This window comes from Blennius ocellaris, assembly GCF_963422515.1.
Source record: "Blennius ocellaris genome assembly, chromosome: 12".
NCBI classification, from domain to species: Eukaryota; Metazoa; Chordata; class Actinopteri; order Blenniiformes; family Blenniidae; genus Blennius; species Blennius ocellaris.
The window spans coordinates 6,636,474-6,708,562 of NC_137661.1; the positions used below are offsets into that span (position 1 = coordinate 6,636,474).

Consider the following 72,089-nt stretch of genomic DNA (forward strand, 5'->3'; position numbering starts at 1 on the left):
AACGCAAAGCCAACCGAACCTTCGGGTGGTCGAAATGTGGCTGATTTGTTTTATTTTTTTGTAATTATGAAAATACATTTTCTTCTCTTATTAGATAAAATTGTCTTTCTGTCAAAACTGAACATACATTCAGCACTTTTATGAATCTTTAGTTGACCAGTGGTTACGCTTCTACACCGACTGCTTTTGTATTGGTTGTATGACACAATAATGGAAATCAGATTCAGATTGGAAACATTTTTTTATTAATTCAACCTTTTGTAATTGGACATCGGGATCAATTGTTTATTTTTGATCATATTAATAATCCATCAAACTTGTGTCGCGCGTTTTTGTAAACTCAAAGGCGCTTCGCACAGGAGAAACACAAAGAAATGAATGAAGAAGGTAACAGTAAGCATTGAAATTAGGTTTTCTTATTACAACCAATGTTCATTGAGCTCATTTTGCTTGTCTTTTGTTGTTTTTGTTGCGTGAATCACTTCGTCGCTCTACAAGTATTCGCTCTCCGTTGATTGGAGGCATTTCTTTCACACTCTTTTCCTGCATCAGGCAAGAACATAATGACACATACAATTGTGATGTAAACACTATATTAACCAAAAGGAAGAAATACCACATGAGAAATTTGGATTAAGTCCATTTCACAAATTCGACACAAATAATGGTCATAAAGTTGTTTTTACCATAACACATCAGAACTTTTCTCAAAGCCTTGTTGTAGTTAATCATCAGATGACTTTAAAACAGTTATGGTGAACTTACTAGAATTGCACTCTCACTGTTGCCTCCTGCTTAAAGCACAGTAATGTAATATTTTGTAAAATGTGATTGATGTTAATTGAATTGTTGTACTGTTTTTGTACCTGTTTTTTTTTTTTTTTTTCCAAAGTAGAAAAGAAAATGTGTTTTATAGTCATAGGTGTCTGAACACAGTAATGATGTAAAAAAATAAAGTTGATTCGGTGCCAAATCAAGGTTGGTAAATTAATCTCTGATGTTTGAATCTTTATGATCACATCTATCATTTGGTGTCGTGCTCTTTTCAATTTTGTCAAGTTGTCAAAGAAAACAGATAAATGAATTTGTCCATTGATGACGCAGGCAGAGAAGAGCAATCATCATCATCATCTCCTCAGGGTATTAAGCTGCCACAAAATAAGCATTAATATGAGCATTGGCCTTTTTGAATCTACATTATAGAGATGTTCTGTGTTTGTAGAGGTGTTTTGAACCCTCAGGTATAAGAATCCACAACATAGCCATGTATAAATGTATAACTCATATTAACCATTGTTATTGCTATTAGTTTGGTGAAAATAAATATGTTGGGTTAACACTGGCAGCATTTCAAATTTCCATCTCTTTGTTTATTCTGATAAGCTCATCACTGATTTTTAAAGTGTATCATGTTTGATATACATTGATTAAAGTGTTCTTTCAAGTTCTCCGTATACGAACTACAATCTGAATGTTTCCTTTTCTAATTTTTTTTCTGTGTTTCTATGTACCTACAAGGGGGAAAATACAAAAGGTGAAACCCTGAACCCATTTTCTGTCCTACTCTTTGGTCTCCCTCTGGTGGACAAATGAAGCCATAGTTTAAAAATCAGAATCTCCTGATTTGTCTGAAATTAATATTTGGTGTTTGACTGTCACACAATTATTTGACGTGAGCTTGCACATTCTGATTCGATTGAATTAAATGCATTTACTATGTTCAGAGAAAAAAAACAACCAGATATGCATTTGTCCAGATTTTGTGCATCAATACATCTGTGACTCCTAATATGTGTGTTATTTTGTTGTTTATTTCAATAAATTTGTAAAGGTCATCAAAGACAGTGTTCCTATAAATATTGTAATGTTGGTATTATGGCAGGAGTTAAATAGGTTTCTCTCCAGTTGATAATTTCTTTGATATGACCCTATGGAACATACACGACTACTGTCTTCTAGTCACAGCCTGTATAAACTTCAAGCTTAGTGACCCTAAAAGTTTTATCGTCTGACAGAATGTTCAAAGTGAGTGCTTATTCATGCACATTTTACAGTCTAAGACTCCAAATAATGGCCTCATAATGAATGCACGCAGCAGAAACAAAAGGCTTGAATAATGTTGTGCTGTCAAACTGCAGTTTTTATTCTTTAAATCCAAAACACGAAGAAAGTACACACACCATATAAAATAGAGCTTCAGTCCAAACACATTCTGAAAGCCAGCAGGCTTTAAGTAAAGATTCCAAGTAGTGACATTACATGCTTATGTAAGCTGATCTATATGTGAATTCAGGCATGCGAGAGACTAAAAACAATTGTGTGATGCTTATTTGAGCTGACTTGTCATGACAGCTAGTGGGGGGTTGCATTTGTTTTTCCGGCTGCATTTGATAAATATAGTCAGCTACTCAGCCAGTGATGAATGAAACAAGAATAATTCTCTGAAGAATACGTGACTTTTATTTTAATATTGTATAACTCAGCTATTCCTTTTTTTTTTGCAAACACATTAAAGCCACATGTCAGCATCACAATCAAATCATGACTACATTTAAATTTACATTGTACATGTAGTTTAGCAAAGAAATGTGAACTGACCACTACATTATGGAGCCGAGTTCAACATGAGGATCGCAGGTTGAAGCGGACAAGAATGAACACAGTTTATTGAAGGTATATGTTCTTTTATTAGCTGACAGCATACAGAGAAAACAAACATGATTCAAAAGTAACATTTCACATATTGTGCACAAATTTCTTCAAGAGGCAAGTCAACAGTTTAAAGATTTGGGCAAATAATGCAAGGATTCAATTGTATAACACATATATTCAGGGCAATATTTTTATTCATGTAATATTTAAAAGCACTGAATCATTTATAAAACCCACAATGTGCAGCAACCCATCTGTGTATTATTCTTCAAAGGTCACCCCCTCCACACACACCAACACACACACAAACCTCTCTCCTGCCCCCGAAGCCGAACTCGGACCCCTCTGCTGCAGCCGATCAGGATGCGATCTGAAGTGTCTGTCAATTCACACCACCCACGTGTGGCTGTTGTTGTTGCTGGCAGGTGAGGGGGAGTGAAACATGCATGGAAATAAATAACACCATCATCAGCATATCGTGACGCTATTCCTTGTGACAGCCGGGCGAAATCTGGGACACAGTTGCATTCATCGTTCAGTGAGCTCTTCCACACAGTTAAACCCACCGACAGCAATGAATGTTGATTGTGACCTTTGCTGTGGTTTGGACGCTCGAAGCTCTTTTTGTGTGTGCGCACACAAGCGCTCTTCATTTTCTTCCCAAGTCGTCACTGACCATCCTCGTGTGCGGCTTTCTGCATGCGTCTCGTCTTGTTTTTTTATTCTCTTCTGAGTGAGACGTTAACGTGACGAGCGCGAGCCACAGGGTACAGTCAACGGTCGATGGTTTCTTTTTAAATTAGCTCAAACTCACCGACAGCGTTGAATGTTCACTGGGGCAGGCACAGACCTGATGGTGACCGGGGATGACAGTCTGCTCGGAGATGCGAGAGGAGCATGTCCAGTGCGCGGACAGAGGATCTTCTGACACTCGGAGGACACTGAAAAGGTCGCGCGTCTTTCGCTCAACTTGGATGATGGCAACTTTTCTAAATCACAACGTCATCCTGATAGCGGTGATTCCACTTTCCGCCTTAAAAAAGATGATTACGTTCGTCACTAAGAAAAATTGTTATTTCTGAAGGTGTAATACAAAGAGCTGCTTGTCTGTGCCACACTTTGAATATTGCACAAAGAAGAGAAGCTGCAATGAAACCTAAAAACATTCAGAACGGTACATAAACAAATAAATAAAGCTAAATTGGACATCACACTGCTTCACATAAAATACAAAAAAAAAACCTGGCTTGGTTCCTCTCTTCTTGGTTCTTGTGTCAGTACTGCATACACTTCCCATGGCACAAGGTCATTTGAAGAAAATGAAGAGCGCATCAAAGTAAGTGTCGGCTCGCAGAAGCACATTTTTTTTTGCATTGCAGCTAGCGGTTAGCCGTGCCGAGTCATCCTGAAACTCCTGAGTCATAGTGGGCTTTACTAAACACGACACCTGGGTTGGAGTTACCATACACCAGCTGTCATACGCCGTACTGCAACGCAGTGGCGCGGCCTCTGGAGAGGCACCAGCATGCATCAATGGCTTCATGCAAGGTGAGGTGGGGGTGTTGAGGGTGGGGGGGTGGGGGGGACACAGGCTATGAAACTGTTGACTCGCCCTGATCAATACAATCCGTTGTCTTGCTATGATGTGGCACTGTGGCTAAACGCAGGGTGATTTTTTTATTCCTGCCCCCCCCCCATTGCTACACTAATACCGGTAAAGAAACTGTCCACCATCTTGCTTGTTAGGCTTTTCATTGCAAAATGCTGAATCATTGCTCATCTTCAGAGGAAAGAAAAAAAAAAAAAGCACAGCATTTTTACGAAACATAAAATTCAAATACCAGTGAGCTGCTGCAGCAATTAGACATGACGTGATGGCAACTGTGACAGTGACTCAGATGTGGTTGGATGATAAAAACAGTGCTGGAACACTTTTACAAGGGAGGATAAGGAGTGACTAAGATTATGCGGTGGCCCTCGCCTCCTGCCAAACACTTTTCACACAGAAAGCACAGAGTTAAAAACAAAAAAAAACCTCTGTGCCTTTACGATCAAGCAGCATCACCTATAAGAGTCACCGTTTCTGTAGATTCAGGGGTTTGCATCGCTTTCGTCTTCTGAAAAGTCCTTCTAAAAATAAATCAAAACACCTCATTCCAAAGATTGTTTTTTGTCTGGATGGAAAAAAATAAAAAAAATAAAATAAAAAAGCACAGTTCTTGGTGCCCGGCTAACTGAGTCTCTCTTCTCTCTCCCCAGCAGTGATTCGAGTGACAGTGTTGGAATTGACAGAAGTGGATGAGAAGGAATGTAGCTTTATAAGGTCTTATGTGACCGCGGGGGGGAGAGAGAGAGAGCGAGAGCGAGAGCGAGAGCGAGAGCGAGAGAGAGAGAGAGAGAGAGAGAGAGAGAGAGAGAGACCCCGAGCTGACAATGTGGCCCTAATGTGAACGACAAGGTCTGCACATCAGCCCTGGAACCAGCCTGGACTGAGAGAGGGCGGCGTTGTGTTTGGACAGTGATGAGGATGCTGAGTTGGGAGAGGAAGGGGGAAGAGTGAGAGGAATACGAAGAGACAGAGGGAGGGAGGAGGAAGGGGGTCCTCCCCTCAAACATGCTGGCCTTAATGGCGTGGACAGCTCTGACATTTAACCACTAAATCATTTTTAGGTAAGCGGATGCGGTGGGAAGACCTGAAGCAAAAACACAACGCAAGACAAAGCAAACGGCGCCGATCACAGGAGCAGCGGCGATCTGATTAATGAGTGAACGTGTCTGTCTGAAGGCAAGGGTGGGTTAAAGACAAAATGAGGAACGAGGAATTTAAGCAGCAGCGATGTGAAGGGGTTTCCCCCCCCCCCCCCCCCTTCTTCAGTGACCACAGTTTAAAGTTCCTTTGTCGCTACACTCCACTCTAATCCACGGTGGGTTCAGCGAAGCAGCTGTGCGGCCGGCAGTGAGACGCGGCGACGGTAGAGGACATCCCCCAGTGGGATTTATGATGAATGTGATACAGGATGCCACAGATTAGGACCACATATGTTGAACATATTGTGACTGAGGTGAAATGCTTTGGGGAGACGCTGACACAAGGAGAAACCAGAAGAACTGGGTTTTTTTCTGTAATTGATATTATCAGCGTTTCACAATTAGTGTGGTGGACCACGTCATAACAGGCTGGCAGTTCCGGTAAGATAAATCGTGCAGGAAACGATTAAATTACTTCAAAAACAACAAAGGAACCATCTGTATTCTATATCACAGGAGCGTGAGGACAGTGTTCACACACTATTGGACTAAAGATGTGAGCGAGCTTAAACGGGCGCAATCTGGCACGAGTTTTGCTCGACTTACGTTAATTTACACAAGACTGGTACCTTTTCTTGACTCTCGTGTGACGTTTTTAACCATTATATCTAAATTAATCTAAATTTTGATTCATAAAAGCAAGCTGTTTTTTTTTAAATACACCTCAAAAGGAAAGAAAAACAGTTGAGATCGAATTCATTTCAAAAAAATCTTTTAAATCTAAAGTGAGTAATAGAGGAACAATTTCAAAACGCAAAATATTAATATGAAGAGATTTATAAGATGGTTGACATGTAGACTTTTTGATCCATTTTATTATCTAAAGTGCGTTAAACATGTATTTTATATACATACATGTTCAGTTATAACCACAATTTGTTTGACAAAAACTGGTAATGATAAAATTCAGCTTTTCTTATATATCTCATGTAAATATTTTTTTTTTACTCTTTAAGATAATGGCTCTTATTATTGAACTTCATCGAATTTCTCTTTCATTTTGAGTATTTTATGTGATTCGTGTATCTAAAGTGCAGTATTTTTTTGGGGCGACGATAAATACCCGTATATATATTTACTTAGATTAGTGTCACAATCCGTCCGGGCTAAAACAGAATGTCAACTCCTTTCTGTGCGAGCGTAAGGCGTTGAAATAGTTTGAAAAAACTAAGTATGTGTTAGGAAACTTCTCGCCTTCAGTCTTCCTCTCCGTCTCTCTTTTTCTCTCAGGAGGGCGAGTAAATTCCTGGCGAGGCTGCTGTGAGTCGCCTCTCCCCGCCTGCAGGTACAGACCGGCCTCCTCTGTCTGCCTGTCTGCAGATATCATACCGCGACGTGATCTATTTAGCTCCCTGACTTAATGCTCACCTGCTCACGAGCCTCCGGCAGTGTGTGTGTGTGTGTGTGTGTGTGTGTGTGTGTGTGTGTGTGTGTGTGTGTGTGTGTGTGTGTGTGTGTGTGTGTGTGTGTGTGTTGACTTCTTCCGTCTCCTCGCAGCTGGAATGGCGGCGCTCCCTCTTCATCCGCTGACCTGCGATTACAGACACACACACAGACACACACAGACACACACAGACACACACGTTAAGAATGATAGATGAGTGTCTCCAACACCGACAGGATATTTACAAATTATTTTTGACACCATTAATCTTCCACCAGACAAAATGCCATCGACTATAAAACCTACGAGGTCCGACGAGACAGAATCAGGCTGAGGAAAGGACTGAGGGTAAGGAAGTGAGGGTGAGGCAGGCACTTGCAAAAAAAAAGAAGAAAAAAAAGTGTATATATAGATATATTACATGTTATTCTAGCATTTAGTTTCTTGTAATCAAAAAAAAAAGTTAGGAATATTCATAGTGGCAATACAATTTAATGCATCCCTCTGATGTTTTGTGTGCCATGTGTATTATGTCGGGTTTTTTGGGGGTTTTTTTTTTGGGGGGGGGGGTTGTTTTTTGTTCTGATTTTGTCACGTCACTGACAGATACGGACTGACTTGCACCACCACGCTCAAACACACACGAGTCGGGGTCTGAGTCCAGCTGGAGGTGGTCTCCTGCCAAACCTGCAGGCGGCCTGACTGTATTCATATTCATCAAATGCACACGCTGATGGAAACCGACAGCATCCGCAGACACAGCTGGGCAAAAAAAAAAAAATGAATCGACTGGTGGGTGAATCAATATTTCAAGTGCAACCTGCCGTCTTAAAAAATGTATAACAAAAAAACGACTTTGCTGCCTCCGTTGCATTATTCCGTCTGTGACTTACTTCTCTGCTGTTCTACACAGTCACAACAGATGTTTGCTCTGCACATTAAAAAAGAAAAGGTAAGTTGGAACAGAGGGAGATGAAGAGACGTGGACATGCTTCGCTAAGTAATGTCACGAGAGGAGGGCACTGGGGGGGGGTGGGGGGTGGGGGGGGGGGGGTGGTAACAGCCAATAGGCCGGGAGAGCTATGCGCATGAGAAACACGGAGGAGTGCTTGCTCTCCACTTGCTCTCTCGTTTTACCCGTCGCACGAACACACGGAGTGGGAAGAGGCTCCATGGGGCGCCGAATAATAACCCTCCATGTCATTATCATCGCCCGGCCGAACGGCTCGCCACTCTTCCTCCACCTCCTTCTGTCTTCAACACAATCATCACCCTATCGTTTACAGCGTGCTGCTAAATGGGAACATCAATAGACACATCCATTAGCAGCGCCAGTTCTTCCCTCTGATTCTCAAGTGCTTTAATAGCTGGCACACGTGCACGGACATGCGCGTGCACTCACACACACACACACACACACTCACACAGCACTTTGACTGTAACCAAGTTAGCCTGGAACGGGCAAGGCTGATCCGTTGAAGTGTATCATTACAGTTGGTTAGAACCACAGTGCTATAAACCAAGAACACCGTGTTGTTTTCTGACTGAAGGAGCTCCAGCACAGTTTCTTTCAAAGTGTGGGGAGGGCTTTCCCTGGGGGTGAACAGAGAGCTTCAAAGAGAAACACCACCAGGAAAATCAAGGATGGGGGGGGGGGTTGAGAATGAAGAGTCGGAAGTGAAAAAATATTTTAATAAAATACATATTCGTGATTGGATTTGTAGATTGTTTAATTTATGAAATAAGCTTTACTGCAAAACATTAAATCTATCTGTAAATACGTGATAGGCTTTAAAAAAAAAAAAAAAAAATCCTATAATTGCCAAAAGCAGTTAATTTCACAATGTGAAAAATTTCAAACAAAATCTATGACTAGGTGAAAGACAAAGGATGTATGGTGTGCGACGTGGGAAGCTGGGGGTGGTGCAACATGGGTGAAGCTCTGTAAGGAAGGAGGGGGCTCCTCCTCCCACTCTTTGAAAACCCCTGCTCTAATGCACTGTACTTTCTACTGGCACTGAAACTCGCTGTTAGTTCTCGTTTTTTTCCCCCTCACTTTACTTTGTGTCTGAATTTGGAGTTTCATACTGTGTTACCGACTGCATGTGTGGCGTTTCATGACGGCCTTGTTCTGAACACGAGATTAGTGCAAATTAATTAGCGCTGGTATAATAAAGAGTTGTGTACATACGGCCTCACAAAACTCATAAACACACTTTCATTTTAGGAGTCAAGACATGAAGCGTGTTTTAATCCAAAATATTTTTAAAAAGGATCCATAAAACACGACACATTCGGACGTTCCCTGTTAAACGTCTTTATGCTGGCGGTAAATCATAACGCGAAGTAATGGGTGCAGCTGTTCCGACAGTTTATGAGCAAAATAAAAAGATTGGAACCCAAAAGTGATAAGGAGGGACAGAATGTCGTAAATATACCATGACACGGAGGGTTGATTTGTCCACAGTGCCACAAACAGCAGGTTCAATGGTTTATAGAGGGCTTCTGCAGCAACGAGGAACTGGATTGTGGAGCAAAAAGAAACGTGCACACACAACTCAAATATAATCACACATCGTGAATCAATTGTTTTTCAAATTTAGTTGAGCATTATTTAATTGACTAGTATGTAGAATAGGACCAGGAAGTAACTTTTTTTTGGGGGGAGCCGGTTAATTATTTTCCATTTCCAGAATTTGGGGTTAGAAGTGACGTGTCGTTTCTGCACAAAGAAATTCATTGGATAATTGGTTTGTTTTCTCACATTCAAACCACTGGAATGCTTCTGACTCCGTGGTCTGGGATTCTTACTGTAAGAATCAGACACACACACAAACACGCACACACACACACACACAGTGTTGTTAATGAATCAAACGCAACAAATCCATGTAATGCACAACTTGAGGTATTGCCTCATATCCAACATGCTGTTTCCACACTAAGTGCTCCACGTTTGTCTTTATGCCCCCATATGTTTGAAGTGGTGCCTGATTTGTGATTAGTATTAGATGTATTAACTCAGCATTTCACCTCCTCCTTCCATCTGATATGATTTGATGTTTTTGTGTGCGCAGAGCGAGCCAGCTCACAAGTCAGTTCCTATAAACACCGTGGGTGGTCTCGAGAAACTGTGACAAAACCCCCAGAATGTGTGTACATTAACACGTGATTCATCTTTAAATAAGAGGAGGGAGGCTAAATGTAAGCTTGGCAGTTTGTGGAAACAAAAATACCTCCGGTCCACCCGCAGCCATTATCACTAACGTGGTGAATCAGCCTTTGAAGTCACTTTGTACCGTTTGTGAAATTAGACTCTGGCAGAACATGCCGGTGATTATTAAATGATGACACGGCTGATGTGTCTCTCTTAATATGGGCTTCTGTGTCCGTGGTACACTTTCATGTGGCGTCGCACACACAATGGAGTTTTTGTTGCAATGATGAAAAAGCTGGCTGTGATGTTCTAGTGTATGGAGCTGGGGGTCTGACTTGTCCATAGCATGAGGAGATGGGCACTGAGACAGAATGAAGCATCAAAGAGAATTTCTCGGTGTAAAATTCTAACTTGACCAGATGGAAAGGGAGAAGAAAAATTGGTTCAACCTGGAGATGCAGCAGGGGGTGACTAATGTAGCTTTCCAAATACTCAACTAAAGCCCTCCATAATTTAGCGTGCTGAAGTGTGCAAACATGTTTTTGCACGGAGGCTGAATATTTCTGTCGGATTATATTTAACCTCATTTGAAAAAATAAAAAAAATAAATAAAAATTATAAAATAAATGTTCCCATCATAATGAAAAATGACTGCATGACTGCATTTCTTCAAACGCCTTGTTTTATTTTATTTTCAGAAAGATATATCAATATGGAGAATATTCAAGTTATTGTTTTTATTATCAAGTAATTATTCACAAATGTTTTCCGTTTTCACAGCATGTTTGATTTTCTGCAATTATATTATTTAAAAAAAGGAATATATTGAGTATAAAACTAACACTTATCTTACTAAGAGTCACTTTTTTAATGAATGTAATATAAATATAACGGAGAAAATTAAAGAAAATATAAAGACAGGTACATTTAATAGCCATGACTGTCTCTGGTGTGCCAAATGCATGTACGACACATTTTTATTAACAACCAAACCCCTGACTAGCAAAAAAAATTACTATTCCTATACTATATAAATATAAATATAGATACAGATATATATACACACATATGAAGTTTTGTTAATATACCAAAGTGTAATTTTGTGCTGGGGGCTAATCTTCTTGATGTGGTGTGAAACAGAATAACCTCTTCATGGTGTTCCAGCTACATTTCAAAGAAATTACTTTTTTCACCTTTGGAAATGAAAGTGTAAATTAGGTCCTATCGAGACTGAAGCGTCAGAAGAGTGTGATTAACCAATTAAAAAGAATGTAAGCACACTGTGAAAATAGTCTGCTATTGAAAGATGTTAAACACACAATTTTTTTTATCAATTATTATTATTGTTATTATCATTTCTGTAGAGATCAGGTATCAAATTATGTCACTTTTTTTCTTTTTAAGCCATTAGCCAGTCATACTGACTCTGCGTGTCCTGGTGTTTTCTTTGATTCGAGAGCCATTTGGTCTCCTATTGTGACAAATAATGAGTCACACTTTGCACTCTGAAAGCTGCTGGTTCATTTACGGTCAATGAGCAGATCACATTTCCTGTGGCAGTCATATTCATAAATGTTTTTAAATCACTTTAGGGGTAAAAATGATTTTAAAGGAACACTGCTGTTCATGTGCTGCTCTTGTGCAGTCTGTGGAAAAAAATAAAAACCACAGACTGGTCATGGATAGGCATGGCAATCACAAGGCCTTCTTATGTTTGCGTTGAAGTCGATGTCTTGTGTGTTTAAACGTGCATGTCGTAGCTGCTCAACCACATTGTTGGTGTCATTTTGTTTGTGTAAATATACCGAGTGGAGATTCAGATACCAAATTAGACTCAAATTATCAGTCGATGTTCATAATTCAAAGTGAATGTTAACTCAATCTATACTGACGACGTTTATTTGAATAGCTTGCAGTGAAACAAACAGCATGCTTCATTTAAAAGCGATGCGACTCTACATACTCTGCAGTGAAAGAAAGAAAGCAACACAGCTGTAACAAATAGCACAGGAAATTCTTGGAAATCGCATGTACAATATAATTTAAGAAAAACAAAAAAAAAAACAAAGTCTGTCCAAAACGCTGTTAAAAAATAGTTTGCTAAAATAAGACTTGCCAGTGAAATATGGTTCCTCTGAATTCCTCCCAGCCGAAGCTATACTCGTGGAGAAAGAACAATGATTGACCTTGGCCAGATGAAAAATTGCTTCAATTGTTCGTACTTCACTTTGATGTTAAATACAGTGAATCGGGGCAGCACAGGAAAGCTGCTCACCACAGCCCAAGGAAAAATTAAACCTTTTATGCTGCGTAAGAACTTCCCCCACTCCTTCTCCTTGTTTTTCTTGTGGAACTTCTCTTCCATTGCCGGCTCCTGCCAGAATATACCAGCAATTCACTATTTCTGTCTGCTCAAGCAGATGTATTCCTTCGTTACTGCTTTTTATAGGTTTGGTTGCTTCTTTTTCAACCTTTTACTCCATCATGCCTTCCCTCTGGTTTTCTCCTCATTGTTTTTCATGCTCACCTCCCCTTTTCTTCCTCTGTGCTCCAATAAGCCGACTCTCTCAGACCGAGAGGAGCGCCTCCATCGTTAAAGCGCTAGCACAGAGTCACCAATTAATAATCTCTGTACATAGAAAAAATACAAAGACAAAAACAGACCACCCATGTGTTCTCAGATCAAAATGCAACAATAAAAGACTTTGTGTTCTTCCTGCCAAATAAATCAGCCAATTCACAAGAGAGGCAAAAAAAAAAAAAGTTGCAAATTAACGGACGTTTTAGTGTTTGACTGAACACTGGCTGTTTTATGTGCTAACAAGAAGACACTATTAATCAGGACTGAATGCTTGAAAGCCCTTGTTGTGGGATTGACTTGCATTGCAAGTTGTTTGCACTCGTTCCCATCAAGTAAGATTGAACGCCAACAAATACATCTAAAAAAATTAAAAAATAAATGCAGACTGAGTAGTCTGAATTGAATGTGACCTGTTAGCATCCGTGTTGTGCACACGCTAACTGGACTAATGGCAAAGAAGTGTGCTGCTAAAACCGTACAATCATCCAAGTGACGTTTATCCCCTCAAATAATACAGAGACGCCGTCGTGAAAACCGGCACAGACATTATGAACTGACATTATGCATTTTAAGGTAAATTCTAGGCTTGTGATTATGTGTGGTTCAACTGGCAGAGAACGACACTGTGCAAAGGTTAGTTCAATTTCCACTGGGCCACCCAGGGCTGGAGTGGAAGACACTTTCTTGCTTGATCTTTCCGCTTTACTGGGGTTTGGGTTTGCCTCGCGTTTTATGAGCTAAATAGGTGACCACAAACACATATATCTATTTCAAATACGACAAAAGTATAGGTTTTATAGTAAGCGTCTCTACGAAAATTTAAGCTCTTCTGGTTTCTCGGGGCCTAAATAAAGGCTTGAATTAATGCTAAAGTTGGTTATGAGATGATATGTAAAAGACAGTGATTTGCAAATGATACATTTCTAGGCGAATGTCAGATACGTCTGCTGGCTGCAGTGCTTTCAATTAAAAAAAAAAAGTCTGCTGTGCCATGTCCACGCCACCAACATAATGGACGACACACGAGAAACAAATGACAAGGCTGTTTTCACTTCTGCTTTTCAGGAGCACTTAATGCAACGGTCTTTGTGTTTTGTCAGTATACGTCTGCGTTCTTACTATATTGTGCCTGTCTGTGATAAACTAGTACCGGCATGTAGAGCCAGACCACCCAGAGCAGTCACCAAAACACCCTCCGAACTCACAAAAAAACGGCACTAGTCTTAATTATATCCGTTCTATGGGCGTGTCTTTCGGTTCAAAACAGACATCTGAGCCACCCTCCAACCAATCGGCCACAAACCCCACGAGAAAAACTTATGGGGAGATATGTTTCAGAGAATGAGGGCCTGGGATGGAAAGAAACATTTTTTTTTTTTTTTTTTTTAAACAATTGTACAATAGTACATTTGATTTCACAGAGTTTATTGGTGGATTATCTTTAAAAACCAGATGACTCGTAAATGATCTCAGACTTCAAGTATAGTATTTCTGATGACAAAACAAGCGAAAGCTTCAAAATCCAGCGAAGGATCAAAAATGCCAAGGGAGATGGGATTAAAACCTCTGATATTCACACGTATGCAATGCCAGGCTCTCAGATGATGAGAGGGCAGCGCCTGCGCGCCACCCACAGGTACACTGTATTAAACAGGCAACCCCCTCCAGGGAGGAGGTTGTTGTGACTGCACTGTTCTTTTTCATGATGTCTAGTTTTCAAGCTGGCAGCGTGCGAGGAGAGACCTTGTGGCGTGCATGTAGGAAGACATAAAGACACAATGAGAGAGAGAGCGAGCGAGAGAGAGAGACAGAGAGAGAGAGAGAGAGAGAGAGACAGAACCCCAGAGACAATCTGCCAGACAAATCCTCCCCGGGCTTTGATCCCGTGCCCACTTCTTTCTGTTTTTGGGCAAACAGCTGTGATGTTCAGCTGAAGCGCCATGAACTTCCAAGGCTCCAAACAAGACACAACTGTCAAATTCTGCAGAAAATATGGAGGAAAGGAAAAAAAAATACAAAGTGAAAAGCAAACAGCATGACGAAAACAATGAGCTAATTTGAGTAAAAAGCTAAAAAAAAAAAAAAAAAAAATACAGATAACTGCTTTTGTCCTCATCTCTTCTACAGGCGATCCACTGAAGTTCAAAAGGTGAATATACTCCCGTGGTTTTGTTTTGTGTTTGTTGAGCAGAGATGCTATCGAAGGCCATTTGTTCCAAGCAGCCAGGCTAATGACCCAGATCTGACGTTTGGCGTTTGGCCGGGAACTGGGAGCAAGAGAAGGTAAGTAACCTCATATATTCTCAGGGGGCCGAGCTAATGAGAGGGAATGGGAATACGAGCCACGGTCCATCATCTACTTAAGAAGTAGACAGCAGTGCGGCCTTCTTCCCTCTGATTCGACCGACGCACACGTTTACATGAAAAAGCAAATAGAAAACCCAACTCCACTCCAGCATCTAATTTTCCTCCTGTCCAGTTAAGTAAATGCACTGCACATAGCACTCAGCCATCAATAAGTCGATAGCACATTATTCTGAGACATTGGTATTATTAATGTGAACAAGGGGTTCTATCATCAAGACAGCTTCCGCCGTTTCTTCCAACAGATTTTTACCACTTGGTCTGGTGTATTTGTGTCTGCACCAAGTCTATTAAACACAACAGATTCTAGAGCACAAACAGAAGTGAGCTACAATATTAGTTTTGGAGATCAAACAGCCCGTGCTCAGACAAATAATACAAAATTGATAACATTATTGAGGCTGCCATCTATTTGAACAATGCCTGCTGCAACTTTATGAAAACATATTGAAGAGTAGCCGCTATCCTCCAAAATGTATCTCAAACCCACATCTTTCTCCCGATGTCCCACCTTGAAAGTGACCAGGATGGCTTTTTAAAAGGAATATTATTGCTAGCATCTAATTTTATTAATAAGTGTGTATTATTGACTGATTTGTATTTGATTTATTTTCCCTATTCCCATCTTAAATCTTTATATCTTCAAATGGTTTGATTTTGAAATGGACTTGTATCTATATTCGTTAATTTCACTCAACTTTGAATTTCTCTAAGGGTTAGACATGCGTGCAGGAGCACAAATGCATAAATAGAGAAGGTAAAGCCGAGTGTGGACGTCTCTGGTTTAAGGCTGAGTGAATTCTACTATGATGGGAAAACAGCAGGGGGTCCTCTCCTCTGCCTTTATTCGATTCAAGTCGAGCCTGGCTGCCTCTCTTACTTCTAGTGTGCCCGGGAATATTTATGCCTGTGTGTGTGTGTGTGTGTGTGTGTGTGTGTGTGTGTGTGTGTGTGTGTGTGTGTGTGTGTGTGTGTGTGTGTGTGTGTGTGTGTGTGTGTGTGTGTGTGTGTGTGTGTGTGTGTGTGTGTGTGTGTGTGTGTGTGTGTGTGTGTGTGTGTGTGTGGGGAGGGGAGTGCTGGAATAAGTGCCTCAGTGCACCCTGTGTATGTGCATGTCCCAGTGTTTGTGCGTGTCAGTAATACCTCCAATGGCAGACTAATGATAGGTCTTATCGACACCCAGCAGTGAATGCAGGCCTTTGTCTCCTCTCGGGATGCATTATGAAAAGCTTAGGGGGCTGCCTTTGACTCGTTTTCATTCTCTCACCCACTGATAAAAACCCCCGGACAGAAAAGGCAAGTGTTCCACAGTTTCTGTAGTTTGTCAAGATTACTCACAATACAACCCACATATGCATATTCCCATAATCAAAATGGGAAAAAAAAAAAAAATTAAAAAGTTGGGCTCGTAAAATCCTAAGACACTGACAAAAGTTGAAAATGGATTCTGGGAGTCGCGTGTATGTCGAACATTCATTGTTCTTGACCTTTGAACCCCCCCGTCTACGACGTCTCACAGTGACCGCTGTAAGACGCAGCAGCGGAACAGAACCTCCGTCTACATCGTGTCACGTTAAAATTAATGGCCACATGTGATGTCACGGAACTTTGTTCTCATTTGAATCAGTTAAACTCAGAATATATTTAGTCAGGAACACATTGATTCTAATTTTGTCCTCACTGATCACAACCCCCCCCCCCCATATCTGAGAATGTGTGTTTACACTAAATATAAAACTATCCTTTTGTGATTCAGGCTTCAAAACATTTTGAAGGACTAATCATTCTCAAAGTAATGCTTTCTAACTTTGGAAACAAACCTTTATATTTATGAATGAATTAAACTAACTCCTCTTGCTTTGTATGTTTTACCAGACTGTAAAAACGGAAGGTCTTCCTGCGGAAGCTCTGCTCATTACTGCGCTCACTGGCGGCTTAAGGGTTTGGGGCTGGGTCGCTTAAACAAGCAGTTTATGAAATAAAACTGTTTTCTTTTCCACTGATGCCAAACATTACTTGGCTTTTTTTGATTATTATTATTATTAAATAAACAGCAGTCATTTGTATTCTTTTCTTGCTAAGTCAATCAAATCTCCCTGAACCACCACAGTCCTTCTGTCTCATGATGAGATGATTATTGTCAGCAATAGCATACAAGTACATTATATTCTTGGTCTTAGCTTTTTTTTGACATTTTCTCACTCGTGTTCCTCTCGTTCACCCTTCATTTTTATTATTTTCAAGAGAACTCCCAAGAGCACATTTTTATAATCGACACTTGCCCTCTTTATCGCCTCTAGACTTTACTGTCAGTCCTTTGCTTCCTATACTTATAAAATCAAGACTATTTCAAAATCATTTTTGAATTGCGCCCTTTATTCACTGACACTGCAGTTCAACAGAGAGCCCCCAAAGACCAAACGGTGAGGATTTAGAGGTCTCATTTAGTCGGCAGGTAGAGTGGAGACTCCCCCCATCCCATTCCACGTAGCAATTAGTGAGAAGCCAGGAAGTGCAGTATTTTATGGCCTTATAAAGACATTAGAAGCACTGTTCCATCGGCCCTCAACCCCTTCACTGTTGACTAGTTCTGCAGTATCCCTCCACTTTTTAAATTATGTTTCTATCATGGACAGATTATCTAACGTTCACCCTGGGATGACGTTTAAAAACCCTACCCGTCCCTTTGTTGCGTTCTCGTCTGCCCACTACCTTCCTTTAAAAAAATAAATAAAAATAAATTAAGTTTCCACTGCTGCCTTTTCATCCCCATCAATCTTTCATTCATCTGTCCATTTCGAAACTGCTGTTGCTTCAAACTCAATAAAAGCTTTCATTCTAATCTTCAATCCTCAGGCTCCGACAGGAGGGGGGTGGGGTGGGGGGGGGGGGGGTGTCTTTGATAGCTCTGCACTCCGTTGTTTCACGGACTTCTTTGTGCAGACACAAATGTTACAATTTTCGACACTTGTCCATTAGGTTTTCATGGTCGTCGCCCAACCGAGTGTGTTTTCCCTCTCGCCATTGTAAACCACTGTCCATCATTTGTCAATTACTCGGCGCGAGCGTGAAACTGACAATTACTCGCCCTGTCCTCCAGTCCTGCGCTGAATCAATATGACATGATGTGGGGGACTCATTTGCCTGTCATTTTCCCGTGCGCGTGATCTTGAAATATAAAACCTTGTGACACAGCGTGGCATGAGCCCCGGGGCCCCGCCTCCAAGAAGGGAGCCAACGCTGCTGCTGAAGTCCTGCAGCTCTGCGAGCCGGCTTAGACAGACCCGGCTGCTCCTGAAAGACCTTCTCCCACGGAAGCAGGGGGCCGACACACTCGAGAGGAAAAGAAGGGGCAGAGAGAAAGACCAGTGGCATGCCGTGGGTCTTTGCTCGCAACATCCTTCCACCGTTTTCCTTTCTTTCTTCCCGAGACGAGCCCCGCGTCCCGCGACACCAAACTCCCATTGTGCCGCGGGAGAAGACGTGGCTCCTCGCGCTTGATTGATACAAAGCCCATCTATCAAAAGAACGATTAGAAGGCAGAGAAAACATTTCTTCTTCAGGCACGTTCAAAATGGGTCTGTTCAAAGTGGGACTCAAATTGTGAAACATCTCAAAATGAAAAAGCGATTGCAGTCCTTGTAGGATTGTTTTCTTCATTTGAGCATTACATCCCCTCACCTTTCTAATCTTTCCCAGCGTGTTTTGTCTTGAAATGACAGAATGACCTTTTTTTTTTAATAGGTGTAGCCAATACATAGGATGGCTCACGCAACAGAGGAATGTGCTTTCCCTGGGAAACCAACACATACCACATTAGAAAGACAGTTAGTAAATAAAGACCAAGGCTGGCTTTATGTGGACGGGTTCAGGAAATTGAGAATACTATGCAGCAAAAAAAAGGAAAAAGAAATACTGAAAGGAATTACATAAAAAAAAAAAAAACCCTAGTGTGAGACACAAGGTTGACATCAACTACGAGAATGAAAGACGCATACAGAGCTGGAGGAGAGAGAATCGAGTAAAACAGGAGTGGCTTGATATGAGACGAGTTAACCTGAAGTGAAATGAACTGATTCTTACTGAAACTGAATTTGTTATGTCTCCTATTGGACATTGCTGTGATGGGAAGGTACTGCACACAGAGTTCGAAATTGAAATGCACACTGGGAAAATATTGCATTTCGATGGAAGAGGAACACCACCAAAGCAGAAAACACTACGCCTTATCGAACCGAAGGACTTATGGACATGAATAATAGTAATGTCAAGAAACCCTGGACTTCAAAAGGGATTTGAAAGAGAAAAAAAATGACAGCTCTGCCATGATAATGTCAAATGTGAGTCTCATCAGAAGACAACATGACGAGTACTGAGAACAACAACATTTTCTTTACCTCTCACCGGTTCTCCTCTTTAACCATCCTCCTATCTGTGTACGATGCAGCCATTCTCTCCATTGCCTGCATGATAGAAAATGATTTACTGCTGCTTCAGCCTCACACTGCCAGTGAGAAGATTACTCTCTGAGAGATCGCTCAGTTTGGGAGCCGCTGAAATAGTTAAGGCAATAAGGTGGCTCTTGTCCCAGTTTCTCTCCCGTGTTTTTGCATTTTGAATTTACTCTTCTGCAAGATAGTGTAGTGTAGCGTACACCCCCCCCCCCCACCCCCCCACCACCATCACCACATCCTGAACATGTTGGGAGTTGTCTGTTCTAATGAATGGCTGGAGGAAAAAAAAAAAAAAAGGTTGTATCTTCGCCACATGGGTTTTTATTTTCTACAAGTAGACAAGGGATTGTGAAGCATCTGCGACAGCACAGGTGCAGTTTGTGTGGCCTTGGACACGGTGAGAATTCATTCCAGTACAGAAACACATATTATGAAGCTCTCGTGTGGAGAGAACTAGGTTTTGATTTATCTTCTGTCTACAAAGCAGCTCCAGTACAATTACAGTAATCATTGCCAAAAGAGCAGGCCACTTAGTGCATGGAGAACATCTTAAAGCCTGTATTCAACTGCGTGTAAACAGCCATCGAGAGTTTTCTAACTTTAAGTTGTCACAAGGAGACACCTTTTGTGAGATTTGCATATGCCAGATGCTAGATAATGTAATAATGTATGTAATATCTTATAATCTTATCGCCCAAGCACAATAAAAGCTATTTGAAGAAACTTGTAGGAGGAACGGAAGAGAAATAATATAAAGTGTTTATGTCCATGGCATCTATTTAAAACACATTAATACTATGAAATAAAGTTGTTATTCAAAGACTGCAAACTTTGATATTTTTGCCTCCTTTACAAAGGTTTCCTGAATGTATTTTTTAAAAATTGGTCCAAGGAATAATACGTTACGCTGCTCTGTACAAAGATGATCAATTAGGCTTTGTCTGTGTGATTTCAACCCAAAAATGATCAACACACATACATATATATGCAACTGTGGTTGTTTGGTGATCATCACAGACAAATCAACACTAAACCGATCAAAATGAAAAGTTGGAGCTGCAATAGGTGACAAAAACCATTGTTGTTTATTGTTCACCTCTGCTGTGGCCCCCCACCACAGACAAACACAGACACAAACTCACACTTAACAAAACCATGCAAGCATGCAAACACCCAGTCCACACCAGGTGTCGATGCAACAGCCAGACGGACAGAAAACAATGTAGAACCTGATCTCTCTTACCTCTCTTTAATCACTCCTGACTTCTCCTCAATGCGTCCTGGTTTGGGGGAGGGGTGCGCGTCAGTCCTCCCTTCCTCTCGTCTGCGGTCGAGGTGAACACTGCACGCGCTCTTGTGCTTCTTCTTATCGTGTCACGTTATTACTTGACCTGAGAGAGCAAAGGACAGAAAGGGGGAAATGAGCCATTGACAGACGGTTTGAGTGAAGCAGCTATATTTTGCAAGAAGCACGACACCTCTATAATAATACATAAAATAAGCAAATGACATAAACAAACCTCTCCAGTCATAGAGTCATTGGCTCTAATTCAACTAACTTTCAAAACTCTGAAAGTAATTCCACAAGAGGTTCAGATATGCAGTGCATGGCCTAAACAAGGACCCGTTTTTATATAAAGAAACATTTTGTGTTACTGTATTCAACCAAGTGTTCATCTGATATGTTGAGCAACGTGTATGGGGCCAGAAATAACTGATCAGAGATCAGTTGTATTTAAAAAAAAAACTAAGTCACATGATGATGATGACTAAAGTCATGGCATGACTGTGACTATTTACAGTCTGCATACCTGTTTCACCTTGCTGCACTTCCCATTTCACCTTCTCTCTCTTTGTCAGGCCGAGTATATGTAAGGAGGTGTGGGGGGGGTGGGGGTCCTCTCACGGTACAATTTTGAAATTGTTACCAGCTGCGACGGCCACAAACACATGCACCCTTTCTGTCATCATTTATAACATACAGCTGCACAGATGAAGCCAGGGTTAAACAAATATTGTACAATCCCCTGAAAACAATGCCCCCATCACTCCTCTATCACACACACACGCACACACGCACACACACACGCACACACGCACACACACGCACGCACGCACACACAGAGCAGCCTTGCTAAAGCAGAAGAGCCATGCTCCTGTCCCATGTATTTGAATCCCCGTTCCTAATGATAAACCTCCTCCGTCACATTCTCTCTCCGGCCGTACCCCATAACTGCACCCCTCCAGCAAGGCCGCAACAGTGCTCCTTTGTTTAGACTCCTCCCCTCTTCTCTTCTTGCCCTCTCACCCCGTCCTGAATGATGCTGGTTGGTGGAGACAGAGGCATGCCTCAACAGGAACGGTGGAGGAGAAGGAGCGAGAGATTGATGGTGGGAAAATGGAGCCGGTGTTGGGAAGGGTCACTCACAAAAAATAGGGGACTTAGCGGTATTTTTTTTCCGCCATTTCTATTTCCCCGGCTGTCATTTGTTCAGCTTTCTGCCCACTCGGCGTTATGTGACTGGGATTACTCAGTGTTAGTGGGAGGGAGAGAGGGAAGTGGGTTTTAAGGGACCACACCCTCAGTGAACCCACCAACTCAAGTTGAAGCGAGAAGAAACTCTCTTCCAGAGGACTATTTTCTGCTCCAGACAGAAATTCTATTTAAAAACACTAAAGTAAAGAAAGAGAAAAAAAATGTTGGTTTTTTTTTTTTTCCATTTCAAGTCTGAAAGGACAAACACTTAAGAAAACAGCTCTGTTCCTTGGCTTTCACATTGAAATGCCTCAAAAATAATGTGTTTGATATTCCAACAGGCCAATCACAAAAATAGCCTTAAAGCACACAAACGTATAATTTCTTATTTATGCAAAGAAAATACTGTGCCTGCCCGCTGAGGTTAGTCGAGACAATTTTAGCCATTTCTTTCTTTTGCCGTGGCTGGTGCGGCAAACCCTGTTTTCTAATGGCATAAATACTGCTCTCGTAATGGGGCCTGGGGCACGTCTCTTTTGGAAGTGAGGGAGACGGCACAGAAGAACAGTACTTTTTACCCCCAGCCAAACACACACGCGCAAACACACAAAAAGCGGCAGCTCCGGGGCAATCGGATCATTAACCCCGACTAATCTCCAAACATTATGTTTATAGAAAATGCCTTTCCAGCTTATGCGCCTGCACAAGCGGGCCATATTAATTCATTCTGCGTGCAAGTGTGCAATAGCATGTTTGTTAACTAGGATTTTGTGTGCGGGTGTGTGTGTGGGTGTATGTATGCGTGTGTGTGTGTGTGTGTTCCACTGCTGCCGCCAATGTCTGTCGTGTCTGCTGTGACAGACACAGAGGACATGACAGAGACAGTGAAAGCGTGAGCGTGAATGGGTGATTGTGTCTGCGTTGCGTTTCTGTGGCGCGAGTATGTCAACGATGCAGCGCGCAGCCTTGATCTCGACTCCTGCCTCTCGCCGACACCCGCTGCGCCCGCTTCATTAATCAATAGGACAGATGAAGACAGACTCCCGCTGTGCTGTGGGGAAAAACGGTGGCTTGCGTGAGCAAATGTGCGCGCGCGTTTCCTGCCTGTAAGGAGGCGAGAATGCCCTCGGGTAGAACGTGGCAGACATGATGCAAACCTTCAAGGCTTCCTGCCCACACAGACATCATCTGAAGTGGAATTGCTTTCTTGTTAAAAAAAAAAAAGAAAAAAGAAATTTGGCGTTTTTTTTAATAATTTGACGAGATCGGTGTGTGATCCAAAAACTGGTAAAATCTTAAAAAAAATAATTAAAGTGGAGTTGTACAATTGTTATCACTAAAGCGCTATTGACTTACCTTCCATGACTTAAAGACCTTTTGAACAAGTATTATAGACCGAATTCACACCAAATATGAAACTTATCTAACGTTATACTGTATTTTGCTTCTTCTCGATAAAACATTCAGCTTTTCTCACAAGGATTTAGCTGTAATGTGTTTATGACCCGATCAACTCATGCACAGTAAAGTCCATCACATTTCTAGCAGCTTCACTAAAAAAAAAAAAAATGGTGATGGTTTTCAGAAAAAAAATCAGTGAGTGTAAAAATACTTCCGTAACAGAAGTAATCAAAATGGTTTGAGGGCTTATGCAATGAATCTAATCATTTAAAATAGTATAAATGTCCTCAAAAGTGCAACTGTTCATCTGCAAAGCAACGAGGTGTAGGCCTGAGAACAAACACACTATGTTGTATGCTTACTCATTATAGTGTCCCTTTGTGAGTCAGAATGAGTTGTAAGTTGGATTTCAGAAAGCCGAGACCCAAAAGGGATTCTCATACAGTGTCGTGTAGAAAAGATGACATTTAACACTGTTGTTTGAATTTTAATGAATATTTGTGACATTTGGTTGAGCAGGTAATGCTTGCCTTATGTTTGTGTCTTTATTAATAAAATGTAAAAAAAAAAAAAAAGGCAATTAACTTCAACAGGAAGACGAGGCTTCAGCATACTTGAGTGCATTTAATTTTCCATACATTATCATTTTGATTGAATGACAATCGTAGGCTTACAAATCTTAAATTCCAATCACAGGTTGCACTGGATTTGAACCCTGTATTGCATGAAAGGCCGGTACTGCAGTGAAAGAAACTTTCACAATTTGTTGCACAAATTTCGAACAATGTCCAACTCTTAGAGAAAGAGGGCAAGATTTGAGTTGATTTGGTTCCAAAGAAGGTGGAATGTTTGCCACTTCCTGGTGCTCCAAATGACTTGAACGCACAGCCACAGAAGGCTTTTCTCTTCGACCGCCAGCCGAGAGTCTCTTCAGGCCACAACATGGTCATTGTTTCGATTAAAACTTGTGGTGCATGGCTGCGACTCTGAACCTTCTTTGTTGGTCGTATTGCTGTGACGAGTTAATCTTTCTTATACATTTTATATAGGCAAACGCAATGTGTGAAACCACAGAGGCCATTAACTGATGTATGGGTTTTATGTGGAGCCACCAGGAGACTCGGCATGAACAACGATCGCCCAGCGAGAAAGAACCATTAAAATAAAGATGCTTTTTCTCAGTCATACCACAGCGGATAATTCATGTTTATAAATTAAGCTAAGTGTACAGAGTTAGGAGGAAATGGAATGTCTTGTCAATATGCAAACATTAGATCAAAAGCGGCCTCTCGACTGCTCTTTCTGCTGATTGTATCTTACGTGCCTCAGAATGCCTTTTTAAACAGTTTTTGAAAAAGGGCAAACACTTATGACAGGATATTCAAGATAAAGTGAGACTTGAGAGTTTGAGAGCAAACATATCGCCTGATATTGTTCATATCTGTGAAAAAGTGTCATTTAGAGTTTGATGTTTTTATTTGTTTTGAAACTAGAGTCTAATAAACTAACTAAAAAAAACATTCTGGCTGATTGACAACCAAATTGTACCTATTTCCATTCTGTGACACGGTTACTACAGATCCTATTTTGATTTAAAGTTACTCAAACGTCCCATGTTAATAATTGATGATTAGCTGTTACTGAATACCACTTCACACAAGTCAGATTCAGAAATGTGAAACATCGCGGGAGCAGGACATGTGCCGTCAGTAGCAGTTTCTCCCAAAAAGTTTACAATACTTTTTTTTTTAAAGAGTTTGTGGATTTTGGTATTCACTCCCAAAAATAAAACTGTTTTATTAGTGCAAGGGCTAAACTTCCTGTTTCTAATATCTCAACCCTAAAATTGAAATACTGAAAGAAGGAAAAAAAAACAAAATCCAAAACATGGAATCCCGTGTCACTTCCTCACCCGAGATGCCCCGATTGCAAAGGCACATTGTGCGCTTTGACGTTGAACGCCTGACACTCAAACAAAGGAGCCAATGTAGGCCTCGAGGGGGCAGATGACAAACACTCCTAAACCGTGGCCAGACATAATCCCCACCGCCCCCACCTCCCGCCAAATCGCGCAACAAACGCTTGCGTGGAGGGGGACTCATTCAGAGCACATTAGAGCGGTGACGGGGGCCAGCCACTGAGGGATCAGGGGCCAACCACTGAGGGACTCCCTTCACTTGGCTGTCCTAATCATCCGAGACAAGCCCTCCACAGGCAGACCTTCCCGCCCACAATCCCCGCTCAACCCCCCCCCCCCCCCCCCCAGAGGCATGACCCAGACGCATCGAGGAGCGTTTACAAGGGCAGGCAGCCATGAAGTCGGGGAAGCTGACCAAAACGAGCAGCCCCCCGGGAGCCTTCGTTTAATTGTAAATCTTCTTGGTCCAAATTAAACAAGCTCGAGAGCATTCAAGTATCCATACATGCACGCACACACACACACACACACACACACACACACACACACCACCGACTATGCTTTTAAGAGACTGGCACGTTCCATAGAGCATGCCATTGATGCAGAATGATGAGCGAGACCCTATCGTCTCGTTATATTGTCTTCAATTAGGCAGGAGATGATGGGAGACAATAAGAGAAGCATTTGTAATCATGAGCCTCCCAATCTCATGCTGAGAAACAGAACTTCATTATGCCCAATGGTCCCTCGTTGACGATAAAACTCAAAATATGTGTGGTTCATCCTTAGGAAGTTTTCAAGCATGAATAGCTCGGAAAGAAGTGAGTCACCAGGAAATACTGTAGGGGGTTCTGAAACCAAAGACAACAACAAATATGGGCAGAGGCAAATGTTCTTTGATCAGCACGGCCATGAACAACAGATTTCACCATTAAACATGGCAAAGAAACCCCAATTACAGCGCCCATTCACTTACCTTTTGCAAGTCTACTACTCTCACGTTCCACGTTTTCCAAGTGCCAATCGGAGGTCTTCTCCAAGTAGAAAAATAAGCAAGGTGAAATTAGGAAAAGAAAAAAAAAAAATACCCAACTGTTTGTATTTTAAGAACAAGAATAGTGTTGCCATTTCAAGGTAGGATACTTTTACAGGCACACAGTGTCGCCATGATGTCTTTTCATCTCCACCACAGGAATGTTGTACAGGCTCAGTGCTGAGAACAGAAGTTCTGGCAGAGCTTGTGTCAGCTCAGAGCCATCTGCACAAATGAGACTCGCAAATAGAAAAAGCAGTTCGAGAGCGCATTATCTGCATTTACCTGGAGAGCGTTCGGCTGGGAAAAAAGAGAAAAAAAGAAATGACTCTAACCCGACATCTCGTAAGCTTTATAGCTCACCATGTCATTTAAAACACATTGCGCCGTGGCTGTTGGGCTTTGATAGAACCATCCAACCGGACAAATACTGCTTTCAAAAAATTGTTCAAATTATTTCTTTCAACTGGGATTGTGGGGGTACTGCCCCCCCCCCCACCTTAAAAAAAAAAGAACCTCTTTCTTTTTACACTCCACGCCTCCTTTCCTCTCTCCTCACGGCACAATAGAGCTAATCTGAGACAAACACTCTCACCAGATACGACACACTTTTAAACGCAAAAGCCAAGGTGATATGATTTTCTTTAAATCGTGTCAGTGAAGCATGAGGCAAAATCCATTATCCATGGAGGACAACAGAGTCGTTCAAGAAATTGTTGTGTATTTATTCGACAAACAAACAGCAGGTATTACAGCGTATATCATGCTCCCCTTTAACACAGCTAAACCCTTGGTTGGCTTTTTTTTTTTTTGCATTTATGATATCGCAGTGGTGGCAGATTGATCCTGAAACATTAGGATTTTAGCCATTTCGACAGTGGGTGCCACTAGAGGGAGGGATATTCGTCAAGTCAAGCTGCCTTGGGGCCGAACATCCCTTCCTGTAAGCCCCCCCATTCTCTTATCTGATTCCAGCAGACGGGGTGAGATGATGGCCATGCCAACCAGACCCTTTGATTTTGATTTTTTTTTTTTTTAAGTATATCCCTTCGCTTTCACACTGCTTTATTGATCGCCGACAGACCTCATTTTGTCCCTCTGCTTGAAGAATGTTCTATTTGTAATGTGATCACCCAGATGAAGATGGCGGGGAGGTGGATGGATACTAATCCTGCTTTTTACTTTTTTTTTTTTACCCACCCAGTCTCCAGCATCGTAACTGGTGATGTTTTTTTGTGGATTGCCTCTGCCAAGTTTTTTCACTGCCTCAGGCTCAGAAGACTTGTGTTTCTCTGACTTTTCTTTATTTTCCCCGGTGAGGACTGGTCAGGGTTTAATCCACAATATTTAAGAGTGACTCTCTGAAGAATGGTTGCTCTTATTTAGCCATTTGCGACGGGGGTTAATGAAATCAAGCAACAGCAGCAAAAGCCTTTTAACAGCATTGATTTGTCAGACTTATTCACCAATGTTGTCAAACCAAATGTGCTTATTGACCTCGGTGGACTTTGACACGTTCCTCCATCTCGAACAGCACGGTGCAACAGTACAGCGTTGGGAGCATCTGCCTTGTCATTCCGCCCAGATGGCAGCAGAAAGTATGTAAATTGGTTCATTAACCTTACAGTGCTTTAACCAGCGGGCTGTGCAAAGAGTTCACTCCATACGGATTTTCTAGAATTTTATTAACAGCCATTATTAACAAAGAGAAACTTTCTCTAATGGCCTGAGGTGATTCAGCGGTGGTGTTATCAAACACTGTAGTAATTATACATGACATGCCTCTGATTAACGCTCTTGTGAATATTACACCGATGTCATCTCATCGTTTCCTCACATTAAAGGAGGCCGATTCATTTTCTCTGCAAAAAAGGATCATTTTATGGACGTATGAAGGGGAAACAATGGTTTTCATCACTACATAACCCCCTCCCCATTCTGACAAGAAGAGATGTTTAACCTCTGAAAGCAGTATGGCGTGAATAAAATAGAGGAGGGGAAGCGTGGGGGGTGGGGGGGGGGCTGAAAATGTGAAAGGGTTCTCCGTTTTCATGTCTCATTTCCCTCAGTGCTTCCAATCTGTGTGAAAAATTAGCTTGTAGCGTCGTCTGTGTGTGAGCTGCCAACAGTGAGGGCTTGCACCTGGACCAGGGAGGAACCCGCGAGGGGCCAGGGGTCACCTCGTGGGCCAAACAGCCCTCCCCCCCCCGAAGAAGGCCAGACAACCCCTGCCGCTGAACATAGCCTATCACACCCCTTCCTTCCCTTTCCCTCTCTTCTTCCTCTCCTGGTCACCTCCCCATTCTTTTCTCCTCCGGAAAGGCACAGTAATCCATAACCTGCTCAACTATCAGCGCCTCAATTATCCTTCCCGTTCACCCATTTTCTCTCTCCGGATGGAGATTAAAAACCCCCCCCCCAAAAAAATAAAGACAATTAACCTCTTCACGGCTGGGGACTTTTCCCAGGAAAGGGCATGGTGCTAATTGAATGACTCCGCCATTTACATTCCTGACCATGACTTCCCTTTCTCACAAATAATTCTGGTTTCCAAAATCCTAATCTATGGTCTTTGTGATTGTCCAGCATCATTATTGGAGACATTGTCTAATCGTGCTGTGAGGATGGTGTTTCACTCCAAACAGGACGTATCCGGATCATTTACACATCTATTTACGGACTGATATCTCTAAACATCAACAACTTTGTGCTTAGGATGTTATGATAAAGCACCCATGGAAGCTGAAATGATAGACACTCGCAAGAAACAAATGTAGGGGTCATAACTTCAATATTTCATTGTCATAACAACACCCCCCCACATCCTCAGCCTTCAATGAAATGATCTTTCTCCCCTTTCGTTGTGGAGGGGCCTCCTATTCTACTCCAGGTAGAAAACCTCAAAGTGTAGGAGGACAGAACAGCTTGTTGCACCCATTGAGCGTTTTATTACTTCCCCTTACAAAGGATGGTGGCAGAAGAAAAGACTACCTCAATCTCCTTGATGCGATGATACACAGTCAGCTTTTGAAAAACACACACACACACAGACACAAACAAGTAGCAGGATTTGGACTGAAGCTCTGTGCAAATTTTGCCAGTGCTTGTTCTTCAAAACATCATATCTGAGAAGATTACATTGTTGTGGATGCGCCGAGAGCCCATTACAGCTGTTGGGGAATAATCTTCCGAAAAACAAGTTTATTGAAATAGACACGGTGGAGGAAAAACAACCCGGGATACATTTTCAAGGAAAAACAAGCCGCATTTGTGTAGACGCAGCCCAGATGTCCAACAAAGACTCCAATCAGCCATTTTTCATAAAGCAAGCCATCTTGTTATCTAGCTAACCCAGCGGAAGACGCATGACGTAATCTGTAGCCAACACAGATCGCGAAGACAAAGACATGTACAACATGGCTGAAGATGAAGTCGTCACAGATATACGCATTTGAAAATATTAACCTTTTCTTTTAATTACCGTGTTGTAGTTGCAGTCGATTGGCAGCAGATCGCATTTCAATGTCGGTTTCAACACAAAGACAACTACTGTCGTCAAAAGTACAATGTGAACACTGTGACTGTCTCATTTGATGCCTCCGGTGCGTTCAAAAATTTTATTGTTGAGCAGTGATTGCATGTTGTGGCTCACTTTTAAAGGATTTAACTCATGGTTACTAGTAATTGTGCACCATCAAAGAAACCGTGAAGCCTTCCAACAAAATCACAATCAATATTGAACATCACGACATCTGCGTAAACTACTGACAAAGGGCAGTGCATAAAAGCCAAATAATGTAAAAAAATGAAGAAGAAAAAACACTTTAGCGGCACATTTTATAACAGGAAATAACAGGGGGAAAAAATATCACAGTGACTGGAGAAATTAAGCGGATTTTTCACCCTCTCGTGTACACGCCGAAGAAGGCTGAAAAGAAAGTCTTTGATGTTTTCTCACGAGTGTGGAGTGCGTGCTGCAGCTTTGTGAGTCAAGCGCACTTGATCCAAGATCCATAGGCTACACAGTGGCAGACTCGCACACAAAAGACGAAAACTCGCAAACAACATCGCGTGTCTTCATTGTGGACGAAGGGCAAAAGAAAGAAGCAACATGCACAGACAGGGCAAGACAGGCCAGCAGGAGGAAAGGGAGAGGAGAGGAGAGGAGAGGAGAGGAGGGAGGAGGAGACATAGAAAACCTAAAACAACTGGCTGTGCTTCAGACAGACTGGAACTTCTCTTGATCATCATGTCTAGCCTTCAGGTGTCTGGGGCCGACTGTAGGCACTAGTTAGATGGAGGGTGGTGGGAAGATGAGGGGGGCTGACTGGAGATAACACAGCAGGCAGACACAGAGGGAATAAGAGTGCTGCCTACATACCACCACGTCAAGTAAAGAGCGGGTGGAAGGTAAAGGGGGGGGGGAGTAGAGCGGTTATAAAAATTTGATAAGGTGATCCTTTGCTAAAGTGACTTTCTGTGTCAGTTTGTGTTTCTGTCTCCCTCCTTTTTTCTTTTTTCAGATTTTTTTTTTTCCAGTTGCCCTCCCTCCTTGCTCCACCAGAGCACTGCCTCAGAGAACAGGGCAGACAGATTTTATAGGTCCTAATTAAAGCCATCTGAAGCCTTTCAAAACATCAAATGGCCCTGGTCCCCCACTCTTTTTTTCTCCCTCTGATTGTGCAGAGAGCATGGAAAATCAGAGGGCACCATTTTTTTTTTTTCCCCTCGACTCCTGTAATGTACATAAATTGTGCACCCTGCACCTCATTCCCTTGACCCAGGCAACCCACTAATTTCCAATCAATAAAAGGGTTCAGTGAGTGACACGACCTTAGTGGGAGAGATTCAATTCACCGGATAACACATTTTCTACACAGATTGGTAATGTCAAGTCTCAATTTAGCCACGTTCTGCACACGAGATGACAAATAAGGTGAGTGAATATCCACCTTGACCTTACTTGGTGGGCTGAAGTGAAGTCCAGCCATGTTTTTAATCCCATTTATTTCTTCTCCAATGCCACCCCTTGCTTTAATTGTCCTCACTGAGCCGTGTGGACTGGCTGCACAGCCTGCCTGCCTCCCTGAGGTCAGCAGGTTTGCACTGTGCTTTTTACCTATATGTTTCCATGCAAGCGGGGGAAGGCGCAAACTGCCGCACATTCACAATGACAGAAAATTGTGAGGGACGCACACAAAGTAACGACACGCACAAGACGCACGCACACTGTGAGGGACTACTCCCCTGGTAAGTGAAGTCAATTATGTTTCAATGTAATCCACGATCCAGAGGTTTACAGTGTTCGGATATCATTTGAATGGATACAAAAAAAAAAAAAAGCGAACACACGGTCCAAAAGTAAATAAATTAAGCGTTTCATTTAACAAAAATTGAGTTAACGATCAAATCAGTATTTCTATGTATTAATCTGTTGGATGCGACTATAACCGATGAAAATAAGGGAGAAAAAAAAAATCAATATTTAAAAAAAAAAATCGCTTACTTACAATTCATGTGAATAACTTCTGGGCTTGGTCCCCGTGTCTCTCCGTTTCACGAGATGATAAAGTCTGCTCGCGCTCACGAACGCTGAGCCTCGCTGAATGATGTCAAAGTTGGGTTTTTGTTGTTGTTGTTTTCTGTTGTTTGTTTTTTTTTTTTTTTTGCATAAGATAACACCTGGTCATTCGCGCGAGGTGGGCAGTGGACGTCCGATTCCGCCGGTGTCGGGTCTTCAGTGATGTCTACACTCGCCGGGATTGAGCGCTGAGAGGACAGGGAGCGCACAGAAAGGCGTCACGTGAGCCGGGGAGCGGCGCGCCATTGGCCAGCCGGGGATCAGCGCGATAAGGCTTCTCTGTGCGCCATTGGCCCAGGACGGGGACGGAGGCGCCTCCTCACCGGGCTCTGCGCAAGAATGTGTGTGCAGCTCAGTCAGTGTTCATAATTTTCAGCGGGAGGGGTGAGGGAGGGGAGGGGGACATAAGTAACAAATTGTTCTTCACATTTTTCAGGGTTCTTTTTCCCCCCTCCCCTTTGTCATTGACAGTATGAGAAATGCGCATGATGTTTTCTCTCCATGTGATGTTTTATATATGTATATATATATATTCACATGCCAACATTTTTAACTTCATGAGTAAAGGCAGAATCGTTATTCATTACTGTCGCTGTCTATTCCAATGGTCAGATGATTCTTGTCAAATAGAAAACGCCTTCTCCATGAATACATAAACAGAGCCAATATACCAGTTGAAATGTCTTAACAGACAACAGATAACTCCATTAACGGTCCTTGTTAAGTGTACTTCTGGGAAGTGAACATTCATGCTCGCGGCCCATCTGATGAAACTTCAGAAACAAGCAGAGCGACAGAACATTATATAATTTGTGGCTCATATTGTGTAATTTAATGTTGTTCTATCTGTGTGGATTAAAGGCTTTCTATGAGTGCTAATGTCGAAATACCGAGACAAAGATCGGAAAGCTTTGGGGCTTAAGCAACAATCACTTTGAGGTATAGCACCACTGTTTGTGTTACCAAAGACAAAACAAAACAATAAATAATCTTTATAGTATCTATTTGTCTTGCTGTGAAGAAATATTTAGCTGAAGTGTAACTGTTGTATTGATACCATAAGACACCTGAGGCCATGGTGGTGCACTATACAAATAATTTCCAGCCATGCTGCTATTCAGTTAGAACTGCACTTCTTTCCCTGTGATGTTGCTTAAGTAAAAGGTTTTTCTTTCTTACATAACGAAAAAGTAAGAAAATGATCCCTGGTATTGTAATATGTTTGTGATTCTCCATCTTTTTGTATTATATTCTTGTTAAAAGGGAGCTGCTTTTGTGGAATAGTTGGATTTTTGTCTTTAAAAGCCGGCAGAGAGGTTGTGATATTGCTATATTAAAAACATTATTTGAATTTGAGAGATGAAATTAGCCCTGCCATGGACTTGTGACCTTTCTTAGTTGTTCCCCTGTCGTTTAGAGTAGGTACAGAAGGATGGATGACAAATATTGATGAAACTCTATGTTTTTTTCATGTGAAAAATGAAATTTCAACAGCCCATGCTAAAAAACAAACAAGAAATTATATTTAATATGTATTTGTTGGCTCTACCTAGCTTGAAACGACCACATGCAATGTTTACAATAAATGTTTGATTTGTATAAGTTTTGGATGTGATTTATTATTAAAAAGACAAGGAGTTAATTTAAAGTAAGCGGTTATACGCTATGGCTGCTGTGGTGGCACCTATTTGATCCCATGATATTGTCGTTTACATGTACAGGTACAGTGAGGGAACGTTACGCTTTGCATATTTATGTAGTTTAACCCTCCTTTATAATCCGACACACATTTACAACACAGTTGGACTTCACAAAGGCCGACGACACATAAAAGAGCATCCTCTCTGCGCCTCCATGTGGTTCTCCAGAGTGTGGATACAGAGGAACTTAAGGTTCTGTATGGGTGGGAAATAGAGCGCACGTAATCGGGAGTACGCATCTTCCCCTGCTCAGGCTGCAGCATTAAATCGATATTCCGCAAAGCTTTCTCTTGTTTTCACATTCACTTGACTGCTGCCGTGATGCGCCGCGAGGGTCGAGCAGCCGCTCCCTGATTTTTGTGGCACTTGCCCCCCCCCCTTCTTTCTCCACCACCTCCTCCTTCACTTCACTTGACTTCACTCCATGGCAGACACCCTCATTTGGATGGCTCCAAGGCGATGTGCCCGTTCCATTTGTCTCTAGCATTAACCGGAGACGACAGGAATAAGGCAGCATGTTATCTCCACACAAAACATTAGCTCTGCCTCGCTCCTCCAACACCGTGAAACAACGATTATTAACTGCTTAAAGAGCTTGTTCGGGGGTTTTCGAGGTTTGTTGCATACAAAAAGAAAACCAAGTAAAATGCACAACGCACCCCCGTGTGCTACATTTTTGCATTTTTGAACAGAAGTTAATGCTCCACCTTTTCTTGCCGCGAGTGGCTTTCAGTACTGATGTCTTGTCCCCTCGGGGGAGTATGGCTAACGGCATTATGACTGGACGTGTGACAGTAGCATTTTTAACCAGGAACCAGCCCAGCACTTCCTTTGCAAGATTTAAAAGCCTGTCGCGCAGCATCATCCCGGTGTAAGATACTGGTTATGCATTCATTCGCTCATGCGCTCACTCACACTCTATCGTTATGAAAGCAAAACCCTGCCTCTGCAAAATGGGTCATGCACTGCAGTCGCTTTATCTCAGCAAATGTATTGTGCCTATGTGGGTATGCAAGTGGTCGACGTGTGCATGTGCGATTACACATCAAAGGCTTGAATCCAGTATTAGAGCACGGAAGCCTTTGCTGAAACGGGCACTTGAGCAAGTGAAGCAACCGAATGTTTTCCGGGGGTTTGAACGCTCGTACGATATAGTTAGCCCAAAGAGCCAAAATGTCCCCCTCTCTCTTTAATACCTTCAAACAGCCAGGAGGAAGGCGTTCGCACTTTAACATACGCTCTTGTAGCATCGTTCTCATCGTACCGCAGTCCCCCGTGTGGCGTACACGACAGCTTTTCCAGCCAAACATTCAAACGCATAAGTATTGCTCCGGAGACGGAAAAAAAAAGATTCACCCTTGGTTCATACGCAAAGATACACTGCCGTGTTAATAAAGGCACGCGCGCGCACACACATACACACTGTGGAATGAATTTCAGTTGTGGGGTTCAAAGCCGTGCCAGTCAAAAAGGGAAGACGGCTCTCCGCTGCCGTCTTATAGACCCATCACTGTGCAAGCTAATCTGCGGCGCATTCTAGCCCTATATTTAGACCGATGTTTTGTGAACACTTAGCATAATTCACTGAGACGAAAGGAGCTTTTCAAAGCTGTTAACCTCATCTCTTTAAAAACTCATTGGGAGTTTCTTTTTTTTTTTCTTCTTTCCCAGAAGTGCATTCCAAAACACCTGCGTATTATCTGGGATACATCCCAGTTCTACAAAGAATATTAATATATATTGTTAATGGCAACAAGGGCGCAGAGTGAAATTGACGACAACTCCAAAACAATGTGAACTTCAGTGGTAAAGACATTGTCACTCTTTCATACTACATCGCTCTCATTATTATGATAATCACTCAAAGATGACTTTGGCCTGATATTATTATTATTATTATTATTATTATTATTATTATTATTATTATTATTATTATTATTATTATTATTATTATTATTATTATTATCTAGGCATGTACAGCCGATATTAGCAAGTGTGTTGTGTGTTTACACCAAATGCTCTTATCAAGTCCAGGTGGGCCAGTGGGACTTGGTCATACTAAAAGCCTCCACCTCCATCTGCCATGCGGCCTGCATAGACACACACGTTTACACACAAACACTCAGACGAGATGGACTGTCTGGTTCAAAAGCCCGTCCCTCAAGCATTAAACGCTATACGCTTTGGCCACAGTAACACACGGCACTGGGGGCCTGCATGGCATCTGCCTCCCAGCTCCTGGAGCCAAGGCATGGAACCGAGGGAGGGGCCTGGGGCCGAGATAAGCTCTTCCTCCCCTGGTCACCACTACGCCGTGGGGACCGGACAGGCCTGGAGCCTCAGCTGAGCACAGCTGATAATATCCACATGAGTGTACGTGTGTGTGCGTGCGTGTGTGTGTGTGTGTGTGTGTGTGTGTGTGTGTGTGTGTGTGTGTGTGTATGGTGACAAGAGGGGGCAACAGGGGGCTCCAATGTGGGGATGCCATGTCTGTGTGTGCTGAGGTGGGTTGGAGGCAGGCACGGTCCCACATAATTTGTCCAAATAGAAAAAATAACACAGCAAAGACAAAAAAAAAAATGCATATCCCGGCAGTAATAAAAGTTACGCCGTGTGGTGACAAATGTTTCCAGAAGTATGTGCAGATATGTTCCCTCATAGGATTTAAAAGAAGATGAAAAAAAAAACAACTCACAGACAAATTATTTGCAACTTTGCAAAAACCTCCATGCAAATGACTTAAAAAGGGTCTTTGTCATCCCAATTGTGAATTTTCCATCACAAGCAATCCTTTTCATCTTGAGGTCCTTCAGACATACAGCTTATTGACCTAATTTCTGAGCGATTCCGACAAACAACCAGATGGAAGAGAAAGGTAATTAATTAGCAGGTTTTTCACATTTCTTTCAAGGAAATAAAAAATGAAGAACAATGAATGTGAAACCTCTGATAGGCAGCAAGTGACAAAGCTTGTAGTAACTCCACCGCATGACATCACACTGTGTATTTGACATGAGGCCGCACAGCTTTCACAATGGCTCTTATTGTATTTTTTTTAAAATTTTCATTCTTGGTATTTTTTCTGTACCCTCATTTATGATGTAAGATTAATTAGTTCACCGTTAACTGCAGATCAGTCTGTTCTTGTTCACTCGCTCTAATTCATTGTTAGTGTGTAATTTAATCCTTCGTCAAATGACAGAAAATGGTCCCTCTTTGTTCAGCAGCACTGACCTTATCATTTTAACTTGTCATATTGGAACACTCATTTACTCATCATGTTAAAAGTCGCCTCACGTAACAAGGCAGTCGGGCAAATTAAATTAATTCTAGGCTACTTTTAATCGTGTTGATGTTTCAAATTACACTGTATGACAAAAAAGGTCTGGATGATGATGGAGTCACTAATTGGAAAGAGAAAAAAAAAACTTTGTTAATATAGTGGAATGAATGACATTAAATGTAATAAATTATTGCATCAAATGAGGACCAGAGGTTGGACTTGTGCAATATATGTTTCACAATCTGTCTGAGTAATTTTTGTTTTAGGGCCCCAAAATAATTATGACCTGAGGATTTTGAGAACTATCTCTAATAATTGAGCTCACATGATCATTGCTGCAGCTCAAAGGGGGAAACAACACCTGCAATGATTCTGTGAATTCTGATTTTATAGCTTTCTCTTAACATGAAGTAGAAGGAGGCTTTTTTTTTTATTCATTTGCTCAAAACTGAGTCCAAGTGAGTGGGAAAAGTCTCTTTTAAATTTTCTCCTCTGCGAAAGCTGAACTGACTGAGCTCTTTTGTTTTTGTGGTAGGAGGCAACAAAATTTATGAGAAGAATGTTTTTACGTCAAAACACACACACACACACACACACACACACACACACACACACACACACACACACACACACACACACACACACACACACACACACACACACCAATGCACGGTAGGTATATAGTTTACGTCTCTATTGCATGTGTATCAATCCAAAGATACATGTCAACTAATGTCAGTGGTTTTGTGCTCCGGATGTTCAAAGTCGTTTATTGTCGTTTATTATTAAATGTCTTTTTGGGTGTGAATTCACCAAAAAAGTGTTCATGTCACCCCCATGCTTCCCGTTGTTCACCACCACAAACTAAGGCAAAGATAAAAGGTTTTTTTTTTTGTCTTTCTTCCTCAGACAACTGCTTTCACGAGAGAGACATGTGGATCCACCTCCCGTTTTATATTACTGTACATGTCTGCTGCCTTATTTTGTGCTCCATAGGAGAAACTGCATTGCAGGAAAAAAACAAAACAAACAAAAAACAGCTACAAAAGTTCCTTTTTTTTTTTTTTAATGATTCGTCAAAAAACTGACATGGCTGTTGTTAGCATCGTTTATATCAGTGGTTCCCAACCATGTTTGTGTCAGACAAAAATATGTCAGAAATGTGTCCCGCCCCTTCCCCTTTCTCTGTTGCACACATCCACTGTCATGCACACACAATGTCAGGAGCCTTGAAAATCAAATCCTGAGCAGCTTTTAAGGTCTCCTCTAATACTGTGCAAAATCTTCTGACAAGTTTGGAGCAGGCAATACGTCAGGTACCTCGGGTGTGATCTCTTGCCCTGTCAAATAAGGATCCTGGACCCCAGTTGAAGAACTGCTGCTTTATTGGACAAAAATAAAACGTGTTGTTAGACAACTGTGGTTAAAGTAATGTACACTATGATTATTATATGTACACTATGTACATTATGTTGTCTGGCACATTGTTTAAATAGTCTGTGAGTTGGCCCGGTGGGTCGCCTTTCAATCCTCGCACTGCTGTTTGATCCTCATCGCGACCTGTCCATGTGTCGACATGTCCGGGGAAAACACACTGAAACACCAAGTTACACCATGGGGTCAGACAGCACTTATGTGAAAGTGTGAATGTCGCTGATTACATAAAGTGCATATTGGCTATTGAAGCATTCAAACTGTGCTACATGTGTAAAGTCAATTTAAACACATATTGCAAGCCAAAGAAATGTTTTTGTATAAAAAATCAGTTGAATTCATTCGAGTCTCCCCTTCAAATACACACCATTGTAACTGAGTTGCCCCTCATAAGCCGTCACCTCACTTCCAACAATTTTCCTTTGTATATAATGTGTTCAATAATATAGAATCTGTCTTAATGCCTGTGAAACGTTAACACGAGGTTAGACCTTTTCCCTGACAAAGAGATTTATCCAGGTTTCGATAATGAATTGTGGCTGTGATGCAGCCTGGTAGGGGGACTCGCCATATTAAATGAAGAATGGCAAACATGGTGCAACATGCCATACCTTGTCGTGTGTGTAAACCACAGAGTTCCAGCATGTGTTTTGACAGAGGGGGAGGGAGAGAGCGAGAGAGAGAGAGAGAGAGAGAGAGAGAGAGAGAGAGAGAGAGAGAGAGAGAGAGAGAGCGAGAGAGAGAGAGAGACTTGCAGTGAAATATCCAGAGATCCAGGTCAGCTGTGAGGCCTCAGCTGGAGTGGAGGGCTACACCTGTCAGCGCCCGGGGGCCTCTCTCTTTCTTTCTCTCTGTCGTTATTCTGCCTCTCTCCTTCTGTCCAGCTGGACGTGCAGAGCCTCTCAACCCCCCACCCAGCCTCAACCTCCCAGATTCAGGCCAGTTCAGCCCAGCCATGCGTGGCCTTCTGTGGGAATTCATTCCGGATGCTTCCTGTTCATTGCACCCACTCCACTCGTCTTTCTCTATCTGTCACTCCTCTCTGTGCCTTCATTTTTTTACTCTCTTCACCAACACTACTCTTTCATGCACAAGCTCGAAATTTGTACTTTCATATGATTTTTTGCATTTATTTAGCATTAATCAAAAGAACGCAGTCTGAAATATCTAATCACTCTTATCTGACAAAGATTTCAAGATGTAAACCAAAGTCCTCTTTTTGCTTCCAGTACCCAGTTGGCAGGAGGGAGCTACAGTGGCGGCGGATGATGGCAAATGCTCCCAAAGTTTTTCCTTTCATTCTGAAGTTTCGGCGGGAACCACTAAGTAGCACAACACATTCCCACCTCTCACGACTCCTGCTGTGCATCCAAAGCCTCCTTTCAACACAGTCAGCAGAGACAGCAGCTGGAAACATTAAAATGTTACTACAGGCTTTCTTTTTATTTGTTCTGTAGCCGGCTTTTTCCCAAAGTACATGCCGGTATTGTAAAATTGCCACGGCACAATATTTTTGGAGTGTTTACTACAATATGTTTTATGGAGAGTTGGCTCAATGGCAAAAAAAAAAAAAAGAAAGTCAAAATATCCTTCAGGTCATACAGTACATATGTTGCATGCGTATATTGTCAAGACAAGACGCTGAACAACAAGAAAGCCCCGATCAGTCGATTTGCACTCTTGAACACAGGAGTCCTGGTTTGGAGGCTTTTCTATTTGGTGAAACTAAAATGTCCATTGTTGCAAAAGCATGTGTCTCTATAAATGTTTGTCTTCCTCTTTGTTTGTCCAGCAATGGACTGGCGGGTCAGGCCTGTCCTCGGCGTACCCTTCCTCAGTAAGCTGGTATTGGCTCTCGCCTCCTGTAACCCTAAATTGGGCATTAATGTATAAAAAAAAACGAGAGGATGGAGTGATATGCTTTGTAATTTGTATTAATGGATAGGTGAGGGTAGAATTTTGCCCAACAAAACCAAAAGAGAGCAATAACTATGTATAATGTAATTGATTTAAGAAAAAAAAAATATTTAAACAGTCCATTACAACACTAGATTTAATAATCTACATTAGCATAAAGCTTCCTCAGCCTGATTTTCTTTTTAAAGAGACTAATTTGTAGGAAAACTTTTGTTATCAGAACACAAATCTAATTGTTTCTCTGGGACACTTTTTTTTTTAATTGTGTCCACCACTCCCATTGTTATTCCACAAATAGAGCCTTGTGAATCCATGATTATTATAATAATAACAGTTTTATGTATTGTTGGATGAGTACGACTCACAAGCTCATTTGCCACAGGCTCTAAAACTTCAGTATTGCATCAAACCTGATTTGACCCCTTTTATTTAAAAACAAAATACAAGTCTTCTCTATATTTATAGCTCTATCTTCAATTTGCCCCAATATAAGAATCGAATGTCTAAAATAATAATCTGGACACATGATCAAAGAAAGATAGTGAAAGAAATGATTGTAGTGAACCATCACCTGGTGATAAACCATGCAGTATTAAAATGTGGACCCACATTACAATCATTTCACAAATGATTGCGTTGCCATTGGGTCGTGCAGCATAGAGCATAAAACAGCCGTTGCCGGTGTGTTGTAAAGGTTAACATTTCTTTTTCTGTGACAGATCTGCAAGTTGTCCCAGGTGGTTTGTGCTTGGGACAAGCAGGCCAAAATCCACCCTTTAACTTCATTGGATTTTCATTTTGTCCCATCGCAAGATGAAACTGAGAGGTGAATAATGGTAAGCTTATTCTCTCGCTGCACTCGCACCACATCCTATCCTACATGCCAGCTACTGAATTATTCAACTGTTTGTACCTGTGAGGCAAGCAGACCCTGTTAAGGGCTGCCCCTGTATGATCTATAATTAAATATAATGCAACATGAAAGTGCATAAGACATGAGACTCGGGTCTGGACAAGTCACTCAGACTTCCTCGCAGCTTTCCTTTATGTCTGGATTCTTATGCTAACAGCAGGGTTTTTTTTTTTTTTTTTTTTAAAGCATTTTATATTGCAATCTTTTTCAGACTGGCAAACGGGTGATTCTCTGGTCTTAAATGTTTGCTCTCTGCAGTTGACATTTAGGGGGCAATAAGATCATGTCATCTGTGCTTATGCCATTTTTGTCTTTACCACACGCAGTCCACAGTAATATACCCAAAGAGTGCATAATCGGACAACAATCATGCTGTGAGTTTAGATGTCTCACCATAACAAAACCACTTTCGGCTCTTTGAACTGTTCATAGGGGATGCATAAAAATTCAGCAACTAGTTATTGTTCCGAGCCGGCATCCTACTATTCCTGCAGTGAATCCACACAGCTTTATACCACCGCTAAAGAACAGACAATATTTACTTCCAAAAAGTCAAACATGTACAATAAATATAACGTAATAGACATGTAGTGTATATGAAAATGTCAGTGACAGTTGAAGGCCTTAATCTCACACACGCACGGACGCACGCACGCACGCACGCACACACACACACACACACACACACACACACACACACACACACACACACACACACACACACACACACACACACACACACACACACACACACACACACACACACACACACACACACACACACACTATGTAGTGGGATCCTTGCATCTGTCCAAATGTGAACAGCAATATCTTCACCTTGCAGGCAGCTGCAGGGAGGGAAGGCTTAGTGGCTTGCTCACTTTCTTCCTTCACTGGCTGTGAAGTGGAGTCTGAGGTGTCAGGAGTTTTTTCACCATCCCCCTCTCTGTTTCTCTCTTCCTCTTCCTCTCTTCCTCTCTCTCTCTCTCTCTCTCTCTCTCTCTCTCTCGCTTCATTCTTCCCTCACTCTACTCTTTCACTCTGTTTTTCCACAGCGAGTATGTCTCCATAGTGGTTGAGTCTGTGCTTTACAGGGAACACTGCGAGGGCCTGATAAGAAGCTGAAAGCAGATATATACATCCTGGAGTGAGCTGCAGATACACGGTCGGGGAGACAGTAAACAGATCACAAACATTATGTTTCTCGGATTTACATGAGCTATATGATATAGAGGTGTTAGCACAGGCTGCGCGTTAACGGTTGGTTGAGTTCTTTGCAACTATATGGTATGGCATTAGAGAGCGTATGAAGTACGGAGATATTTTGCAAGAAAAAATACAATGCCTTGCATGTGTCATTTTGCTTGCAGACAAAGTGAACAAAATGACGAGGGAGATACACACACACACACACACAATGTCAACAATCAATACAAATACTATTTTTTTATTATGTGCCAGCCATGCACTAGGAGCATTTAGAAGGTTGCACCGCCTCCCCACCAAAAACAAGCTTTTACCTCTTTCTCTTTATAAAGCTCCTGCAATTACTCTGGTTTGCTGACACTCTGAATACCATCACAACAATGCCTCTTCTTTCTCTGGAAGATACCCCCCAGCGCACGCACACACCCATCCCACCCAGACCCCCCCCCCCGCCATCCCAGTCCCCATTATTCCCCTCCTAAAATACAAAGTTGGCTCTGGTTGCCATGGCTACCACGCAAATTCACAAATCCCTGCGCAGTGGAACATGATCATTCTTTGAAAATTATCTGAGGTATTTTGGGGGGTAAGTGTGGAGTAGACGGATTGATCTATGGCGTACAGGAAGACGGATTGGGACGAAGCCGGTGGTGGAGATTGAGTGAGCAAGATGGGGAGAAAGCCCGTCGTTCTCCTGCACCACGTGTGCTGCTGAAGCAGATGGTGTCGCGTGGCTCTGCCATGCCGCTGCGGTTGCCATGTGAGCTCTGCTGCCATAAGGAGGCAGGTTAGTGGGAGATTTGGGGTGACAGTGTTTGGCATGGGGTACAAAGCGAAGATATAGGGAGGGGAAAAGCTCTTGGTGCCTTTGGGCTGACACCAAGGTAAGCTGCTGGTGTGTTCCTGTCTCTGTGATTTAGTGCCCAAGTAGTGGAAGAAGTGTTAAGTAAAGGTAGCTTTCCAATTAGTTAAAGCACCATTCCATGCAATATCATGGCGTGCAATATGCTTTTATTTGTATAAAACTCAAATGTTATGGCACTCTTTGATAACACTTAACGAAGATGATGTTTTAATTTATAATTACAATTATGCTGCACTTTTATACAATTCACATTTATGCTTTGTTAAGGAGGTTCCCCCTAAGTTAGATAAAAGATAGATAGATGGATTTTTTGATACTACTCAAAAAACATTAAATGTATCTCAGGAACATCTCGCGGCCTGAATATCCTTACTTTGAATATGGTGGTGGGCTTCATGGTGCAGAGTTATATTTTGCATGCATGGGTTTTCTCCAGATACTCTGGTTTTCTGTCACACTTGAAAATCATGCTTTTGAGATTAACTAATGACTATAAACTGCCTGTTGGCACAGGTGTGTGTGAGTTTCACCTGCAATGTACTGGAACCCTGTTCAGGGTGTACTATAGCTTTGCCCTTGATCAGCTAAGGGGCTCATATTATGCAGGTTGTCAACACTTTCACATGGGCCACGTTGGTCCAAAAACATTGTATTCAAAGTTTATTGCCCTAAATCCAGCTTTTCCTTGGTTTTCAGTCAATTTGAATATTGGGTCATAGGAGCTGCATTCCGAATCTGCTGTGTCTGTGTGAGCTGGATTGACTACGCCCACACATGCCCATCTTGGGAAGAGGAGGAACTACTTCCTCTCATGGTGTCATGTTCCACAGCAGAGCTGCCTGATTGTGGGAGGGTCAAAGGGAGGGTCTACCTTGACTGAGATCGACTCAACCCCTGATGACACTACTGTATAAAGGGTTTGACTTTTGATTGGCTCATTGGATCACACACTTTTTGAAAATGAAACAACCCAAGGAGAGAGACTTTCTTCACTTTCGGGACCTCATCAAGTATGGGGACGCGTGTTACTATTGGAAAACTATTAGAAAGTGAATTTCGCACAATATAACCTGTTTAAGATTACTGCAGCTCCACTTCTACTGAACAACTCTTACCAATGCTAAGCCCCTGAGCATTGTGATTCAATAAAACCCATTCACATTGGTGCTGCTTAGTACATATAAGTTCTATGGTTACTTTTTTGAAAAAAAATGTCATACCAAGTATCAATAGCGAGACATAACAACATCGTCTTCGCAAAGTGAAGTTGAGCAACCAGGAGATGTTTTTCTCAGTTTCAGAAGCAAATGATTGACTCTGACATCAAATTAAAGAGGTGAATGTGGTAGAGTGAGGGAACTGGAAAAAATTGCTATGTCGTAAACATTTTTTCAAATGTTAGGCCAATGTGTTGTACAACCTTTTACAGTAAAGATTTTGAGTTTCTATGTCACTGTCACTCTGTGCCCTTTATCACTTGATGCTAATAAACTTGTGTGATGTTTTGTCACCAAGTCAAAATATAAATTCAAACAGACCGTTATGGCATCCAATGCGACTTTTCATGGAGAGAAGTAACTGTCCGACCTGTGGGAACATTTTGTACTGGCCTTCTGGAAAGGGGATGTGGGTAGAGCGAAAGGGTTTGATGGGTTTGCAAGAGGGCACAGAGTGTAAGACTCGCCTGGTGGGGTGGGAGGAGGGGGGGGAGAGAGTGGTCTGTGGAGCGCCATGTGCCTGAGTCCTCCTGCACACATCCTGACATATTGTATCCGTCTATCACATGCAAACAGTCATGTACATATTAGCCTCCCACTTTGCACTGGCCCCATCTGCAGTCTGTGCCCTCAGCACATGCTAACAACATAATCACTCCAAAAACATGAGACACACAACCGCAACCTTTAATCCACAGCTTTAGCTTCTGCTTAAGCGTCCATACACACTGGCTCCCCATCACAGTTTATGCACTGTAGGCACTGATACACTGTTAACACTCACAGAAATGCACACACAAAACCCGCTTACCTCCTCAGTCCATGGCGTGGAAGAATGGAGCCAGTGTGTGTGAAGCAACTCACAGACAAGGGCAGGGCCCAAGATTTTGTGTGTGCGTGTGTGTGTGTGTGTGTGTGTGTGTGTGTGTGTGTGTGTGTGTGTGTCTGCATGAGTGCATGTGACTGTGTGTGTTCTGTAAGGGCTGTACGGGCCCAAACCTATACATTTGAAATGTATTAAAGTAAATAGAGTGAGCCACAAATAGAATCTGACAGATTCTGGGAGTCATAATATGACAAACTTGGTGATCTGTGGTCACATCTACAGTACAAAGCACTTGAAAGATGTAAGAGATGATCCTTACAGGCTAGTTCGAGAATAAATTATTGAAATCGTGGATGTTTCCGTGCTAAATTTAGAAGCCTGTCTGAAATCAGCACTCATAGGATTTGTGCAGAAAACAGCCTTTATAGAAATCCTCAACACAAAAATGAAAAGTTTGTCACTTGTCTGCTTGCCTTCCTGTCAGCCGAAACGTTACTGAAGTTCAGAGAATCAGCAAACACAGCATGTTAATACCCATAGGTCTGTCAAATCTGTTGGGGAAATAGAGAAAGTGCATAATTATGGGATGTCTGGAGTCTCATTGGCAATTTATTTGCCGAATGAGACAGCAAAAAAAAATCAGCATGTGATGTATATTACAGTAAAATATACATCATTATCTGCAAGATTTTAAAAGCAAACTCTTTAGAACTTGGTCTATTCAATCAGAATTCGATATTTTTGTGTCTAAAGTTAGGTGTTAAATCAAGTTACAGCACGTTTGGTTGTTTGGTTTTATGGCGGATTAATAATTAAGCTCATTATGACCATGATGCACAGAGATTCCTTCCATGTACACATTTCTATATAGCAATGCCTCCTTTCACACCTTGTAACAGCAAGTGAGGCAGTTTATCACAGCTGGCGAACGAGGACACCAACTGATGTGATGTTTGACAGTTGGAACAGAAACGCGACCACACACTCCAGCACCCCCCTCATGTACCTTTATAGAGTATAACCGTGCTCATACAGTGAAAGAGTTTAAATGCAGTGCAATGCTCCAGAGCCCATGAAACCTATATGGTTGGTTCCAATTCAAGAAATAAAACCACCAAAATCGCAGGTGTTCTCTGTGGAGGCACTGAGTTATAGAAATGTTTCAGGAAGACATCTGTAAGTGTTTAACCCACTCACTCTGAGACTGTTGCATATTCATCCATATTTGGATCGGTTTGCTCAAACAAGATTTGGACATGCGTATATAAATTAACAGACGAGGACTGTGCAAGAAAGCCCTGGATGAATCAATAAACCTATCAAATATGAACCTTGTAAACATTCTCCAGTAATTATTATTATTATTATTATTATTATTATTATTATTATTATTATTATTATTATTATTATTATTATTATTATTATTATTATTATTATTATTATTACAACTGCTTTACAGCATTACTTTCAAATACTGTGGATTCTTAAACAGACATCCCAGATGTGTTTTATAATGTGGTAAAGGTTAAGAAAAGAAAAAAGTGATGAATAAACACATTTTGTTAAAGGGGGAAATGAAGTCACCGTACCTTTGTTTCATTTCTGTGCATATTCTTATTGTTTGTTTGTTACAGAGCTCATGTCAAACATTAAATGAACTTGTACTGCCAGTTCCAATCGTCCCCCGTCTTTCTGCCATTAAGCCCAAATGTTTCACTCACTGCTCTTTTCAGTTTTATTCCTTTTTTCACAATGAAGTTCCTTTCCAGGGAAGCAGATGTGGACGAGTGTGTGTGTGTGTGTGTGTGTGTGTGTGTGTGTGTGTGTGTGTGTGAGAGAGAGAGAGAGAGAGAGCGAGAGAGAGAGAGAAGTTAGCCAACAAGCCTTCTCTTTTGAAACCCAGAGGGCCTGGCTGACTCCGGTCTCCAACATGGTTGCCATAAATCAGACGGAGAAAGAGCTAAGTTAATTGCACAGGCGTTTATGAAGAAGAAAGCCTTGATTTACTCAAAAAGCTTTACATCTCCCCTGTGGATGTGGGGTGATGAAAGGAATGGAGCAAAGGGTGGGAGGAGGGGGGGGGAGGTGTGGCAGTGGGGACATGGGTAGAACATGTGGGGTGTGAAGGAAGTTCACTTGCAGCGTATTAGATTAGCTGATCGGCAAACTAGATTGTGGCCAGATACACATCTGTTGCCTTGGGTATAATTATTAAAACTTTGAAGAAGTCAAGTTCACTTTATTATAAACAGGAAACTTTTATTCTGAGTCAAATGGAGCAGCAACAACAAATTCCTTTATGAAATTAACACTGTGTTTGCATACAGCATAAGGAGCATGTAACAATTAAGTGTATTGCATAGATCTTCAAAAAAAAAAAAAAATCAGGGTAGACCCTCATATATATATTGATAGCATTGTACTTTAGTTAATAAAAATACTTGTTTTAGTGGTGTTTGTGATCTGTGATTGTTCATTGTGGTTAATGTACCTGTAAGGCTGTATGAAGCTTGTAGAGACAACAGCATTGGTTTCAACCTGTTAAAAAGAGAATACACTTGGATAATTGTTTGTAATAATGTTGTATCATAGAAGAAGGGATGCTGTTGTACCGAATGTGATTTGGTTGTAGATAAATACAGCCATGATGATAATACATTCAATTCAAACTATCTATGGAGAAGAAAAGAAACGATGCTGCCATATGACTGATGCTCAACAACACAAAAGTCTTTCTACACATTCTTTGTTGTTGCAATTATGAATTACCAAAGAACAGATTTGTCTAAACTTTGTACTTATGTACTATACAGTAAAAAAAAAAAAAAATCCCAACACAATAGTAGTTTTTTTCCCCCTGTTATGGTGAATCATGTATATTGAAGAGAAATGTTTATATTGAATTCTCCAGGCTTTATGTCTCAGACCTCAGTCTTGAGATAAATGAATAACTTGGAAAGTGATCTTCAAGCATGCAGAATAAAGAAAAACAACAACAAAATATTAAAAAAAACAAAAAAACAAAAGTTAAAATACCTCTAAGAATGTACCTGCATCTTGACTGTATCTTTATCATCCTTTAGATTGCTCCCCAAATGTTTAACATGTCTGTCATACATACTCTGAACTCCTTTTCCCTAATTACTAGTGGCAATATAAAGACACTCTGCCGTCCTGAAATCCCCAAGCAAACCACACTGAAGAAGTCTGATAAGTTCCCATGCTTGGCGAACATCTGTTTTATCCACAAAGAGACAGATTAGCACTTAACCCTTCTTCTCCCCTTTCCTCCAAATTTAGCAGCATAAGCTAGTGTTTAGCTCGTTTGCTTCTTTCCTGTGTGATGATGCTATCAAGGTTTCCACTGCCTTTCTGACAGCTGTGCACTGCAATAAGCTCCTCAAACGGACACGCACAGACACACACACACGCACACACACACACACACACACACACACACACACACACACACACACGCACACGCACACACTCACGCGCGCAGGCAGTGAGAAAGGAGGTGGAAGCGGTGAGAAACCGTTGAGGCCGTGGTTTTGAAGGTAGGCTTATGTGGCTGCTGACGGGAAACATGCGTTACAGTAGGCAAGAGGAGCCGCAGCCACGGCGGAGGAAGTCAGAATAATATGCTTGATAGATGCAGTGAACGGCAAAGATACAGAGCACAGAAGAGAAAACGACGCTCACTGCATGTTTTGCGCAATGATTGTGAGGATCTCCAGTTGTTGTTGTTGAATGACACCAATTGTGATTAAAATGACAATCATTGAAATGACAGACAAACCAAAATGTAATATTTTATGTGTGAAATGTATCACACTCATAATTATTTGTTTCCCAGCATTTTCACATGAACAATTATGTAATAATTGTACAAAGGCCGAAATGTTCGACACAAACCGGTGAACACTGCAAGTTTGATCTGGAAACCTGTGACACTGTCTGCATAAACACAGTCTCCACTTTAAATCCATGTTGTAAAATACTCAGCACAATTTTGCCAATTCATTTAAAAAAATTTCTGACAGGCTTTTGCTGGCAATTTCAAACCAGTCAAATGTATGCTTGCATACATAAAATGTCTGAGACCAGATATTTAGATGAAATTTGGCTTTTGCCTTAAGAGCCTTGAAAAACAAAATATAAATCCCAATCGAACACAGAAATCAAGTTATGCTATACAGTTTATTTTCGTTTGTGACACTATATTCCAGCACATCAATGCAATATGGATGAACATTTGCTTAAAATGTTATTAAAATATGTCTATTGAAAATTATAATATTGTTATTTTGTGATTAGTTTGATTCATCATTTGATTAATAATAACTTCACCAATCCCCAGAAATATATCATAGGGTAATTGTGGCAACAGCTAGTCGATTTCCTCATGTGGACAGTTATATAATATACATTTCTCTGTTGTGACTTTGCCATCTCGATTACATGATTATTACATTGTTCAAACACTTCTGGCATTTTTTTAGGGAAACCCAATTTATTATCCATCTGAACAAATAATGACGTGTCATTTTGTAGCCCTTGTAGTTTTTCTTTTCATGAAACAAAACTATACAAAAGGCTCTTTTGAAGCTGTGACCTCAATAGAAAAATCTGGAATCCGTCTTCCTTCACTGAGCGCTCGATGATCTCAGGTGCTTGAATCCTTTTAGTTTTACTCCAGAGGGGATTTGAACAGCATGAATATGGATATGATGGTGATGATGATGATGATGATGACGATGATGATGGTGGTGGTGATTTTGTTGATGATGATGATGATGATGATGATGATGATGATGAACCCGATGATGAAGGTAGTTTGGTGTTCCTTCAGATAAGCACTAATCGCATTTGGAGACCGTAGCGACAGAGCTAGGTGTAAACTTGGCCAGCAGCATTATCCGGATGGGGGGATGCAGGGTATGAGTGAAAGTGCTTGTGTGTGTGTGTGTGTGTGTGTGTGTGTGTGTGTGTGTGTGTGTGTGTGTGTGTGTGTGTGTGTGTGTGTGTGTGTGTGTGTGTGTGTGTGTGTGTGTGTGTGTGTGTGTGTGTGTTGGCGAATAATTCAGAGCAGCCTTAAAACATTCGCTCTGAAAGGAAATAAATCTTTGTGGGGGTGCATGAGGTGGAGGATGTTATCTGAGCACACATAATCCCAAACTAAGGATTTGATCTCTCGACTCCTCCTTCCTTTCTCTTTTCTTCCTCTCTCTTCCTTCCTCTCTTCCTCCTCCTCCCCTCCTCTCTTCATCCCAGAGTCTTTTCTGATTCCACTGAATATTGCTCGGCGCTAACGAGGCAGCTGTATGAGGGGTTATAATTAGCCCAGATATCCTTATTCATATTCAAATTTCACATCTAATCTCACCAAGGATTTCTAACAAGGACCTGGGATTGGCATTCCCATTTCCTTCACAGTGCATGATGGCCGCATTCTCAAGCAACAGGGGAAACCACATATCCCTATGATTCCTAGATGTAAGTGTGTCCTGCCAGGAATGAATGAATAAATAAATAAATAAATAAATAAATAAATAAATAAATAAATAAATAAATAAATAAATAAATAAATAAATAAATATTCTGAGTCATTTTGTGAGTACTTTTATCAAGTTTTCAGTTATGGCAATTATGACGGTGCTCTCTAGTGGCTGAAGTAATTACAGCGGGAGCAAAGGCAAGGCTGCGGGTGGATGATGGCTGGTAAAAATCACTATTTCAAAGCTGCACAGCGGTGCACTGGTTCCTTGTAATCTGGGAACCGGTGAGGGCTTTGAGGAGTTTGCATGTGCTCACTGTTCCTGGGTCAGCTTCGTTTAGAGGATTCTCATTTTTATTCCTCCTTTAATTGACTGTCAAGTTGCTTTGTTAATTGGTGACTTTAACTTGCCCCTTACATTGAATTTGCTTGTGGGTAGTTGATGATTGTTTTAGTCAGTTGATGAATTAGACATCATGTGCACAGAATTGTTTTTCTTTCCAATTTTTGAGTTGGCAGATTTACATCTAAAATATCCTTGGCAACATTGAGCCAATATATATTGTGAAAAAAAAGAACCAAAAGAAAAAAAAAAAACTCTGTAATGTTAGTCACTAGAAGCCCTTTTGTGTAAAACAGACCTCCCATAAAAACAGGTGTCCCCTTTGTTGTATGAATGACTTATATATATATATATATATATATATACAATTTTAATAACTGTACATTTTACTAAGACCTTTCTATTGCTCATCATATTTCAAAAATAACAAGACTTAATTCATACGATTCATGAATGTTTTTTTACATGTCCATAATAAAAAAACTGGTAATTTGACATTTGTCTGCTTAATGCTTAACATGGTGTGAACAGTGCTATTTGTGTGTGCATGCGTGCGTGTGTGCTCTGGTCTGCTCCACTCACCTCAAGGTGTGTGGTGCATCCATGCCGTTAGGCCTACATGCTCGCTCAAGCATAAGCTGATGTAGCCTCTGCCACTCTGGCACGGCAACTCTGAGTTTGTCGTTTGTCTCAGATGGGTTTTTATGATTTGGTGGGTGGAATGTCAACGTTTCTTTTTTTCTCTTGGTGTATTAAGGGTTACACAGTAGCAATCCCAAAGATATTTCTATGTATTTCTTGTAATCGTGTTAACCACTGTGTTCGCCAATCATATTCCATGTCTGTGGCGGCTGAGACAGGATAAAAATACAGGCTTTAAATAGTGCAGAAGGCAGGTGCTTTTGGACTTTAACACAGAAACAAGTGAAAGCGGCCCATGTGGGTAAGAGAATTTAGAAAGCAAAGGACATGAATTATTAAAGAACTAAGTTTCTAGATTACTTTTCAGTTAAAAATAAATTGCAAGAATTTCTACTTACTTTGTTCACTCTTGTTGACATCCCTATTAATGTATTATGTATAAACAAAGTTCTGCACAACAAATTATTACTGTCTCCATAACACATCTTTTGTTTTACAAATTTGATCTGCATTAAGAAAAAAACAAAAATAATACTGGCTTCTGCAATCCGGATGCTCTGAGATTTTTTGGCCACCATAGGTGATATCTGAGACAAGACATTGTTATTGCCCATGTACCAATAGATGGATAAAGACATCATTTGAAAGAATTAGCTGAAAACTATTGTATAAAATCTTATGCCACTTGCAATAACAGCACCAGCAATTGCCAGGAATCTATCTCCTTGACTGTCATCTGGAAGGAACAAAGTTGGGGGCCTCGAGTTGCACAAAGAGAGTAGCCTACTGGTAGCTTATAATGTATCCAAAAAAGAAACAGCTTACTTAAGAAGCATGCATGTGAGTATTTGTTCAATAGATATGCACAGACAACTCAAAGCATCACCCTTCTGTTGTTGTTTACAGACACCGCTTTCGCATTCTACACCTGACACATCCCCACATCGTTCACAACGCCTACAGTTTATCCGTACTTTCTGTGGTGGGACCGTACAACATAACTGGGTCTGGATGCGCTTTGCCGTACTGTACCCTCCCGCTCCGACACATACTGCGTGGTGGAATTGCGGTTTATGTTGCCACATCAAACATGCCAATCAAGCCACTGGAGCATTGCAGGCCCAAAGACCAAACCCAAGTTTGATGGCAATGGGATTGACAGGGCCACCCTGTGACACTCCTACAACACCAACAACACAGCAAGCCCTCCCACCCCCCACCCATGAGGTCCCAAACGACCAAAGAGACTGGCTAGGGGGCTCCAGGAAAAGCCTGCAATGCTATGCTTCTGATGTGGCTATTGATGTGGTAAATCCACTGCCACACATGCAAAGGGACACACTCTGAGCCTTCCACAATAGCAACTAGCAAACAACCCATGGCTACTGCTGTAATGACACCCAATGGACCACAAAACAGCATGAGGTAGGACCAAGGTCGTGATCCACCCGAACCACATGGTCCACTGCTGAAAACACCCAAAGGAAGACGGAGTTGCCTTCAGGACAGCGATCGCCTAGTCCAACAAGCACCTCCAACCAACATCCAATATAAGGTCTACTCTGTGCAGAATAAGAGACATTAGCGCTACATCTTGATTGATTGTTGGTGTAAGTCGGAGCAATAAGCATAGAAGTATGACTGGATTGCCTAAGATCATCGTAGATTGCCCTCCATTGTGTAAATCTAAGTGGTGCGTTCAAATTGAAGGGCAGGTAAGATGCACAGGGACATTGTGGATGTCAGCTGCTGTCCATCCTACCTAATGGAAACACTTTGAAACGCTTTGACTTAACCCCACAGTTGAGAGACCATAGTGCAGTATAGTACAGTGTGCCCAAATAGGGCCAAGTGTCTGAGAAAAACATAGAGTAGGCCTACATTTGAGAGGTGAAAAGCAATGCTGAGTGTGTACTTCTCTGGTCAATGCCAGCTTCACATTCATCAAAGTTTGATTTACATTTATTGGACAATCACCGCTGAGAGAGCAAAGAGACCAATCGGCAATAATGAAGAGGCATTGATGGCCTGAATGTTCGTTCAGGCCATCAATGCCAGGCCATCAATAGTTAGAAATGTGGACAATGATTCCCTGGGCAAGACTCTTGACCCTGACCAGCTCCCAAGTTGACCAGGGTGCTAGCCAACTTCTCCTAGTAAGTGTAGTTAATAGGAAGGGTTGAATGCAGAAAAAAAAAAAAAAAACTTTCCAAAGTGGATTGATAACCTCAACTACTATTATAATTTTCTCCAAATGTTATAGTGGAAGGAATAGACTGGAGCCATAGTTGGTGCCAGTTCAAACCCTGACTGGCCTCTGACTGACAGCAACGACATTTCATGGTTGGAAGGGACTCATTCTGAGTGCTTTGTCTCAAGCTTGACCTATTACTGTGTCTTTCCCTCATAAAGTGTTTGAACATCTTTCTTGATATTATGTGTCATCTGTGGATTTTGACTTTTGACATTATTCCTTTGAGGCAATTTTCTGCATGTCCATCCCTGAAAAGGTTAGTACAGATACTGTGGCTCACTGATGTCAAAAGCAGGCGGTTTCTCTATGGTCAGTGAGTTTGATGGCTTGATACTTTTGAAGGACGTGGCGTTTCACTGTTTAGCCTTCTCTGCTTGAAAAAAAGCAGAAGTATGTTTTTATTATAAAGGAGTCAATTAGATTATATGGTTAGTTATTATAATTTTCCAATTGCAAAAACAGACATTTAAATCAAGTATTTGAGCCACATAGTAAAATCTTTGCAGAACTAAAAAAAAATAATTGCTGGGTCGACATCGTCCTATTTTGCAGTTCAGCAATAATTATATCATTCATATAAGTGACAATAAAGCTTTCAAGTAGAAATATTCATTATAAAGAAATATTATGAAATCATATCTAATAAAACCCAAACCAAACACCACAACATCAAAACAACAGGCTCGGCGATTGGCTCACCCTGGACACAACACAAGGCTAATATTTGTGGGGCTTTTTGTCTGCCTATCTCAGGCATACAATAATAATTTACAACCATTTTTATTTATGCTTTATCCAGGCAGCACTCTATTTTATTCAGATTTTTTGACCTTCCAGCAACACATCTCTAATTCATACGTGAAGCTCCCTGATTTCAGATTCTCCCTGAGCCAGCTCATCACATCTTCTGTACATGAATCACAGGATAATTGGGTACTGCCAATTATTTTGATCCATTGTGTGTCATGAAGCAAGGGTTGATTCTGCCTTTGCAAAATAGGGCAAATCAATATCCAGGCAAGATGCTATATACGTATTTCTGAAACAAGCTAGGAGAGGCGAGAGGATTGCATTTACCTTATTAGGTTGAGATTATTATTTTTTCATTTCATGGATAAAAAAGGCTATGTTTGGAGAACATCAATGAGAATATTTTGTCAGTGCAATGACAACAAAGTAACGTTAATGTTATGTCCACTCCCAAAAACTCCAACAGCACAGACCACAAAAATACAATACAATACAATACATGTCATACTCATTTGGCTAGTTGTGAACATTTAGAGATTAATTTCTGTATCAAGTGTAGATTTAAAAAAGCACATTTACAGCGAACACGTGCATGTATGCAATACACAATTGTATGCTTTCTGTAATTGTCTCAACAAATGCAACGGTAATATTTACTCATGCTGATGCTCTAATACTTAATTTCTTTTATTCTGACAGTTTAACATGTGTTCAAAGATCTATTGATGTGAGTGTGCAAATGCATGCAAATAAGTTGTCAGGTGCTTATATGGTATGTAGCATCATTGTATAGGCGTATATCCAAATGACAGTGCTGAGTTGCTTCATATACTGAGTGTCATGTTTTTTTTTTCCCCCTTCTGCTTTTTTTGTTCGTCATGTCGCTGAGCAGTGTCTGGGGTCCTTTACAAGACTTAATGGAGTGTGTCTTTTCCAGGCTTTGGGAGTCGACTCCCTGCTGCTAATGCAGCGAGAGATGAGCAGAAGAGCAGCCGGACGAGCAAAGACAGCCGCCACCTCACACCGGGTGCCTGACTGAAAGAACTCCATCCTGCTAACTAATAACACAGCGTCAGTGGCTCGAGGTGCTGAGCTTGCTGAACAATGGAATTTCGAATGCTATCTTGTGTTCTGAATTGTACTTCTTATCCGAAGTGCGACAGTGTTGTTCTCGCTCTGGCGTTTCTTCTCCAAGTCAGACTGCTTCCAAATGTGCACTTGTTCCCATTTCATTCAGAATTTCTAAAGAATGATTTCACAGCCATCCGCCTGTGAAAGCTGGTGCTACACATACTTAACTATATGACATTTTCTTATGTGTGCAGAGAAATGCAGCAGGAGTTAACTTAGCCGTGAGAGGTGCTCCTTGTTCATGTGTCGGCAACAGATGCTGCTTACGAACTGCACAGTCAAAATGTTGGAGTGTTTCTATGTTAAGCCAAAGTGGTTCTGCAATTTGCCTCAATCATTTTCACTCTCGTTTTTCCTCACTCTTTTTTTGTTTTCATTGACCTTGGCGTTTGGTTAATTCTCCACTGGCAGTTTGTTCGTTTGAACAGATATGTTCAATGAAAAACACGATTGTTGGTATGATATGATATTGAGTGTTCGTCTCGACTTGTGGATCGGGTCATGTTACATGGCTAAATAATTTACAAACTGGACAATTTCCAATGTTTCACTTGTTTTTTCTGCTGTAGTTTTCATAGACACGCTCATCAATACAGATGGCTTTGATCTACCACTTGGTAGTCTTGTTGGATGTACATGGACCAGTGCCAGCAGTTACAACATTATGCTTGAGTCCTGTCAATAGTAAGAAACAACATTTCTTGGCATCAGTCCAAGGCTAGTTATAACTTTATAGGAACATCAAATGAAATTCCTTGCAGACTGGGTTAGGCTGTGGCCACAGAAAATGTATGGAATTTATTTACAGTCTCAGCCTGCCACCCCCAAGTTGGATGGCCCTTGGTCTTTCCATGTGTAAAGTTTTTCATTTGACTCGACAGTTTTAGTCCGTAGGAGCGAGTTAGTAATACAAAAGAAAAAAAAAATGTCTGTGCATGAAGACTTTATCAAAGAAGGCAGACGAGATATAGCACGACGCCGCTGGGATGATCGCTGTCTGAATTTGAAGTACATTCTGTTCAAACTTACAGCCTAATTCCTCGCCAGTCTCAAAGCTCGACGTTGATTTGATACAGCTGATTCTTAAAGGCTGGAAAGAGATGAGAGAACAAAACCAGTTAACCGAGCATGTACAAAAAATAAACAATACATTTAGCTCGTCCAAAGAATAGTCCCAGTCATCGCAAATCAACAAGGCGCAAGGGAAAAGCATCCAGGGGCCTATTTGGATCAAATCTGTGGTACCTTTGTGTCAAGTTGGCGGAAGAAGTTGCCCTTTGGCTACGTAGCGGAAACCATTCTTGCCTTTTCTCAGAGATGCTGCTCGTCGTTGCCGTCTATTTGTGTGGGTAGAGGAGCATGCTAGTGACTCAGGCAGGCAGCTGTAATTAAGGCCAGCGTCTCAGCCGGATGAGCAGAAAGAGATAATACGGATGTGTACAAACTACCAACTCCCCCTCTCCGGCTCCCTCTCACATACACACTCACACAAAGCACGGGGAACGTACATAACACACACGGGTCTTACACTGAGGTATGTGCACAAGATGAAAGCGTCAGAAAATCTCTGTAATGAATTGAACAAGTAGGACACCACTCATTAGAGACGTATTTGTGTGGATGAGACACAGACAGATTGTTATTTCTGGTGCAAGACAGTGGAATCAGAAATATATTTCATTTACATCTTCCAACCCAGGAAATCTGTTCATCTGCTATGGAGAATGGGTGGACACCCAAACTGGATGATGAACATTTTTTTTTTAATTCATTCTGCCGTCTTCTTTTTTTCTAATTAAATCCAAATATATTCTGTAACGTGCAAAAATCGAACTAATTTCAAATAGTGTTTTTTCAAGCATGAGGGTGGATGGAGAAAAAAAAAAGTGAAAGTGAGAGCAGATGTAAATTATTCATTTGCAAAAATAAAACAGAAAAAAAAACACCCATCAGATCAGATAAAGCAGTTCAAAATCAAATATGTGGTGGAGATGGCAGAGGTAGGGGAGCCCCAATTGTCTATTTCAGAGGTCTCTAGCAGCTTGTGAGCTCCTGGTAGCTCCTGACATGCTTTCTAGTCATTTGCAAGGGTTGTGAATGAATTGCCGTTTGGTAAACTAATCTAAATTTCCATCCAATCAACATTACAGTTGTCCCACAGCCTCTCAAGATAAAATGATGTCAACAAGCTGGATTTGCACCGTGTTTCAAATAACATTTTCAGGAATACAGAATGCATTAAAAAAACATATCTTTAAACATAAAATATTTAAACGTACAGTGTGCACATGCTTGTGTTAGTTGGCTTCTTTGATAATGATTACTTTTTTTTTTAAGTATTGAAAAGGTTTAAAAGATATTTAAGAATACAATATGCACATGCATGTGATTTTTAGTTAGGCTACGTGGGTTTTTTTTTAATTAAAGTTTTTTTTTTAATGTTTTATCTCTAAATTCTATGTGAATAAATGGATCATGTTGCTAAACATGAGCAGCTCTTCGGCCAGTTTTGTTTGGTGATAGTAGCACTCAGAAGATAAAAAACCATTCAAGGCCTTGTTTATGCAACAGTTTCAATTGAAAATGTCAAATTTCCCAGCATTTCGACTATTTGTTTAGACAACAATGACATCGAAACAAAGCTAAAACAGCTTCCAGAGTGCAACGTTTTCAAACATCCCGCTCTCCCTCTCATTGTCAGCAGGGAAAACACAACTTTAATTTGTAGCTCATACGTTTGTAGTAAAAAGTTCTGCACATGAACGAGTCAATTGACACTGACAATGAAGACACCTTGCGTTTGTGCTGAGCACACGTTCTGACTTTTTGACCGTCCTCTTCATCACATGTGGATACAGATATTTACACACAAGACCAGAGTGGGCCTCTATAATGAAGAAAGACTATTCCCAAAAATGTCTTTTTGTACTGTTCTCTGTGTGCATATGTGGGCGGTTGTATCACAGAAATTCAGCACCTACGAGTGGTGTGATGTGCCATTTGCAGTTTCTTCAGCATTTTTGGAATTTCTACGCGAATGGTGATCATTATCAAAACATTGCTCCCATAAACATAACAAATAAAACATAACTGCAATGTTTCATTTATTCGTTGACACTTAAATGTATCTGCTCTTGGTTTCTGGGTGGATTTCATTCTGAATCCTGTCAAGAAAGACAGTCGTATGCTCCAACATGCCATGAGCTCCACTATCTTTCATAACTGGGTTGGTGTTTCACCGCCACCTTCCAGCTGCTGAACCTCGGCCATTCTCAGCGCCCAGAGTGTACTATTACTTTGCTGTCTGAGGATTCATTGAACAGACACTTCCTGTAGTTTAGAGCCATGATTAACCAGCCTCTTTATGTTCCCAAGCACCCATTGCTTTTGTCATTGGTACGCCTCACTTCCTCTTTAAAGGGAGTGAAGCAGGAAAGACAACAGAGAGCTTTCAGGTCTAGTCAAACACATAAGTACAATCATGTTAACCCACCACTGTTTTCCTCTCTCCTCCATTGTGGGTTTTAGAAAGTAGCAGACTGAGGACCTCATTGCAATAAAGCTCTCGACATGTTTAGAGCCCCATGACCCCATTCTGGGCCCGGGCGTTACGGCCAGCTATGGTGCAATTGAGACCCCTCTGCTGTAATTGCGTACAAACCTTTCCTCCACAGGGCCGTGAAAGAGGGCTTTCCGTTTTGCATGTGAATCACTCAGGTTAGATTGATAAAGTCATCTTTTGTACGACTGCATGAACCAAGGTGATACATACATATACTGTACCGTCCAATTTGGTCTGAATGGGGCATAAACAGCCCTCCAGAAAAACAATGAAATTGAATTACATGATCGTTTAGTTTTAGAACAGAAAAAAGCCTGATTACATTCTGAAAGAATATAAAAATAATTCAATTTTTTTTTTAACTTAATTATTAAATCCTGAATTTTCATTAAAAAGAAATCAAAGTCAACATTTCTCTGCACACCAATGGTGACATTGCATCTATAGTGACATTGCATGATTTAAAAAATTCACAAATAAAAAACTCTCACATACTCAGTTAGAAACAAACTTTATTTTGAATGCATTTTGCTATAATCTCGTACTTCCATGCCAAACAAACCTTTTCTCAAACCAAATTGCAGTCATTAGTTGAATGCCAAAATATTTATTGATTATAGTTGATCATTTAATCTTTGTTATATTCAAGATTACACTGAAATATTCAGGACAACTAAACTGCATATCACACTGTGGTTTTACATTGTAGCCTGTTTTACACTCCTAAATGTGTGGCTGTTATGACGTGTGTGAGCACATGCAAGTGCTTGCAGCAGGTATGGTCTTTTTTTAGTGTTCAGTACTGCGACGATACACTTTTGGGGACGGTGGTGGCCTCGAGTCACGAGAAGCAGACTTACAGACATTAGCTCACTGGGGTTCCCCAATGTAGATGCATCCTTGAAACAGAATCAGTCAATACAGAATTACTCTGAGGGAATTAATACAGTATGATTTATTAGTCTACTTAGTTATTGCAGTTATCCTCCAGGTCAGATGAAACACTCTGGCAAGCCGGCATGTTGGCCTCTTTCAAAGAAGCCTGCCCTACAGATTAGAGGGATTTTAAACAAATAGTATTATTGTGGCTTTTCTCAAGAATCCTGGAAAGTACGAAAGAGATGAGAGAAGTAAAATATATGCACAAAAAGAGATATGGATATAAAAGCCATGTCAAATAATGATTTTAATACATTTGTTAATATTTCATTTTCTTACTGTCACAAAGTGCATTTCAAATTACTGCTTTTATTATTCAAGATATTGCTCGGGACAGACTTTCAAAAGCACTCCTCATTCTCTGCCGCCATGAGAAGATGAAGTCTATTGAATACAAAGGGTGTGCTGGGTATCTGTCCCTCGACATACCACTCACATGTGTACAAAGGGACAATGAAACTCATTCCCATGCATTTCATGAACGATTAGGTATATCGAAACTTCTGTATTCACAGAGGTGGCAGCATGGCGTGACGCCAAATGCAATACATCGTGAGTGTACAGTAACTTGAACTCATGTCTCAACTTCACCAGCTGTGTTCGGCTCACTGCAGCTGTTTGAGGAAACCTCTTGTTGACTTTGCATCACCCTGTCCACTTGAATTACTGTCCCTCTGTGATGTTTAAAGGACAGGTGGGAGGCGTATTGCTATTTTTCTCATTGTCTGGTTCTCTTCAGCCTAAGGAGCGTGATACTAGAAGTACCCTAAAATGTTATGTTTAAAGGACACGTGTCTGATGGTACGGTACAGTGGAGCTGAAAGCATTGTCTGCTAGGATTTAATCTTTGGACGATGTTTCATAGCTACTCCAGTAAATATCAATCAGGAAACCCTTTTATCGTTTACCACATGGATACATGACACAGTTCTGTCCTTAGTTTATCTCATATTGTTGTAATTGAAACAATATATATATATATATATAAATTCTGTAACAGCTCAACAATTCAAAACTCGGCCACTGCTCTTTAAACTGATTCATTTAAAATAAATGCTTGATATTAAACATGGATCCATTGGAAGAAAGTTGACACAAAAGAAGGTCCAATCCAGCTGGCGAGAAATAAAGTAGGAAAAAGAAAGGCATAAAATGCAATATTCAAATAGAGTAAGTGTTTTAGTGATTTTAAGTGATTTTAGTTTGTGCACTGGGGGGTCAAACTGTTTTAGTAAATCGAGGACAAGGGGTAACGCTGACATCCAGAACTGAACAACAAATGGCTCCTTGCTGAGAGATGAGTGATGCAGCAGTCAAATAGCTGCCACACTGTGATAGCATTAGCATCGAAGCTACATCCAGTTTGTGCAAACAAACATGCTGCAGTCTCCAAAAATCAACATGCCTTTGTATATGTCAAAATGAAGAAATTCACAATTGCATCTAAACTTCAGATTGGACATTACTTTCTGAATCTAATTAAAATAGATTAAATACTTTATTAACATAGTGCATCAAATGTTGACATTTTCAGAATCACTTAATGTACAATGAGTGTGTATTATGGCGTTGTTGGATATTATGTAATGAGTTCACCATCACAGCCAATTGGGATCTAAAATTGGCTGAATGTGGCTCCTAAACTAAATACGTTTGACACGCTTGCCTTAAACAATGATGTTCAAAATGAGTTGCCATGAAACACGATTTGTGTTTGAATTCTTTCTTTCTTTCTTTCTTTCTTTCTTTCTTTCTTTCTTTCTTTCTTTCTTTCTTTCTTTCTTTCTTTTTTACAAAATGAACCACTTGATATGGAGGGACGATTTATTTAGTCATAAGTACTTCAACATATAGAAACTTCAAAATTGTTTGGACATTTTAGTATCTACATATAGGTTTTCTTTTTTTCCCATCGGTTTTTGCACTGTCAATAAACAAATAAATCTCTGAAATTTAACAGAGATAGAAATATGAAATAGAGGTATCTTTAAAAAATTGTCGATGCAATTAAAAATAACATTATATTCTAATTCAAGCCGGAGCGTTTCTATGTGTAGTTCACATGTTCTCCCTGAGACTGTGTACTACTTCAAATCCCATCCAGGGTCGGCGACGTTAAACTAGTCAACATGTGTACAGTTGTGTGTCTCATTGTATTAGTTCTGTGATGAATTGTTTTCCTGTCAACAATGTATCCCGCCTTTCTCCCAATGTCAGCTGTGACAGCCTCCAACCTCCAGTGATTGTACTCTGGATAACGTGAATATGGAGAAGATGGATCAGTGGAGGAAAGATGAAATGATTGTTGTCTGTAACAGATGATTATAGGATTTTGCCAAGTGACCAATTGCAGCATATTAATATCGAAAGACAACAATTTCCACCACAAAGACACACACACACACACACACACACACACACACACACACACACACACACACACACACCGAGGGGGCTCCCTACTCGCAACTCCCTTTGTCTTGGACTAATTCCACAATGTTGTCCACAAGAAAAAGGTTTCCACTCACCATGTTTCCAAAAGGCCCCTCAAGCGTGACCCCTCATTATTTACAGCCACTCCCCTTACAACTGACAAGGCCCCTTAGGGCATCAAGCATGAGGAACAGGGGAGGGGGGAAAAAAAATCACACAAACCACATTTGCATTTGATTTGATTATCCTTCATGGTTGATTCATGGCCCTCTGAGCTTCTGTTAGGGAACACTTTACACAAGCCGTCAGGCTGACACACTTAAATGTGCCTCACTTTTTTTTTTTTTTTCGAGAGAGAAAAGTTTGATTTTATCGGGCAATTTTCTGAAAGGAGTTTAATCTGAAGCAGGATGGAGTTTGGCTAAAAGATTCCCTGTTGTAATGTGTGATAATTTATGTTTACTCTATATTACATGCAGCACAGCTGATCCATAGAACATCATTTCTATTATATCTCGTAGTTTAGCGTGCCAAAAGAGCCTTTCAGGACATACTTTACGCTCTCGTTGGATGAAGAATTACGTGAGCAACAGCACATGTCTCGGTTGTAGTAAAGCAATATCCAAATTGTCTAACTATTTCAAAAACAGTCATTCAAAAGAGGAAATGTAAGATATGTAATTTAAGTATGTAAAATAAAACTAAAGCATGACTGCCTGGAATTTAATCAAACAATAGCTCCTAGTGCCCGTAGCTGTTAATATGAAAGGAAAACAGAAGATAAAAAGTGCTGGTGAGAATAAATGTAAACCTTGGGCAGTTGTTACGTCTCGCTGTGTGTGTTAACGCTCATTGTCTCATGTCATAATTAGTTTAGGTTCATGTCATGTATTGTTGTTTCATGCACTTCCTTGCACTTACCTTTTCCCTCTCATTTCAGACAACAATGATGAAGATGATCATTTTGAGTAAGCTTTGAAACGTGAACATGGGCAACAAGGAAAGTTTAGACAAAGCAGTTCATATTTTGAGCTTCATGACTGAAATGTGTTCTGGCTATTTACTGTCCTTTTCAAGACCCAATATTTTGAAGCTAATTAACATTTACATTTATATAAGACAAAAGAAATGTGACTAACTTTCTGCTTGAGGCTTTTCAGATACTCTTTATTTTCCAACGTTCCTGTATGCCTGTTGCATTGTTTCGTTCGTGTGTGTGTGTGTGTGTGTGTGTGTGTGTGTGTGTGTGTGTGTGTGTGTGTGTGTGTGTGTGTGTGTGTGTGTGTGTGTGTGTGTGTGTGTGTGTGTGTGTGTGTGTGTGTGTGTGTGTGTGTGTGTGTGTGTCTCTCTCTGCAGGGCAGCTGTGTTCTCAATATGTGGCGACCTGACCCAGCTGTCACTAACCATACTGTGGGAAGGTTATCTGAAATCACCGAAATAAAATGTATGTTCATCTCTCAGCAGGAGCTGACAGGGAATTGTCAGTAGTCAGTACAAACTGAATCGTTTCTGAAAATGTTTTGACTAAATTCCAGACATCCGTATCCATAGTTATCAAATACTCATTCAAGTTCTAAAGAAAACATTTATTTAGTCCTCATTCAGGTGCCACAGCAAGGTTCGCTATTTAAAAGGACATTGAAAGATGGAAGCAAGGTCAACTTAGAAAGCTTCGACAAAATGCTGAACATTATTGTTTCTCATTTCAGTACACAAGCTGCATGGAAGAATGTGGGCTGAGATGTGACAACTCATTGAATTCGTCACAAACTATAATCCAATTGTTGTCACTGCAACTAAACAAACGACAAAAATATTGGGATATTTCATTTAGCTGTTGATTCCTTTTGTACAGTTGCTGCGGTGCAAATATTTAACCAAGCATGTATTAACTCGTGTGACAAAATGTGTTAAATCCATCAGTGGAATGTTGCACATCAGCATGATTTAACTTACATAAATACTGACACAGGATTATGTTCCCATACCTTTTTTTTTCCCCCCATTGCAGGAATATGTATAAAAAGTGGATGCTTTGGCCTCGGTTCTCCCCGGTGCACACAGTGCTCTGGGGTTAAATATAATACCAATGAGCCCTTTAAAGCAAATGCGATCTGAAAGGCTGGCAAAGGCGAGGGGACGCAGCTGTCGGCGAAGCATATCTTTTTTAAGGGCTGCCCCTAATGATTGGAGACAGTTGGCAATTACGTAAGTATTCACTTTTAGGCCACTGGGCTGAACACTGTGTCGAGCCCCCAGACCCTGGCACATATGCAAAAAAAAGAGAAGAAGAAGAGGAGCGTGAGGAAGGTGGGGGGTGGGTGAACAAGAGCGAGAATGGAGCAGTGGAGGGGGTGGGGGGTGGGGGGGGTTGGCGAAGAACCAACCAGAAGGAACAGCAATGCACGTGCCAACACAGAGAACGCAAAACCTACAGACGGACAGAAAAGAGAGGGGGATGGAAAAACTGTGGGTCGGGAAAAAAAAAAAGAAAAAGAAATTGAGGACATACAAAGGGGCACTAAGGAAGCTGATTAGAAGAGCCGACAAAAGACTCTTGAATATTGCGAACCACACCACATCTCTTACACATTTCAGTGTGTTAAGTATTCTTACCATTAGTTAATTGCCTTCAACTCACACGGAGATATTTAGGTGATACTTCCACAAGACAATAGGACAAGTAGCTACAGATGACACTGAATATCACTGCAATTCTTTTACTTGCTGAAGTGTCAAAATATGAGCCGGGTGCTGCATAACTATCAAGCACTATCTATTTAACATCAGAATATTTTCTGGGTGAAATATAGCCTCGCAGAAAACCCGAAGAAAACACATGCTACCAGTGCACCCAGACACGGGAGGCAAGTTGTACTTTTAAACGCATGTAATGTGGCAGTAAACACAACATTTAGTACACACAACGAGGAAAATTACCTCATCGGGCAATGCTTAGTGCTGATTAGCAATATGTCAGCTATTACAGCATTCTGGTGTTTTGTTTTTTTTTCTCTCTATGCCAAACCTGTGCCTGTCCTCCTCACCACCTGTTTCTCATTCAAAGCTCGAAGGTAAACAGCTGCCCGGGAAGAAGATTGATGCACGCACGCACACACACACACACACACACACACACACACACACACACACACACACACACACACACACACACACACACACACACACTGCATTACTCATCTGGTGAGGGAGGAATCCTGTGACCATTCACAGTGTGGCCGTCCCAGTCATAGTTTATTTGCTACAATTTGTCTCGAGTGTCACAGTAAATACAAGGAGATCATTTAAAGGCGACGCGCTTCTCAGGCCCAATAATATCATTGAAATCACAGTTGGTCACAAAGCATCTAATTGCATTTTCATTTGCTCTGCTATTGATTGTGACGACTGGCTCGCCAACAGTCACTCAGTTGCTCCCCCTTATCTATTGAGGTGTGTGTGTGTGTGTGTGTGTGTGTGTGTGTGTGTGTGTGTGTGTGTGTGTGTGTGTGTGTGTGTGTGTGTGTGTGTGTGTGTGTGTGTGTGTGTGTGTGTGTGTGTGTGTGTGTGTGTGTGTGTGTGTGTATTTAAAGGGTGTCCACAAGTGCATGCATCAGCAGGGGTGTGCATGTTTTCACAGCTCCCTCAGTCTCTGGATATTGAGCGCAATCGCCAACACAGGACCTGTTGATGGCCTTTGCTTTATTAGCAGACTTGTCAGTGGTGCTTGCAGTGGCATCCCACAGAGCCCACTCATCTGTTGTCAAATATTTATGAATGTCACAGAGCCGAGGCCTTCGAATGATGCCTGCATCGTGTGTGAGGGTGCTGGCTATAATGAGCGGCTCGGTGTATTGAAAGCCTTTAGGCTGAGCGAGACAGCGAGGATGAATTCAGCCCACTTTCTTCCACATTCAATTGTTCTGCAAAAGTATCTGCGCTTTTTTTTCATTTGAACATATTTGGGATGATTTTGTGGAAAACGTGCATTCCTGTGTATCTATAAATTACAGCTTGTTTAATATGCAGCAGTCGACCGAAACACGAGCGTATCTCTCTTGTTTAAGCTTTTGTTGGTGGCTCATCAATTTTAGAGTTTGACCCTTGGGCCCCCGTTTACACGACAACAAATGCTCTAGTCACTTTGTAAAAGATGATTATAAGAGCGTGCCTTCTCAGAATCAGAGTGAGTTGTAAATTTAATTTCTTGATTGTAACAGCCAATCCGAACATATTTCATTCGTCTTTACACTTCTAACTAGCTTCTTTAATAAGGCAGGGCAAAACTTTTGTCACTCAAATGTTTCCATCGCGAAGGACAAGAGACCTCAGCATTGAAGGGAGACAAAACAAAATGTGCCAGGGACATTCCAGGACAGCAGTAGTTTCTCTCACTTCAGGTCAGCCTTGATAATCCAACAGATATCCTTCGAAAGTCAAATGTGTGAAGAAACTCTCAATATAATGACAAGGAAGAAAATATTTTATGAATTCTGCAAAAAAAATACCTTATTCAGTCATTACAAAAATTGTAAAGATTAAAGTGATGGATCTTGCTCTATCTGATCATCTCTATGTTTTCATTGTGAGTTAGCTTCCTGTTGACAGAGATGGCGAATCGACCAACATTGTTTGCTCCCATCACACACACCAAAGTGAAGATAGTGTCTGAGGACAAAGATCTCCAACCCCGGTCTTTGGAGAGTCCATGTCCCACATGGAGCAGGTCTCTTTCTGCTGTGACAACCTGATCGCAGTAACAGGTTCATTAGCGGGCTTTGTTAAGTGCTTGGTGATAATATAATAATCATTCTATACAGGTGTGTTGATGCAAGGAGTGAGCTGAAACATGCAGGATTGCAGTTGGAGACGCTGGTCTAAGAGTTGACCGTCAGTGGTGGAAAACAAATCTACAAACTTATTAAGACATTCATAATGTGATATCCTTCCACTTGGACATCAAGAAGTTTTTTACTCTATCAACAGGCTAAAAATAAAGAAAATTATTATTCACTGGGGCCAGTAATGAATTAGCTTTCTTTTACATAAAAACTATCCACAAAATGACTCAAGCAGCTTCTCTTTACCAGATACAACGTGTTGAACCCCAAGTCAATCTCTACACAGTTCAAATGGCATGAACAAAACTTTCTTTTAATACACCAAGCTCAACCAGGAGAAGATGACACAATTCATCTACTTCAACTAAAACCCTCCTTTTCCTGCCTTGACATCCTGCCAGCGGCGTTTTGAAAAAAAACTTTTACAGAGTGTATGAAAGCAGAGCTCCTGAAGAGTTTTCATGCATCTCGTGTTCCTGGTGTCTTTAAACAAGCCGTGAAGAAAAGAATAATCCTGATTCATCTCAGTAATCACAGATCCATCGAATAATCTATTCCTGACTGAAATTGTTGAAAAGAGGAATTTTTCGGCACGTATACAACTTTCTAGCATTTTTGTCTTTTGTCCAAAGACATATTACTGAAAACTATTATTACTGCAATTATTGCAACTTTCTTACTTAGTTTTCGTGCTACGTTTAATAGTGTTGGTCATGATATATGTCGAGACAAACTGGATCATTTGGTTAAAAAAACAAAACTATATATATATTTAATATTTATTTTTCCAGTGAGGCTTGAAAATAGAATTATTTACCGAGCTTTTCTGTGCAGAGGCAACATGTATTCTATAGTTGTTTCATTACAGAGACTTATAGTTCAATTGTTGTTGATATTGAAGTTCTTCTCCTTCCTGCGGCTGGCGAGAGTTCGTGTTAAGTCTGCTGGCTTCGTTTGATTAGTCACATGGAGTGAGAGCCTCAGGCAGAAGTCCCTCCACCAGATAATTAGATTATTTTAATACATTACAGTCAAAATGAAAGGTAACGAGCGGCCGTAAGCCCAGTGTGACAGTGTGTGCAAGGGCAGTACATTAATAGAGTAAAAGATGCATTGTTTGTCTTAGAAATTGCACTAAAGGGAAAGTAAAAGGACGGATTAAAACGAATGTCACATGTACAATTCAAAACAATTGGGGTGAATTCAATCCCTGAGGTTAAAAATAATATTTAAAAAAAACCCAAACCTGTGTGTGGCCATGGAAACTGAAATACTAAAACTGGCCAACAAAGCTCTGAATTATTCAGGTACAGTATACATATCTGATCCTTTGTTGTGTTGTGACCCATCCAGGTCTTCTGGATCAAACCTGCTTTCTGTCCTCATGCAGCGGCTCTTCATTTGTTTACCTTTGGATTTGAGCAGAGCTGTGTGACAAATTCTCCTGTCTTTTTGATTGTGTGCTTTTCTTTCCACAGATGAAAGACAAGTTAATTGGTCACAATAAATTACCTATGATTTTGAATTTGTCCCTGCTTGTCTGTCTTTCTCAGCAGGTTGCCTGTCCAGGCTGAGTCCTGCCTTTCACCCACCGTCAGCTGTGATTGGCTCCGGACCTTCATGACCCTAAATTGGACAAAACAGTATATATGAGGGATGGATAATGCACGATGTTTATCTGGGGGGGGATTATAGGTAAGAAAATGTTAATGATTATCTCAGAACAGATCTTTCTGATGTAAAAATAGAAGAAAACATTTTTTCCCCTGAGACTAATGTTTTTGTGTTTTTTTTAATGATTTGTACTCTCTAATTTGCTCATTAGTGTTTTCACAGCACTGCTGAAACTCCAGTGAACTGGATGAAGCTGTACACAGGATGGATACATAATTGTTTTTGATGTGATATATTATTCTGGTTTTTTTTTTTAAGTGAAAAGCAAGTAAAGTGTCCAATTGTACTTTTACCTTACTTACTGTAATTTGACTAAGAATGATATTTTTCTTGAACCAAGTGTACACTCAATAAAAGTTCTACTTTTGTATGTTATGCAAACTGCAAACATTGCTTATCATACAGTATATAATGTCAAATAGGGGTCATCACTTCCTTTACTTCCTTTATGTTTCCCTCTGCACAGTATGAGGAACTTTTTTCTGCTCTACTAGCATTTGCAGAAAGATGTGCCAGTGGTGACTGGTATTCACTTGCACGCTTTGTTTATCTGTTTAAGACAGTGTCCCAGTGAGGAAGCAGCAACAAAAGAGCTGTGTTCATTCCCTCAGACAGTCCTTGTCAGATTGTGTTTGTTTTACTGCAGAGATCATCTTAATAGATTAACTGTTATTCAACAGAGAAATGCTGCACGTTGTTTTCAGTTTGATACAAGTCCCGGACATGGCCTTTTTTTTTTTTTTTTGCATTGTGTGTGTTTCAATTTACATCTAACTTATTCTATAACTGTCCAAGTGTTGCGTTTGGATCCTTCTTTAACCCATATAGGGAAGGGAAAACTTAATCAGATTAACCACTAAGACTAATCTTTTTATGCCTTTCCACTTACGTGTATGTTTCTAACCCCACAGTACATTGTAGGACCATCACGTCAATTCCCTCGAATCAAATATCCCGTGTAATCATAAATCATAATATTTGTTCTCTTAATAGGCTTCTGCAATAAAAGCAGTCATCCATTATGGGCAAACAATGCCAGAGAGCAGCAATCAAAAAGACAGCTGCCTTAAAGCCTGCAACCCTCATTTGCATATTTTACTTCCTACATCCTCAGTACTCTGTGACACGTTGGTGAGTTTGGCTCCTGTCTCATCACTCGTATATTCCAAACGGATTACCCCCCTGTCTCCGACATGTTAGTAAGGAACGGTTTCGATTTTCAAAAATTAAATAAATAACTTTCCGGGGCGGCTTGTCAAGCTGCGATTGCTAATCTATGAGGGAGGATTTGAATAAGTCCTCGGTGGCTCTGCACTCTCTCTCCTCTCCTCAATCTCTTTCTCATCCCTTGCTCGGCAGCCGTCTCAGAAGGAGGGCCCCCTCTTCGAGAGCCCATCGCACTAAGTGAGATTAATTTCGACATCATAAATAACTCGGAGCAGGTCGCTCCAGGGAGCTGCGAGCCTGTGCCACGTTAAGGAAACAAATGTATTTGACTGTGATTTACCATTTGCGATCCATGTTCTTAATCCCGTCATTGTTTTAGCAAAGCACTAAAACCCAGCGAGGGACATATCGCAATGACATGGCGTATTGTCTCAGTTCCGCTTATCTAAATGGGTTCATCGGAGAAGATTGATAGCATTTAATGAATGGGTCTCATATGTATAACCTGTCCCCCAGTTTGACAATCACCATTTTACTTTTGGGAGGAATAATTCAAACCAAGACAGCCAATAGAGACACACTTTTTTTTTTTTAGTTTCTTTTCTTTATTTTTACCGGCGAAAGATGTCAGCTGATGTCAGATGGCTTGTAAAAAATGTCACTCTACGGTAACAGTACTCTCACTGCTTGGTGGAATGAAATTTGAAAGTGAATGTATATTGTCAAGATGGACTTTGAGTTCAGGTAACCCATCAGTAAAGTTGCTGTTATTTTATCCCTCTTAACAATACATTAATAAATGTTGAACGTTTAGGGGCGGTCTATGGTTTATAGAGCTGGCCCAATGGAATAATTAACAGCATTGACCTGGTAGTAGCTTCTCTCAACGTGGAAAAATACCAACTTAGAATCACTAAGAGAGTGTCCTACCAACTTGAAAATAAATAATTAAATAGTAAAACAATCGCTTGCCTGACAATCTATATGTAACGTCATTTTAAAATGGGCACCTCTGTCGATCAACTACTTCTTTTATCACTTTCTGACATCGGGTGCTGGATGACTGGCCTCATCTCAGGTGCAAATAGCTGCCAGTGGTTGTTCTCCAGCTTATCCAGTTAGCAGTGGGAGACTTTGTTGCCGTGGGCCTATTGTGTCCTCAAGCGATAAGCATGTGACATTTAAGTAGAGGAGGGCTTTTCACAACTGCATGACCTATGAAAAAAACTGTGATAATAGGGTTAATCTCCGGCTAATTGTCAGCCGTTAGCCTCTTCAGCTAATCTCACTGACTGTCTTTGACGCCAGCAAAAGTTTTGATAACTTAAAACAAAATATAATACCAAAATCTGCATAAGTCTGGGTCTGCTGACGTGTTTATAGAGCACTGTGTGCTTGCGTATCTTTGTTTTTACTCCACTTCCCTGCATCCACTCTCCCGATGCATTTGTAAGTCCCCCAACACAAGCAGATATTTTTACATTCATCAAAACATCCGGATTTCATAATGCATGAATATGTGAGTTTTCGTGACAGAAAACCTTTCTAAACAGAACTTGACAAAGCAACCTACAACCAAAGCAATCTAAACAGGATTGACCTTAACAAAAACATCCCTCCTCGGTTCCTCGCTGCTGAATTCGTGTCTGTTGGTTTCCATTTATTTGAGGGTGTCAGGGCCTGTTC

At 41.0% G+C, this 72,089-nt stretch overlaps 1 long non-coding RNA gene across 1 annotated transcript; it reads right to left on the minus strand.

Annotated features, from left to right (window-relative positions):
• Positions 1-6,555: 6,555 nt before the first annotated feature.
• LOC308137420 lies at positions 6,556-31,908 on the minus strand. Its single transcript, XR_013936846.1, has 3 exons — positions 31,739-31,908; positions 20,644-20,791; positions 6,556-6,991 (listed from the first exon to the last, which is right to left on the minus strand). It is a non-coding gene; the product is annotated as an uncharacterized lncRNA (long non-coding RNA).
• Between the last annotated feature and the right edge of the window lie 40,181 nt (positions 31,909-72,089).